Here is a 72,089-nt window from a genome sequence, read left to right as displayed (position 1 = left end):
CTTCAAAACTTTGTGAATGATAGAAGGTGTAACTACTATGTAAGCCATGAAAGCATCCACCAATTCATCCACCTTCTTCAACGCATTCCACTCAGTAGTGAATAAAGTGGAAAGACTACCAACAGGTCGACGACTGAGTGCATCCGCCACCACATTCGCTTTCCTTGGATGGTACTATATAGAAAAGTGATAGTCTTTCACAAACTCCAACCACCTGTGCTGTCTCATATTCAGCTCCCGCTGAGTGAACAAATACTACAGACTCTTGTGATCACTGAATAATCTGAAGGACTCACCCAACAGATAATACCTCCAAATACGTAAGGCAATGACCACAACTGCCAACTCCAAATTATGTGTTGGATAATTAAGCTCGTGAGGCTTAAGCTTCCGAAATCCATACGAAATTGGTTGCTCCTCCTACATCAAAACACATCCAAGACCTTGTAAAGAAGCATCCATGTAAACCAGATACTCTATTCCACCCGGTGGGGTAGATAAAATAGGTGCAGAAGTCAACTTAGTCTTCAGCTCATCAAAAGCTTTCTGACAATGTTCATCCCACACGAACCGTACACCCTTCTTAGTCAGATGAGTGAGTGGTCCCATTATCTTTGAGAACCCTTGGATGAACCTCCTGTAATATCCTGCCAAATTGAGGAAACTCCAAATCTCGTTAGGTGAAGTAGGCTGTCCCCACTCAACCACCACTGAAACCTTGGCCGAATCCACCGCTATTCCCCTTTTTGACACCACGTGACCCAGAAACTTCGCCTTCCGCTGCCAAAATTCATACTTCTCGAACTTGGCATACAACTGGTGTTCACGAAGCGTCTGCAAAAATATCCGTAGATGTCTAGCATGATCGTCCTCAGACCTGGAATAGATCAAGATATCATCAATAAAACAATGGCAAACTGATCCAAATAGGCTTTGAAGACCCTGTTCATCAAATCCATGAAAACCGCTGGTGCATTAGTTAACCCAAACAGCATCACCCGAAACTCATAAGATCAATATCTAGCGAAGATTTGCTGCCTTTGGAACATCCTTCTCCTAAACCCGAAGTTGATGATATCTAGACCGCAGATCAATCTTAGAGAAATACGTAGCTCCATTCAACTGATCAAAAAAATTATCAATCCTGGGTAACGGATACTTGTTACGAATAGTAACCTTATTCAACAGCCTGTAATCTATACACAGACAAAGTGAACCATCCTTCTTCTTCACAAATAGAACCGGTGCTCCCCAGGGTGAAGTACTCCTACGAATAAAACCCTGGCTGAGTAATTACTGAATCTGATCTCTCAGCTCTCACATCTCCACTGGTGCCATCCTATATGGTGCCCTATCAATAGGCGTAGTGCCTGGAGCTAAGTCTATCACAAAGTCGATCTCGCGACTCGGTGGAAACCTTAGAATCTCCTAAAATACATCCGGGAAATCCTGTACAATTGGTATGTTATCCAATGATATAGTAGTCCCCCTTCCGTTTCCTCTTCCACATGGAACAAATAGGTGTATTGATCCCGCAAGAACGCGGCATAGCAATGACGTACCTATCCTAACCAGGAATGGTGAACACAATAGACCCATCCAAAACAAATAACTTAAGCATGACAGTGATAACCAATCCATCCCAAATATTACATTATGAGTGTGTATGTCCAGAACAAAAAGATTAGCTAGAAATTCGAGTCTACCAATATCTAGTGTCACAGGCCCATCACTCTCATGAGAAAGTGGCAGTATTGCCCAATCGGGTAAAAATATCCTGAGGTTTATTGCATATGTATGTCACCAACCAATCCATGAAAATCCCCAGTTTCCAAATACTCCGTAGAGCAAAACACATAAGGTAAAATGAAATACTCCGCAATCGTCCCACTTAGACTATCATTCTATTCCTGGGAATCCCTCCTTCTAAACCAAACTTACCATATTGATTTAAACCAGTTCGTTTGTAAACCTCTTGGTAATCATCCTGTCTCAACACGACGTACGTATAAGCAAATATCTGTTTGCCTATTAAAAAACCCATCACTCTACTGTGATCAATCATCTATCATCACAACATACACATTTCAATATAGTCCGATGAAACCACCTATGTATATACCATAAAAATACTATCGCAAAACCCAATAAAATAGCCAAAACCGTTAGTTCACTTTATTAAGAACTTTTCCAAACCAAAACTATCAAACAAATAACCATAAGGTATTCTTTAACATAATCCTAATGTACGCGATTAAATCCATACTATATTCTTACTAATACCTCCTCCACTACTAGTAATTATAAGTACTCTTAAAAGAGCAGTCACCCTTGAACTCCGGTGCCCTCCATCTCGGATGCTCCGGTATCTCCTCCATCCTGATCTCTTTCGGGGTCTTCCTCTCCGCTTGGCTCAGCTTCGAGCACCACCGAAGTTGTGTTAAGTCCACAGTATGGTGGCCAATCCCGTATGTAAGAAACCTTCCTTGACTTGTACTCCGAAGCAACACCTTTTGGAATAAATTCCTTGGTCTCCAATTCTGCCTTCTTGGTCAGCCTTCATAGGGGCATCGTCGGAGTAACCTTCTTCTTCCGTGGCTCCTTCTTTGCTTTCATCGCAGACCACAGCCTCTTCCTAGTGCCAAACATTCTGCAATTACAGAATAAACTTGACATCAGTACTTTCTAAACAAACCGTAAAGGAATACTATGAATCCTAAACTTAAGCTCTAATCACGAGAAAACGCTTCGCAGAAGTCTTATACGATAGAATCCTAGAGACACTTGAACCTGGAGTGCTCTGATGCCAACTGTGACACCCCTCGGATCAGAGACACGGGTTGATCTAGCGCAGGCCCAAACCCGAGGGAAATATCAAACAATTAATATTTAATGAATACAGAATACAAATTGAAATACTAAATAAATTAAAAAAAAAATGGTGGAAACGAATTGTAATTGAAAATCCTCAAAACATAACTATTAAAATCCAAAACTCAAAAACTTCCAACAACCCGAGAATCCCTCAAATGGACCCCTAAAATAAAACCCAACTAGAAAGAAAAATAACTGAAATCCAAATCCAAAGCTAAATAAGATGGTAGTCCTACATAGTAGGAGGAATGGAAGTTCGTATCTGCTCTGCACGACCAAGCTCTAACTCTGGAACTGCCGAGCACCTGAAAAATAAGAGAGTGGGTCAGGCCCACATGCAAGTCCTGATCTACTATGATCCAAACAGGAATCCGATATGCAGATACATCCTAGATAGACTCAACAATATCTAGAGCAGTCCATATATGTATAAGTACACACTATATGACGCTCACTAGTCCAATAGGTCTGTCTCAGCCTGAGTAAAGATACCATGCAAATCGCACATAATGTGGTCATGTGTACCTAGACCTACCAGGGAATAGCAACTACTGTCCAGCTATCCATCATAGGCGATATACGCACCCTAACCATGGTCCTGAGACTCAAGCTTATACCATAGTACTATAACATATATATATAAAGTCCGTTCCAAGTGTGTCATTCAAAGGTTTATTGACCTGACACCAAGTTATAAGTAGGACTTAACTTCTGTAGTCAATCCATCCTATTTCAATATAGGTAGGACTTAGTGTTTGAACTAATCCATCCCCAATATAGGTAGGTCTCAGTGTTTTGAACTGAGCCGTCCCTATTATGCCACCGTCCCATACCGGTGCATAGACATCCATATAAGTAGGACTTAACCTTTTATAGTTAATCCAACTCATTCCAAAATAGGTAGGATTTAGTGTTTTACTAATCCATCCCTAGTATGCCACTGTCCCATACCGGTGCATACAGTCCTCCAATCCACATAGTTGATAAAAAATAACATTAATTAATTTATCAACAATTCTCCTAAATATGCATCGGTATAGTTTAATACGTATACAATGTCATTAGGTATTCACTACAGAACCTAAAAATCATGCTCCAATTATTTAAATTGCTAAAATAAATCATAACGTTCCAATCCTCCACAACAGCTGATAAATCGATACAATTATACCAATTTAAGTATCAATTAAATCCAGCCTAAGTATAGTTTAAAAAAATTAATTCACCATACTTATAACACTGTAAAAATATATGATTATATATAATTAAAATACATATAAAAGACCTTGCCAAGTTCTGGTAAATAAAACTAACAAGGTAGTGTGCAAGCTACCAGTTTTCTCTTAGGTTTTTCTTGCTCTATTCCTCAATCCAATTATGTTTTATATTTTTCCATCATAATACCAATCTTATACAGTCCCATACATCACTTAAAACAATTGAAACAAAGTGTATACACTTAGTATAGCCCAAACAGCCCCTAAAAACCAATTTTGTAACGTATAAGAAGAGGGTACGCTCTTTAAAATTTAGAGCCTGCGCAAACCCACTTAGAGCCTGCTCTAAATCATTTAGAGCCTACTCTAAATCACTTAGAGCTGGCTTCAACTCTTTGGGAGCCAGCTCTAAGGGTTTGGGAGCCTGCTCTCCCTCCCTTAGCAGCCATTGTCCGTTTTCCCTTTGTCCTCTTCGACTACGGTGAGTTTCCAGCCCTCTATACTGTATTCTAAATCTTATTCTAGGTTCAATCTTAGTCTTAAATAAATTTTTAGACCACTAATACCCAATTAAAACATGTATGGAACACAAATTTTAAAACAACGCTTTCAGAAATTTAGTTAGTAGTTTAAAGCAACTCAAAACAGATTTATTCCATGAATTCTAAATACTATTTTGAAAACCTATTCTAGGATTTAATCTTGGACCCAGATCAATTACCAAGCATCCATTCGCATTACTAACCTCCATTAAACAAAACGTAATGTGAACAACAAGAGAAATCCACAACAGATTGTCACAGATTCATGCAAACCAGTTAATTCCACATGATCAAATAAAATTCATATACGCATAAAAGACTTGTTATCATGCTTCTTTAAATCCATTTTAGTCTTTATTTAATCCCTGGAGTCCAACTAGGCATGCACAGAACACGAATTAACGGGAAAGAGAAGAACAGAGACTTGCCTTTGAGTTTCAGTTTGAAACTCTAAACTGTCGTCTCTGAATTTTCCGATGAGATTCCCAACTTTTGTTCTACTTTCGTTACCCTTGGTTTCACCCACGAACAACCTCTCCTTCCTCCTTCTTGGTCCAACCTTGGTCTAAACCAAAAACCTAGCCCTCCTTTCTTTATCTTCCTCGGCTTCTCTCAATACCTCTCTGTATCTCTGTTCTACAGACTAACTCACGTTTTGTTTTTAAACCCTAATCCACCGTGACATACATATTTATAGGCTTAGTGATTAAACCCTAATCCATGTATAACTCGGCCCATAGTACAACCTAGGTTATATTCCAACGTCGGCTGAATTGAAAACCTAATATAACTCTATGCGCCACCTTACATACAGTCACGTTGAAAACCTAATTAATTGTAATTAAAACAATTCACTTTAAACAACTAAATTAAAACCATTAAATTTATAATTAAATAAAACCATTAAACCATTAAATTTAAGTAACTTAAGTCAATAAAACAACTAGAGAAAACCAACTAAACAATTAAATTCAATTACAGCAATTAAATCAATTAATTTAAAACACGTAATAAATCCATTAAATCAATTAAATTAAAATAAGTAATAAATCCATTAAATCAATTAAATCAAACCAAAGAAATAATCAAATACAATTTAAATAATAAATTAAATACCAGGACTATTCTTTTGAAATTAGGGGTATTACAATTCTTGAGCCCGAAAATAATCCCGACTTTCGAAAAATTGACTAAAATAATTAAATACACATTTCTAAAACCCTCGGCTCATAAAATGACCAACACATCCCTTGAGGCCCATGTGGCACGCAAAACAAGGTGAGAGAAATAAATAAAATAAAAATTAGAAAAAATCCTAGTGGTCTAATTAGCATAGTCTGTGTCACTGCAGCTCTCACCCCTGAGCTGCTTGTATTCTCTCCTCATCTAGCAATGCTGTAGCGCTGTTATCAGCTTCCTGAGAATAAGTAGTGTAGGCTGGACTACCCATGATGACTTACTTGATGGGTCAGATTTGTGACAGCCCTGGTTTTTAGGCCAGCGGGTCCTGTGATGAACCAAACGTAGATCCAATAACGAATCCAGAATGCAGAAGCAAGAAACAAGACAACGGCCTCCCAAGGCACAACACACCTCTAAGACACTTTGATGACCTTCCATGAGGTCGTGGAACTCAATGAGAACTAACATGGAAGTAAAAGATTGAAAATATAACAAATAAGCCCCCATAGGTAAAATAGTCATTTTACATGGAAATGATGCCCCTAGAATATATATTATTCCCGAGACACATCCATGACTTCCCGTGAAGTCACGGAACTCAAAAGAAAGTAGCGGAAGCGAATTACCAGAAAACTGAACAAAAATAGCCCCAAAGGCAAAATGGTTATTTCTAAAAATATATATACGGGTACTACCGAGCATACCACTGGAAAGGCAATGAAAAACTAATCGAGATGGACTTAAGAATCGCATGATTCAGAGTCTAGAAGAAGGAGAAACGGCAAAACAAAGAAAAACGGATATACAAAGCAGAAAGGGTAAATTGGTAATTATTCAAAATGATCTAGATGTAACAAAGCACACCATTGGATAGATGACGAAAAATTAGTCAAGTTTAAAAAAAAAGTTTACTCAATTTGGAGTCCGGACAAGGGAGAAAGGTCAAAAACAAAAAGAGGGTCATGACAGCTACAGTGTTGTCGACCCACTGCTGCTGCAACTGAGAGTAAAAACGGGCATCTAAACAGACTTGTTTTGGAAAAAATCAAAGAAGAAACCCCCCTAAAATAAAGTTTTCTACCCGGTAATGTGGACGGAAACAAAAAAAATTCATTTTAAAATGCCCAGAATGCCCCCAAGAAAATCAGGTCAAGAGGGTAAAAATATTTCCGAGCCGCTGCCCAAGGAAAGGAAATAGGGCTTCGGGAGGTTTTTAAATTGCCTAAATTGAAAATGCAATCTTAAAATACACCCACAAGACCCCCAGAAGTTTCGGATTGGTCGACACATTTTTTTAAAAAAAAGTCGATAAATAATAACAAGTACTAAAATATCAAGTTTTAAAGAAAATGGCATAAACCAGAAAAATGAACTTGGCGTGGAATTTCCGGGACCAAAACAACATTTTCTAGAAAAGACGAAGAAGAAACCCCCTCCCCCCCCCCCCTCCAAATCGAGTTTTCTACCCAACAACATGGACGAAAACAAAAAAAAAAAAACACATTGTGAAATACCCGAAATGCCTCTGGATCAAAAAAGGGTAAAAACTCAAGAAAAAGCCACTTTGAGTTTTTATTTCATCAAGAATGGTATTATGTGCCAAAGTGAACATGTAAGCATACGTAATATGATAAAGTAGACATACTACAATGGCCTACAGCCTCATGGCATGTTGTATGTAATATGACCCTTTAATGTATGAAATCTCCTAACTTCCATAAGCAACAATGAAGTTAAAAATTAGCATACATATCACATAAGTGTCTTTGGCCCTTGGCCTCATTGCATACAAGTCAAATACATTGTAAAGAGTGTACTTATGTACACATTACATAAATGGAATCAAATATACACATTTTGACAAATAAGGCTACAAGTGGCATTTCAAGCCAACCTTTACAAGAATTAAAACCTTCAAGTCTATAATCATCTAAGCAATGACGAACATCACGAACTAAGTCTTCGTATCTGAACAAAACCCCCCAGTAACTTCGAGGTGAGTAAACAAGTTTACTCATAGGGAATGAGCATGCATAGACCTGATTTCTTCACAGATTTTTACATTAACTTGAAACAATTCAAAAGGATCATGCCACCTAACGTCTATGTCAAAGTGAGACTCAGGGATCATCCTAAGCTACTCATGCAATTAAAATGATCAACCTCATACAAGTATACATGCTCCAGTATACTAAACAATGTCAAAACATATTATATGACATTCAAGCGTACATTTTCAAGTATACTAAACCATTTTAAAATAAGTTATGCAACGTCCACACATATCTACTCAAGTATACATTTAATATGGAAAACTCATAAATCAAGTACACAAACACAAGTACACTAAACTAAAAGCATTGCGCATGTGACAAATATACATAGCACAAGTATACTAAATGAAATTTAAACTTATGGAGTAAGTACACAAGTTCAAGTATACTAAATAGGATTCATGTGACGTCCCAAGTTTTGTAAACCTTGTGCGTCAGTGATGACCAAAAGATGACCTGATAACGGATTCGAAATACGGAGGTAAAAAGGTGAAACAATGGCCTCTAGAGATACAATACGTATCTCAAACACTAATGTGACCCTTAATGAGGTCACGGAACCCAAAGGAAAACAATTACAGAAGTAACGCTTCAAAAATGGGCAAAAATGGGCAAAAATGAACCTACGGGCAAAATGGTCATTTCTAAGATAAAAGTGGGTACTACCGAGCACACCACTGGAAAGACAATGAAAAATTAATGAATTTAGACTCAAGAATCACTTGATACGGAGTCCGGATGAGGAAGATACTGCTAATGGAAGAAACAGGGGTAAAAAGGTCAAAGTAGTCAACCCTAGGTCATCTAACCGGTTACCAAGCCTTCCTAACAGGTTAGGAGGCCAACAATGAGGACCACAACACTACCCACGCTCATCTAACCAGATACGAGACCCCTTCTAACTGGTTAGGAAGCAAAAACAGAAGATTCAGCAAGGAAAACTGGCAGTAGGGGTTTTTCGGCAAAAATTGGAATTTTAAGGGCCAAGATGACATTTTCTGGAAAAACACAAAAAAGAAACCCCCCCCCCCCCCCCCCCAAAATCGATTTTTCTACTTGGCAACGTGGGCGAAAATGAAAAAAACAAATTGTGAATACCCGAAATGCCCCTGGAACAGAAAAGGGTAAAAACTCAAAAAAAAAAATGCAACCTTAAGTTTTTGTTTCATCAAGAAGGGTATTGTTAACCAAAGTGAGCATGCAAGTGTATGTAGTATGATAAAATAGATATGCTAAAATGGCCTATGGCCTCATTACAATACATTTACAAGTTTTGGCATACTAAGCCTCAAATTCTCGCAAATAAGCTACAATTGTAACACTTGAGTTTTAAGGAAAACATACTTGTAACCTTTCAAGTTAATGGCCCTTGGCCTCGTGTCATACATGTAAAATGAACACTTCCAAATGTATTTAGATACACATTACATGAGGGAAGCCATCTTAGCTTCTAAATTACCATACATCTATGGTAAATCAAAATATAACATCCAAAAGAAAAGCATGTTAAACAAGTGCATGTCCTTATACAAAAATGCTTCAAATGGCTCATGAGCCTCTAAGGATGATGAACATCCAAAAGCATTGTCGCCTTACCTGTAAAATAACCCAAACCACTAGGGTGAGAAATCAAGTTACTCGTAGGAAGAAGCATATGCGTATACCCTAAAGTTTTAATATCATTGCAAGATCAATATAGACGAATACAATGGAGCATTCCACTTAACGTCTATGTTCAAGGTATTCTAAGGATCATCTTAAACTAGCTTAATTGATTCTTTTTAACAACACATATCAACATCAATGTACTTAACAACATCAATTCTCCAGTAGCAAAAATTACAAGTTACAATTAAGCATTGGTTGTTAACTTGGAATTGAATGCGAAAACAATTAGTGGAAGACTTGGACATCATGTCTCGGGGTAAACCAAGATTAATATGGTAATTCCGAGCACTAACCCACTGGGAAGACCACCCTAGTGTGCACTATCTCAATTGGGGAGAACTCATACCTCCTGCACTAGAGCTAAACTCTAGCCATTTCACTTGTAACAATGTCCCAAGAGAATCCAAAATATATCAAGTTCAAAACTTATATTCCATAATTTAAGGCATGTAAACCACCTTCTATGCACAAGTATTTTTGAAACCACACAAACCATGTCTTAGGGTTCCAAGTCTAGAATGGCATAACAAATGATAAGTTCTCATTATGATGAATTGCACAAAATAATATCACTAACTTATCAATTTAAAAGATGCCTCAACAATAAGCTTTATCTTCTAAATCTTAACATTTTAGCGATAAGCTTCTAAGATAATTACAAATGGTAATCAATAAGAGTATAGAATTATCATCACAATATTTGTAGCAATTCAAGTTAACAAGAACTGCATATAGCATCAATAATTCTACTAGAGTTCTATATCACTACCACATATGAAGATACTAGAACTTAACACACCACAAGGTCATGTAATCCTTCTACACAAGGTATATACATATCATACATGCTTATATCAATAAACCCTAAGTCAAAAGTGAGGGTTTCCTATAATATGCAAAACTATCATATTAAAAGCATGTACACAATATATACTAAACCCCAAAGGATTTTAAAACACTTAAAATATAAACATACTACCACCCCTACCTCAATAGAGAATTGAATCTCTATAATCCAAAGCAACCAAGCACAAAATGGATGAAAAGTCTAGTTTTAATAAAGAGGAGAGCAAAAGGAAACTTTTGTCTCCCAAGGTTTTATGTCTAAGGTGAGTGGAAGGAGGCCAAAATGAAGAAGAAAGCTATTAACTAAGTTTTTCTCCAGTGGTGGCTAGGCTAGGGCTTTTGAAGAACAAGTGTAAATGATAAAGAAGAATTGAAAATGGTGAGTGGAGGATCTAGTATTCCTCCACTCTCTATGTGCTCTTACACTACCTCTCACACACACAATGTAAGACTTATTTTGGCGCCAACACTTGTCACAAATCATTGGCTACTTCCTAGGCTTAATCTTAAGCCTACATTTATCAACCATCTCAGCCAACAAGTGCTCTAATCCTAGGCCAACAAATGGGTGAACCTCCACCCTCCATGTGTCGAGAATTTAAGCTTCCAAGTTACTCCACCCCAATGCCAATAAGTGGCACCATGAGAGTGTGACACTTGTCACACTTTTTGAAAATTATAAAAAGGTCCTTTTTGAAAATATATTCCAAATAAAATTACAAAATGGTCCCTAAGATGAAAAATAATTATTTTTCATAATTACACTAAAACCCAAAAAAAATCAAGAATATTTACAAGAAAGTATGCATCCATGCCCTTTATGAAAAAGTAAGCAACTAGAATGTATTTTCTACAAAAGTAAAAATACAAATGTCATGAAAATCAAATATCGTGGATGCATGCAAATTTAGAATCAAATCGGAGCATAAAAAGTGAGGTTATGCAAAGAAAAATGATAAACGGGAAAAAGACGAAATCGAGAAAAGGATGAAAAAAGAAATCTCAAAAAAAAAAAAAAAAAGGAAGGAAAAAGGCCGGGTCACTACAACCTACCCTCTTTAAAAGGATTTCATCCCCGAAATCAAGTTGTACCTGAAAGAGAGATCAAATTGGGATACCGAGAGCGAACCTCATGTTCAAGCTCCCAAGTAACCTCCTTAACGTCGTGGTGTCTCCACAAGACCTTAACCAATCGAATGGTCTTGGTCTGCAAGACCTGCTCCTGTGAATCAAGAATTTGGACTGGACCTTCCTCATAGGTCACATCCTTATCAACAACAATATCTGTCCATCGTAAAACATGCGATGGATCCGGCTCGTGTTTTCTCAACATAAAGACATAAAAGACATCGTGAACCCTATCCAGGTCTGGCGGCAACGCCAAACGATAAGTAACTTCCTCGACACGCTCCAAAATCAGAAATAATCTAATAAACCTAGGAGACAACTTGCCCATCTGTTGAAATCTCAGAAGTCCCTTCCGTAGAGATATCTTGAGAAAGACGTGGTCCCCTATCTCAAAAGACAAAGATCTACTCCTCTTGTTAGCATAACTCTTCTGCCTACTCTGAGCTGTAACCAACCGCTGTCGAATCAACTTAATCTTTTCTGTTGTCTCAAAGATAATATCGAGACCCAAGGCGACTGTATCACTGTAATGACCCGGATTTTCACGGATATTTTTTTTCCATTGTCTTTCTTTTCTGAGTTCAGTTTCTCTTCGCTTAGTGTCGTCTCGAGTGCTCTGGAGTGATTTCTGAGACTCTTTTCTGTGGATTGACAGCTTCTTTAGAGGACCAAGTCGTTTCCACATTTTTCATTTTTCAACACTATTCACTTTTCGTCCTTTTCCCTATTTTGTCTTTTCCCCATTTGACACTTTGTTGGCTTAACCACACTTCTTGTGTTCAGAGTTGGTTTTTAACTTCATGTATCTCCATTATGAGTGGTTTCCACAAAATACGTATCTTTACTTTTGTAAGAAAGTACTCTGGTTGCTCCTGGTGTCCATAGGGGCATGGATGCAAAGTTCTTTGAAATTATTTTCTTTTCTTGGGGTGTTTTTCGTAAATATCTTTTGAAGATATTTTATTTTAGGGGTTTTTAAGAAAATATTTTTGGAAGATATTTTCATTCAGGGCTATTAGTGCAGTTTTCACTTTTTGGAGGGGCCATTGTGCAATTAATGAAAGTTATTGCTAAATGCCTTGTTTTGATTCTGGATCCTCGTACGGGATTCATTTTCACTTTTTGTCAAGTCGTGTACTCTTAGAAATTCCTTATGGTCATTGTTTTCCAGTTTCAGGGTTTTTGGCCCTAGTTAGTGCCAAACTTGTTTGGGGCATAACTTTCTAGTCGGGACTCAATTTTTGACACTGTTTCTTCCATTGTTCATATTTTCTTATTTTAAATCTTTTTCATTCACAGAGTTTTGTCATTTGAGTGCGTCTGCTCAAATTTCACTTTTTCGGACCCGGCGGGGCCCCGTTCGGGGCACTTTTTGAGATTTCTATAAAAGGGGGGTGAGATATTTTATTTTTTCATCTTCCCACTCTCTTGCATGACCTGAAGCTTCTATGGCAGCCCAAGGGAGGTTGCCACCTTCTCTCTCCTCTTTTGAGCTTCGTTCCTTCGTCAGAACATAGAAGGGCCTTTGCGTTTAGTGTTCATGTTGACTACGCGCTTCTTTCACCCTTATTAGAACCCATTTCTGACCATTCTTTGAGTTTGGGTTTGAAGTCAAGTTGTGATTTTGATGGGACTTCCTTGGGGGTTATGTGCACAGTGTAGTCCCCGACAAAACCTAGAAGTTTCGTCGGATTCGGAGCGGTTTTCATTTGGTGGCTTTTGAGATTTTCATCTCAAATTGAGGCAGGGGATGTTCTATGCTTTTGTGTGTTGTATTGAGTGTTTAGCATGATTATTCAACTTAATTGCATACCTTGTATCAATTCTAGAAAATTAGTATTAATTATTTCTTTATATGAAATTTAATTCACAAGTATGTGTATAACTTAGAATGGAATTGTGGCATGCTAGAAAATCATGTTTTAATATGTTTGTTAACATATATTAAATTGGGATTAATTGAATAAGAATTGCACTTTTTATTTAATATTTATCTTTGGTGAAAGATTAAATCCCATGGCCATACTTTTCATGAAATGAACTTTGTAGTATGCTTTTAAATTAAGTCTTAGCATGTTTGTTAACATACTTTAATTTGAGAGTATTTGGACAAGTATGAAAATCTAGAGATTTTAAATTAAATGATTAATTAAAATCTATTTAATGGTTCCCTTGGCCCAATTAAGTTTTTTACTTGATAATCATGATGACTAGGACTTGTGTACTAGTATATATTAAATTGGGACCATTTGAAGTTGCTTTGAAATTTAGAAGTTTAATTATCATGATATAATTAAATTCTACCTTGTTGTGCCATTGGCTTAATTGAGATTTTAGTGAATGTATGTATATACTATGCTATATTGTATAATATGCATTGATTAGGGGCCATTTGATTGAGATTTGAAAGTTAGGGAATTTAATTAGTTTATTTGATTAAATTCCATTTCTATTGCTTTAATGACTAAATCCTGAAATTGGCATTGATAGTATGTTTGAAGCATGATTTTAGACTTGTAATAGTTTTATAAATTATGTTTTCAATATTAGATTATATTGTTATAGCGTGTAGTGAATCGCATACTGAAGATTCGACATGTGATGTTATTATAGCGCGTAACGAATCGCGCTCTGAAGATTTGACATTGTCATCCTATAGTTGTTGTGGATTTAGAGCATGTGTTGTGTGGTTACAGCCTACTTGTGCATGAAGGTAGTTTCGTGTACTGTTTAATACGAATATAAGTTGTTAGCTTATTTATTTTGGAGTTGCTTAGGACATTGTTAAGCTATGATGGCTAGGGTTTGGCTCTAGTACGAGGACAAGAGTCCTCTAAGTCAAAAGTTTGCGCGTTGGGTAGGCTGCCTGGGGGTTAGTAGCTCCAAATTGGCCCTATAAAGTTCGCACATTGGGTAGGCTGCCTGGGGGTTAGTAGCTCCAAATTTGCCTTGTCTCGGCAAAAATCCGAGCTGTGATGTCCAAGTCTTCCACTATTTGATTTCGCATTCAATTCCAAGTTGACAACCAATGTTTAATTGTGACTTGTGGTTTTGGTAATTGGCGATTTGATGTTGTTAAGTACATCCATACTAAATTGATATATTTAGTTGATTTCACACTTTTAGATTGCTAGTTGATAACCTAGAGAATCTATGTCTTGATGTGTGGTATTAGATATTCTAATTATGCTAAATTGTTATATTTAGTTGATGTTGCATTTTAGACTTCAAGTTGATAACCTTGAGAACCACTATGTTGTTGCTTTGTGTAAGCATGCTCATATGTTGTTGCTTTGTGTAAGCATGACCCTATGTTGTTAAAATTGCATGAATGAGGTGATTGATGCTAGAAAGGATCTTAGGTAGCTAGGATGCTCCCTGAGTCTCACCTTAACATAGATGTTAGGTGGAATGAACCACAATAATTAAATCATGCAACTTATAAAACTTTAGGTCGATGCATGCTAATTTCCTACGAGTAGCTTTATGTTACTCACCCCTACGATACTGGGGCATATTTCAGGTACAGGATACAAGATTGGAGATTGCAATTGCTTGAGTGATTTGCTGAGTTGAGCTTCTTTAGAAGCATTCTTGTTCATATGCAAGTGTTAGCATGTTCATGATTTGTCTATGAAATGTAATTTTTCTAACTTGGAGGTTTGACATGTCAAATGTTGTAAATGTATTGTAATAAGGCCATAGGCTATTGTAGCACATCTATTTTATCATATTACATACACTTGCATGCTCACTTTGGCAAACAATACCTTCCTTGATGAAACAAAAAATCTAAGTAGCATTTTTAGGGAGTTTTACCCTATTCTGTTCTAGGGGCATTTTGGTTATTTCACAATGCTTTTTTTTTATTTTTCCTTGAGATTCATGTAGAAAACTCAATTTTGATAGGGGTTTATTCTTTGTGTTTTTCCAGAAAACATCATCTTGGCCCTCAAAAATCAATATTTTCCCGAAAAATCCTTGCTGCCAGGTTTTACAAATTTTTAGTACAAATGTAATTGGTACTATTCATCGACTGTTTTTTTGAAAATCGTCACGACCGATCCGAAACTTCCGGAGGTCCTGTGGGTGTATTTTAAGATTGCATTTTCAATTTAGGCAATTTAAAAACCTCCCGAAGCCCTATTTCCAAAACTTGGGCAGTAGCTTGGATTAGTTTTTTTCCTCTTGACCTGATTTTCTTGGGGGCATTCTGGGCATTTTACAAAGTATTTTTTTTGTTTCCGTCCATGAATGGGGTAGGAAACTTGATTTTAGGGGGGTTTTTTCTTTGATTTTTTCCAAAAGAGTCCGTTTAGATGCCCGTTTTTACTCTCAATTGCAGCGGTGGTGGGTTGTCCTCGTCGGGCCGCCACGACATCAATTTTGTTTTTGACCTTTCTCCCTCGTCCGGACTCCAAATTGAGTAAACTTTTTTTTTAATCTTGACTAATTTGTCATTGTCTTTCCAGCGGTGTGCTCGATAGAACCTGAATCCACTTTTTACAAAATAACCATTTTGACCCTAGGTTCTTTTTGTCCGTTTTTGAAACGACACTTCTGCATTTGTTTCCCTTGGGTTCCGTGACCTCATTGAGGGTCACATTGGTGTCTTAGAGATGCATTGTATCTCTAGAGACCATTGTTTCACCTTTCGCTTTCGTATTTCGGATCCATCATCGGGTCATCTTTTGGTTATCACTGACGCACCGGGTTTACAAAACTTGGGCTGTCACAATCACTTACCTCGGTCCAACAAATTAGAGATCTACAAGTTCTTCCATACAATGCCTCAAAAGGTGCCACGCCAATACTGGTCTAGTAACTATTGTTGTAGGCAAACTCAACCAAGGGTAAGTAGTCTTCCCAACTACCCCCAAAATCCAAGATGCAAGCCCGTAACATATCCTCTAATATCTGAATGGTACGTTCTGACTGACCATCAGTCTGAGGATGGAATGCCATACTGAAGTGAAGCCCCATGTCAAGAGCCTCTTGAAAACTCTGCCAAAAGTGAGACATGAACTTAGGATCCCTGTCCGAAACAATAGATACTGAAACCCCGTGAAGCCTAACAATCTGCCCCACATACAGTCCACTAAGTCTCTCTGCATCATCTATCACTGCCATAGGCAAAAAGTGAGCCGTCTTAGTTAATCTGTCAATAATGACCCAAATGACATCATTCCCTGCCTTAGATCTCGGCAGTCTCGTCACGAAATCCATAGTGATGTGCTCCCACTTCCATTCTGCTACTGTTAGTGGTTACAATAAACCTGCCGATCTCTGATGCTCTACCTTCACTTATTGACACGTAAGGCATTTGGCTATGAACTAAGAAACATCCTGTTTCACGCCTTTCCACCAAAACTGTCTCCGCAAATTGAGATACATCTTCGTACCACCAGGATGAACTGCGAGTCGAGAATGGTGAAAATCCCAAAGATCAACGTCGTGACAAGACAAAGGAATGAACATCTTCCCTCTGTACCTGAGACCACTATCTGAATGCAAGGTCCAACCCTCTACATTCTCACCACCTAAAATTCGAACGCGGATGGACTTCATCTCCCCATCCTCCTACTGTGCCTCAATAACTCTGCTAATAAGAGCCAGTTGAGCCACAAGGCTAAACAAGATAGCCGGTGAAACATCGTCATACAACTGTAAACCAAGATCTGCAAGCTCTTCTAGCATTTTCCATCTATGGACTGAAATGCTAGCAAGAGTACTCCGTGACTTCTTACTCAATGCATCGGCCACCACATTGGCCTTCCCTGGATGATACTGCAACTTAAAGTCATAATCCTCCATGAACTCAACCCATCGCGCTGTCTCAAATTCAAATCCTTCTGAGAGAAGAGATTTTGGAGACTTTTGTGATCGGAGAAAACCTCAAACTTTTCCTCGCACGAATAATGTCTCCACCCTTTTAGGGCAAAGATCACCGCTGCCAACTCTAAATCATGTGTCAGATAGTTTAACTCGTGAGTCTTCAACTATCGAGACCCATAAGTAACTACCCATTCAGTCTGCATCATAATACAACCTAAACCTTCTCGCGAAACATCACGATAGACCACGTAACCCAAACCACGTTTAGGTATGATCAAAACTGGAGCTGATGTCAACCTAATCTTCAACTCCTAAAAAGCAAAATTACAAGCCTCATTCCAAATGAATTTGACTCCTTTACGAGTAAGTCAAGTCATAGGTGCCGCTAGGCGAGAGAAATCCGGAACAAATCTCCTGTAATAGCCGGCTAGGCCAAGAAAGCTCCGAACTTCAAACACTGTCTTTGGATGCTCCTAATCCATGATAGACTCAATCTTCGACAGATCCACTACAACACCGCTCCCTGACACAACATATCCAAGCAACTTTACCTCTGGTAGCCAAAATTCGCATTTCTCGAACTTAGCATACAATCGGTTATCCCTAAGGATCTGTAACACTATCCTCAAATGATACGCATGCTCCTCCACCGAAGCTGATTACACGAGAATGTCATCAACGAACACCACCACGAATCTGTCAAGATAGTCACTGAATACACAGTTCATCAAATCCATAAAATTTGTTAGAGCATTTGTCAAACCAAATGGCATCACCAGAAACTCATAATGGCCATACCGTGTACGAAAAGCAGTCTTGGATATATCCTCATCCTTAACCCTCAACTGATAGTAACCCGACCTCAAATCAATCTTTGAAAAGCATGTTGCTCCCTTCAACTGATCAAATATGTCATCAATTCTAGGCAAATGATACCTATTCTTGATCGTAGCATGATTTAATTTACGATAATCGATGCAAAGTCTCAAGGACCCATCCTTCTTCTTCGCAAAAAGAACCGATGCTCCCCATGGTGAAGCACTAAGATGAATAAAGCCCTTAGCTTTCAAATAATCCAACTAACCTTTCAGCTCATCGAGTTCTGCCGGTGCCATATGGTGCGGTGCCATAGAGATGGACGCTGTACCGGGAATGACATCAATGGCAAAAATAATTTCCCTTAAAGGAGGTAACTCTATCAGTTCCTTTGGAAAGACATCAACAAAATCATCAACAACTGCCAGAAGAACACAGCCCAAACTGCTATCCTCGTCAACTAGTAAACTAGCCAAGTAGGATCTGTGGTGACTCCAGTCACCAATGCTGAAAACCATCACTGAGTAGGAATCACTCCGATCTCCCACAAAATGGAAGCAATCTCCCTTAGGAGTGCAAACAGACACCCTCCCGTGGAAGCAATCGATCGTAGCCCGAAAGAATAACAACTAATCCATCCCAAGAATGACATCAAAGCCCGTTATGTTAAGAACAATGAAATCAAACTCTAAGGTCCGCCCAGTTATCTCAATAGCACAACCCCAACAAACACGATCCAAAGACACTGGACCCCTAACTAATGTGTCAATACAGAGAAGATTATCTCGAAGTGTGACTTCCAGACCCAATGAATGTGCAAATTATGTAAAAATAAAAAAATGTGATGCACCCGTGTCAACAAGAACCCGTGCCCAAGAACTGAAAACTGGAAAGATACCTCGAACTGAAGAGGTGCCTACGGAAGCATTCGTTTATAGAAGAGCGTAAGCTCATCCCTAAATCCCTGAGCCCTGCTGTGAACTGCCCTGATAGCTTGACTGATGTGTAGAAGTAGTAGGTGTAGAACCCCTGACTGGATAAGTGCCAACTAGCGCCACTGGTTGTGGTGCCTGAGGAACTCTAAAACCAGACTGAACCACTACAGACTGTGCCGGTACCATCTACAAATCTATGCCACTACATAACTTATTCAACAACCTTGGACAATCCTTCTTGAGATGACCTGGTCGCTTGCAATAGAAGCAAGCTTCTTGCCTTATTTTCATAGAAACTGACGTCTGACAGGCTTGTGGTTGAAGCTGTGGACAGCGAGGCTTGATGTGCCCCGGCTGCTGATAATGGTAACAAACCACACATTAGGCTGATCCCAAAGATACAGGAACTGTGGGTGCAAAACGAGTCTGATGCGGTGCCCCCGTGAGTGAGTATTGTTCCCTACCTTAGCCTTCTTCCATTGACTCCCGAAAGATAATGGATTGTCTCCGTGAGGCTGCTTGTGTGAACCCCTGATCCGTAACTGATCCTGTTCCACTGCTTTAGCTAGCATAGCCCTCTGCACCACCTCTCTGTAAGTCCTCAAATCAAGAATTGAGACCCGTGGCCTGATATCAAGGTGTAGCCAAACCTGAACTTCATTAACTTGGCCTCATCTGTTGCCACCATATCCTCGGCATAACGAGAGAGAGAGAAGTAAATCGCGTCTCATACTCAATGACACTCATAGTGCCCTGATAAAGACGTATGAACTGTATCCTCATCTCCCGCCTCATAGCCCTCAAAAAGAAGCGCTCGAAGAACAAATCTCTGAACTCATTCCAAGTCATCAACTCAACATTATGGACATTGGTTATAGACCTCCACCAGATATCTGCATCTCCTATGAACATAGAGGCTATCAAAGAAATCCTCAACCTGTCTATGGGTACCGCCATACTGTCCAACTTGCAAACCATAAGGTCTAACCAAGCTTCTGAGACTAGCGGATCTGAACTCCCCTAAATGGATCAATATTAACCCTATGTAATCGCATGAAGTACTCCAGTGCCTTATTGACTATCGGTGCTGGTGCCGATGCTGGAATCTGTATCCCTACCACCTACCTGCGTATCAACTCCTGTAGGGATTCAGTGATCCCCTGATTGATTCCCTGAGCCACAGGCTCCTCATAAGTTGGTGCCCATGGTGGATCAGCATCCACACCACGAACTGGAACCCTGGGCCTTCCCGGACCCCTCGTAGGCTCGGTGTCATCCACTTGCTCCCCAATGCCTTGACGTGAAGACTCTCCACTTGTGACAACCATGGTGCTAAACGTACGAAAGAAAAGAGGTCACCAATAACACAAGTTATTATGACCGAATGCAACTCATACTGTAAATGCATAAAAACACGAAGCAAGATAAGGTATGCAACATACAGTCATGCTAAAGCAATCAAAGAAAGCTGTTTAAATAGTTAAGCATTTAAGCAATTAAGCATACATGTCAAACAAAGATGCTCTTAACCACATAGGCATATAAGCATAAAAACATGTCATAATACCAAACGTGTTATCAAGAAACACTTAAACATGATATAATGCCGAAACATGTTATCAAAAGCATGTGAAAATATCAAAGTAGATCAATAAAAGCATGATATGCACCCAAAGCACATCGTCCTAAGGTATTCAAACCTAGGAGCTCTGATACCAATTGTGACGACCCAAGTTTTGTAAACCCAGTGCGTAAGTGACGACCAAAAGATGACCCGATAATGGATCCGAAATGCAGAAGCAAAAGGTGAAACAATGGTCTCTAGAGATACAATGCATCTCTAAGACACTAATGTGACCCTTAATGAGGTCACGGAACCCAAAGGAAAACAATTGCAGAAGTGACGCTTCAAAAATGGGCAAAAAGGAACCTAGGGCCAAAATGGTCATTTCCAAGGTAAAAGTGGGTACTACTGAGCACACCATTGGAAAGACAATGAAAAATTAATAAACTTAGACTCAAGAATTGCTTGATTCAGAGTCCGGATGAGGAAGATACGGCTAACGGAAGAAACATGGGTAAAAAGGTCAAAATAGTCAACCCGAGGTCATCTAACCGGTTACTAAGCCTTCCTAACTGGTTAGGAGGCCAAAAATGAAGACCACAACATTGCCCATGCTCATTTAAACGGTTACGAGACCCCTTCTAACTAGTTAGGAAGCAAAATCAGAAAGTTCAGCAATGAAAACTGGCAGTAGGGGTTTTTCGGCAAAAATTGGAATTTTGAGGGCAAGATGACATTTTCTAGAAAAACACATAAAATAAACCCTCCCAAAATTGAGTTTTCTACTCGGCATCGTGGTCGAAAATGAAAAAAACACATTGTGAAATACTCGAAATGCCCCTGGAACAGAATAGGGTAAAAACTCAAAAAAATGCAACCTTAAGTTTTTATTTCATCAAGAAGGGTATTGTTTGCTAAAGTGAGCATGCAAGTGTATGTAATATGATAAAATAGATATGCTACAATGGCCTATGGCCTCATTACAATACATTTACAAGTTTTGGCATACTAAGCCTCAAATTCTTGCAAATAAGCTACAATGGCAACACTTGAGTTTTAAGGAAAACATACTTATAACCTTTCAAGTTAATGGCCCTTGGCCTCATGTCATACATGTAAAATGAACACTTCCAAATGTATTTAGATACACATTACATGAGGGAAGCCATCTTAGCTTCTAAATTACCATACATCTATGGTAAATCAAAATATAAAATCCAAAAGAAAAGCATGTTAAACAAGTGCATGTCCTTATACAAAAATGCTTCAAATGGCTCATTAGCCTCTAAGGATGATGAACATCCAAAAACATTGTCTCCTTACCTGTAAAACAACCCAAACCACTAGGGTGAGAAATCAAGTTACTCGTAGGAAGAAGCATATGCGTATACCCTAAAGTTTCAATATCATTGCAAGATCAATATAAACGAATACAAGGGAGCATTCCACTTAACGTCTATGTTCAAGGTGTTCTAAGGATCATCTTAAACTAGCTTAATTGATTCTTTTTAACAACACATATCAACATCAATGTACTTAACAACATCAATTCTCTAATAGCAAAAATTACAAGTTACAATTAAGCATTGGTTGTCAACTTGGAATTGAATGCGAAAACAATTAGTGAAAGACTTGGACATCACGTCCCGGGGTAAACCAAGATCAATACGGTTATTCCGAGCACTAACCTGCTGGGAAGACCACCCTAGTGTGCACTATCTCAATTGGTTAGAACTCATACCTCCCGCACCAGAGCCAAACTCTAGCCATATCACTTGTAACAATGTCTCAAGAGAATCCAAAATATATCAAGTTCAAAACTTATATTCCATAATTTAAGGCATGTAAACCACCTTCCATGCACAAGTATTTTTGAAACCACACAAACCATGTCTTAGGGTTCTAAGTCTAGAATGGCATAACAAATGACAAGTTCTCATTATGATGAATTGCACAATATAATATCACTAACTTATAAATTTAAATCATGCCTCAACAATAAGCTTTATCTTCTAAATCTTAACATTTTAGCGATAAGCTTCTAAGATAATTACAAATGGTAATCAATAAGAGTATATAATTATCATCACATTATTGGTAGCAATTCAAGTTAACAAGACTTGCATATAACATCAATAATTCTACTAGAGTTCTATATCACTACCACATGTTAAGATATTATAACTTAACACACCACAAGGTCATGTAATCCTTCTACACAAGGTATATACATATCATACATACTTATATCAATAAACCCTAAGTCAAAAGTGAGGGTTTCCTGTAATATGCAAAACTATCATATTAAAAGCACGTACACAATATATATTAAACCCCAAAATATTTTTAAATACTTAAAATATAAACATACTACCACCCCTACCTCAATAGAGAATTGAATATCTATAATCCAAAGCAACCAAGCACAAAATGGATGAAAATTCTAGGGTTAATGAAGAGGAGAGCAAAAGGAAACTTTTGTCTCCCAAGGTTTTATGTCTAAGGTGAGTGGAAGGAGGCCAAAATGAAGAAGCTATTAACCAAGCTTTTCTCTAATGCTGGCTAGGTTAGGGCTTTTGAAGAACAAGTGTAAATGATAAAGAAGAAGTGAAAATGGTGAGTGGAGGATCTAGTATTCCTCCTCTCACTATGTACTTTTACACTACCTCTCACACACACACAATGCAAGACTTATTTTGGTGCCTATACTTGTCACAAATCAATGGCTCCTTCCTAGGCTTGATCTTAAGCCTACTCTTGTTAACCATCTAAGCCAACAAGTGCTCCAATCCTAGGCCAACAAATGGGTGAACCTCCACCCTCCATCTGTCGAGAATTTAAGCTTCCAAGTTACTCCACCCCAATGCCAACAAGTGGCACCATGCGAGTGTGACACTTGTCACACTTTTCAGAAATTACCAAAAGGTCCTTTTTGAAAATATCTTCCAAATTAAATTAAAAATGGTCCCTAAGACGAAAAATAATTATTTTTCATAATTACACTAAAACCCCAAAAAAATCAAGCATGTTTACAAGAAAGTATGCATCCATACCCTTTATGAAAAAGTAAGCAACTAGAATGTATTTTCAACAAAAGTAAAAATACAAATGTCATGGAAATCAAATATCATGGATGCATGCAAAACAGGAATCAAATCCGAGCACAAAAATGAGGTTATGGAAAGAAAAATGATAAACGGGAAAAGACGAAATAGGGGAAAGGACGAAAAAAGAAATCTCCGAAAAAAGAAAGGAAGGAAAAAGACCGGGTCATTACAATTCAAATACCCAAAGCAAGTATCAATTCTCAAGCTACAAGTAATCCATGATTAACAACTTAAAATTAAACGCGAAATCAAATAGTGCAAAGTCTAGGACATTTGGTCACTAGACCATGCAAGTATTTTCGGGTAATTACGACCCATAAGGTACCACCTAGTGCGCACTCAAGACTTAGAGAACACTTGTCCACGTACTAGAGTTAAACCCTAGCCATCACATAAATTATGTCATCACAAGCTTTCCAAAATCAATAAGTTCAAAACTTATATAAAATCAAATGCAAGTTACCACATTCCATGCACAAATAAGGTTGCATCCACACAAACCATGTCCTAGAATTCAAGTCTAAATAGCATATGACATGTCATGTCCTCAATATGTAATTTATATACAAAGCAAGAATATTTTACAACAATTGAGCCACATTACCATCCCAAACCACAAGTACTAAATAAGCTTCAATTTAGCAACAAGCTTTCAAGGTAAACAATTGTGATATTCTAATAAGATATATACCTACACAAGATATATTTAAACAAGCTATTCGAAACAATGATATCACATATCATGCTAAGGCCAATTACCATTTTAAGATACCTTAAGTACTAATTCTACATCTAATTAGTAATATGCTCATAAGGTAATTTATTGCACTACATTTCATGAGATCATCACCCTAACATGAAAAGTCTCTAGATTTCAAATAAATTCCAATTAGGCTCAAATTAATATATGTAATAGGACATAACATGGTCTTCACATATATTCTACCCAAAATCAATTTAAGTGACTACAACACTTAAAATAAAATTAATTAAGCTAATTAATTAATTTTCTCTAGATTTTTAAACAACTTCAAATATCCTCAAATTAACATATGTTAAAGAACTTATCAAGGCCTACTTTAATATCACATTACAAGTTGATTTCATGCTTGATACCACTATATGAATTAAACTTTAATAAAAGATAAATATTGAATAAAATTTGTAATTCTTATTCAAATGCTCCCAATTTAATATATGTTGATAAACATACTAAGGTCTGATTTACTAGCATGTCATAATTTAATTCCAAGATGCCTACCATCATAAGAATTAAATATTAAACATAGAAAATAATTAAATTAAATTCTAGATCTTGAACAAAGGCTTACTCATAAGTTGTATATGCTTATAAAACAATCAAGACAACATTAATATAAACTTAAGACACCCCCTACCTCAATTTGAGATGAAAATCTCAAAAGCCACCAAAATGAAACCACTTCAAATCCGACGATACTTTAGGGTTTTGTCGGGGACAACGCCGTAATCAATAAATCCCAAGGAAGATATGCCAAAATCCTAACTTGACCTCAAACCCGAACTCAAAATTTGGCTAAAAATGGGTTCTAATAAGGGGGAAAGATGCGCGTCGTCAAGACAAACACAAAATGCAAAGGCCCTATGACTTTATAACAAAATGAAGGAGGTTTAATTGAGAGAAGAAGGGTGACAGCCTCCCTTGGGCTTCCATGGTAGCTTCTGGTCATGCATGAAGAGAGGGGAAGATCACTTTTTAATTTTATAACTCCCTATTTATAGGAAAACCCTAAAATTGCCCCGAAAGGGCCCCGCCGGGTCCGAAAAAGTGGAATTTGAGTAGACGCGCTCAAATGACAAAACTCTGTGAACAAAAAAGAACCAAATGAGAAAATATGAATAACAGAAGAAACAACATCAAAAACCGAGTCCCAAGCAGAGAGATATGCCCCGAACAAGTTTGGCGGCAATTAGGGCCAGAAACCCTGAAACTGGGGGGAAAATGACCAGAAGGTAATTCTAAGAGTACATGACTCGATGAAAAGTGAAAATGAATCCTGTACGAGGATCCAGGCTCAAAATGAGGCATTTTTGGAATAACTTTCATTAATTGCATAATGGCCCCTCCAAAAAGTGAAAACTTCACTAATGACCCAGAATGAAAATATCTTCCAAAATAATTTTCTTAAAAACCCCTAAAATAAAATATCTCTAAAAGATATTTATGAGAAACATCCCAAGAAAAGAAAATATTTTCAAAGAACTATGCATCCATGCCCCTATGGACACCGGGAGCAACTAGAGTACTTTCTTACAAAAGTAAAGATACGTATTTCACGGAAACCACTTAGAATGAAGATACATAAAGTCAAAAACCAACTCTGAACAAAAAAGTAGGTTGTGCCAAAAAGTGACAAACGGGGAAAAGACAAAATAGGGAAAAGGACGACAAGTGAATAGTGCCCAACAGGACAAAAATAGCCCCAAGGGCAAAATGGTCATTTTTAAAAATATAGATTCGGGTACTACCAAGCACACCACTAGAAAGACAATGAAAAACTAATCAAGATGGACTCAAGAATCACATGATTCAGAGTCCGGAGGAAGGAGAAACGGCAAAACAAAGAAAAAAGAACATACAAAGCAAAAAGGGTAAACTGGTAATTATTCAAAATGATTCAGGTGTAACAGAACATACCCTTGGATAGATGACAAAAAGTTAGTCAAGTTTAAAAATTTTTTTACTCGATTTGGAGTCCGGACGAGGGAGAAAGGTCAAAAACAAAAAGAGGGTCATGACAGCTACAGTGCTGTCGACCCACTACTGCTACAACTGAGAGTAAAAATGGGCATCTAAACGGAATTTTTTGGAAAAACTCAAAGAAGAAACCCCCCCCCCCCAAAATAAAGTTTTCTACCCAGCAACGTAGACAAAAAAAAAAAAAAAAAAAAAAAAAAAAAAAAAAAAAAAAAAATCATTTTAAAATGCCCAGAATGCCCCCAAGAAAATCAGGTCAAGAAGGTAAAAATCCTTCTGAGCTGCTGCCCAAAGAAAGAAAATAGGGCTTTGGGAGGTTTTTAAATTACCTAAACTGAAAATGCAATCTTAAAATACACCCACAAGACCCCAAAAGTTTTGGATCCGTCGATACATTTTTCAAAAAAAGTCGATGAATAGTAACAAGTAACGGGACTATGACGACATTTTCTAGAAAAACACGAAGAAGACCCCACCCCCGCCCCCAAAATGGAGTTTTCTACCCGGCATCACGAACGAAAACAAAAAAAAACACATTGTGAAATACCCGAAATGCCTCTAGATCAAAAAAGGGTAAAAACTCAAGAAAATGCCACTTTGAGTTTTTATTTCATCAAGAATGGTATTGTGTGCCAAAGTGAACATGCAAGCATATGTAATATGATAAAGTAGACATACTACAATGGCTTACGGCCTCATGGCATGTTGTATGTAAAATATGACCCTTCAATACATGAAATCTCCTAACTTCCATAAGCAACAATGAAGTTAAAAATTAGCATACATATCACATAAGTGTCTTTGGCCCTTGGCCTCATTACATACAAGTCAAATACATTGCATAGAGTGTACTTATGTACGCATTACATAAATGGAATCAAATATACACATTTTGACAAATAAAGCTACAAGTGGCATTTCAAGCCTACCTTTACAAGAATTAAAACCTTCAAGTCTACAATCATCTAAGCAATGACGAACATCACGAACTAAGTCTTCGTACCTGAACAAAACCCCCAGTAACTTCGGGGTGAGTAAACAAGTTTACTCATAGGGAATGAGCATGCATAGACTCGATTTCTTCATAGATTTTTACATTAACTTGAAACAATTCAAAAGGATCATGCCACCTAACGTCTATGTCAAAGTAAGACTCAGGGATCATCCTAAGCTACTCATGCAATTAAAATGATCTACCTCATACATGTATACATACTCTAGTATACTAAACAATGTCAAAACATGTTATACGACATTCAAGCATACATTTTCAAGTATACTAAACCATATTAAAACAAGTTATGCAACGTCCAAGCATATCTACTCAAGTACTGGTGGTGCCTTGTCGCGATGTACCCAAAGCTTTCAAAGTAGACTAAGATGAGTGTGGCCAAGTTTTACATTTATAATTTGCCACCACTACCTTTCACTAAAAATATAGTTAGGGTGAGTAGGGATCGTCCTAAGGGATTGGTGGGTTGTATTAGGTTGTGGAATCGAGATTAGGTTTAGTAGGTCGAGTGATCAAAAGATTTGTTGGTGATTGAATTATGCTAAAATGCAATTTAAACTAAAGTAAACAATTAAATGCAATAGAGAGAAAATAAGAGAAAGAGATCTTGGGGTTTAGAGATCACCACTAAGCATAACTTTTCTACACCCTTAATGAATGATTAATGAGGAGGAAAACATGTATTGCAACAATAGTGTGTGTGTGTGGTTGTTTCAACAAGCATAGATGACTAATTAAGTATATATTGTCTAAGCAACATAGTAGATAACACAACATATTAAACTAAGCCATTAATCCTTTCTTTAAGCTCACAATCCAAACATATCACAAGGTTAGAGACATATGCTACTTGTTTTCATAAGTATGGAGTATTAAACAACAAGCATGGATTATCCACCCATTTAACATCTAAACTATAACTACACTAAAATTAAACTAATTAAACTAAGGGAGAGACACAATCCATTAAGAAATGAGTATGAACCATCAAATAAACCACAAGAGCATTCTATTAAGTACTATGTCTTGACAATCTCTAAATTTATAACATCAATATACATAGACATGCATCAATAACACAAAATCTAGAGACAAACACATGAACATCTATTCTAGCATACATAGACATATGGATAGAATAAAATGATCAATTAGAAGCATTAAACCACACAAATCATTGAATAAACAAGATATATATATATATATATATATATATATATATAAATGTCAAAACATGTATCACAATACAAATCCCCTTAAAAATACATAAATCAAGATGTAGAAAACATGCTTAGGGCTAACTCTAGCCCCAAGAGGATGTCTAGCCACTCATGAATGGTGTCCTCCAACGCTCAAGGGCTAACTCCATGGTAAAAATTGCTCCACTTCTTGGTTGATGGAAGAACTCCAAGCTTGTGTCTCTAGCCTCCTCTCTTCTTTTCTTCTACACTAAGAATATGATATGGAAATTGTGTCATAAGTCTTTCAAGTATGCTCTTAAGAATGGCCCATATTCCTTATATAGGTAGGTTAAAAAGTCACACTCAATGATCTGGGCTCGCACATCAATATTCCTCCAATGATTGCACCATGAGCCAACCTTTAATAAGCTGGATTTTATCTTTTTTCGGGCTTGAGGAAGTTTGATCGATCGAACATTCTCTAAGATCGATCGAACATGGCTGAGATCTATCAAACTTCGGCTGGATCGATCCTCCCATAGCGGCGCCTTTTTGGATAAGGACAGATCTGAGATATTTTGGGGAATTAGATAAAAGTGGTAGGTAGGGTGATACAACAGGATAAGATGGAATATTTTCAATCGATCTGAGAATTGTTGGATCGATCGAATTTTGTGGGATTTTTGGATAAGGACAAAAGAGCTTGGATCCATCTTGAAATGTCTACATCAATGAATTTTCGATCGATCGAACCTGTTGAATTCTATACTTTGCTTCAATCTACTTCCACTTTGCTCCTTTCTTCCATCCAGTTTGAGTTAGCTTCTTTTAAGCTCTTATTTGGCCGAATTAGCTTATTTTGGGGATAAGCACCTAAAAAGGGTAATAACATGAAATTAGTCTAAAACAGGAAAGAAAGATAGATAAAGGTCCTAGAATACCTAAGCTTAAGGGGTTTAAATGCGCACTTTTTAGCGCTCATCACACCCCCAAACTTAAATATTGCTAGTCCCTAGCAATGAACTACAAAGTAAGGAAATGAAATGAACAACTATACAACTTTGAACTAGAAAGCAATAAATAGATAACGCCACTTTCGTAGGGAACACGATTACATTTAGCATATGCAACAAGCCTTTTAAACCCCTAGGTTACCCCTAGTGGACAAGTGAAGTCTCATGAGGGTTTCCAGAAATGATACCCACAAACATTAAGCTCATTTTTTCAAAAGAGGCACCAATATTGCAAACAAGCATTGGGAGAAAACTACCTGAAGTATGCAATTTTTCAACCCTTTCCAAGCAATCTCCCAAAATTTCAACATTAAGCAAGCAAGAATGGCCCTCCACATATCAAGAAAATGATCATGCAAATCAAAACGAGTCTATAATCCTTTTTGAGTGGACCGGCATCAAATATGTTGCTATCTAAGCCAACTAAAGAAATAATCACATCCTTACCCTCAAACTAGCACACAAATCTAATACCAATCATTAAAACAAAGAGTAGACCTTTTATTAAAGCTTTATTAAACTAGGTGCGCTTATTCTTTTCACACGATTTTTTTTCTTCTTTTTTTTTTTTTTTTTTTTTTTTTTCTATCCCTAAGGATCAAAGATGATGGAAGCATAGTGCAATGTGTTGATCTATTAAGCTTTCTAGTAATCCATGAGTTCCAGCATTAGGTCAATGACCCCCAAACCGGACGGCTTTAGGACATTAGGTGTTTAAACACCCCTAAGGACTTACAAGCTCAAATCAACTAGGCTACAAATCAAAACAACCTCCATCTAATCATTTCCCACTTCTCACCTTTTGGGAAAAGTCCTCACTTTTTTTATTACTTTTGCAACTTTTTTTTTTTTTTTTTTTTTTTTTTTTTTTTAAGCAAGTTCAATTATTAACTTAGAGTTTGGGCCCTCTACCTTTCGGTGCGAGAAATTCAGTGCTTGATGAGGCTAGAATCCCGACTACTCAATGAAAAGGGTTTGTTATCCACCTTTATCAAGAATGAAAGCTTTCAATGCACTACTAGCCCAATTGGGATATAACCAATTCAATAATCAACAAAGCATGTACCCCACAAATGAATGCTAGTGTGTCCCTGTGCTAACGTAGAATCCTAAAGTGAATCTCAAAACAATCACAAAATCAGGATGATGTGGACCACAAATGCAAGCAAGATATCAATCTTTCGAAAATTTTACTCCTAAATGGCATCCACAAGGCATACAAGGAGTATTGGACTCTCAAGCCAAGCAAATTTTAAATTTTAAGCAATATAGTCCTTAAAAGATCAAAATCATAGCTAGTTATGGACCAATCATAAACAATGCCTCAAATACACAAGTCATGCTCAAAATTTTAAACTTAAAGCAAATACTATAATTAACACCATTACCCCCCCCCCCCCAAACTTAAATAGCACAATGTCCTCAATGTGCAAAGAGAACAAAGGAAAGAGTATACCAATGCAGCTAAGCAAAGAATGGTCGGGACACAAGTATCCAAAGTGGGTGGTATAACCCCCCCCCCCCCCCCCAAACTCGAGATTAACTGTGCTCCTAAAAAGATGGCACTGGATAAAAGTTCATTAGATAACAAAAGGGATAATAATAGTGCACAATGGACATGTAAATATAAATGTAATAAGAAATTGAAGTAAAAAGAGAGGAAAAAGGGTGGTCCTGAAAATTTTGTAGCACTTTCTTACTGAAATCACTGGAATGTACCTGATGGAGTCAAACAGATAGAAATATCAATATACAATATGACGTCCAAAAATAAAGGATGTATAAAATAAGAACAGTATATGGTACATCGCAGTAAAGGGCCAACAGACTGGCCTCAAAAATATAATATAACAGTATCAAAATAGCAGTCTAATATCACAGATATAAAATGAGAAAGAGATATAAAAATCATGAAAAGGAGGTAGAACGGGCAGGGCATGCTCCGCGGATATCTCTGGATATGCCCTACAGCGCAGCTAGAGCGTCTGAGTGGAGAAATGCCACATCTGTGCTGAGGGAGACGACGTCTGCTCTGAGAGAGACAACATCTGCCTGGAGAGAGACAACCTCACCCACCAATATCTGGAAATGCTTTCCTAGGCCAGGTGTTTGAGTTGGAGCCTCAAGTATGACTGGATCATGAAACTGCGGTATGTCCTGAGTCTGCTCCTGAGAATGAACTGGTGACCCTACCGGAGAGTGATGCGGAAGCTCCTCTACTGGCAGCTCTCGCTCTAAATCAATATCCATATACACATCAGCAGCCACTGGTGGGTCTGCTGGATTGGCTGCTGCTGTTGTAACTGCTACCTGCTCTATCTCCTCCATCTCAAACTCCTCAGCTGCCTCTGCAGCATCCTCCTGTAAACTCTTGATAAGAGCCTTGTAGCTCTTATCCCAATCCTTCTTCTTGAATGAGCAGGCCCCAGCCTTAATACGCTCCCGGTGCTGGAAGGGATAGCACTGGTCCCGCAATATCTGTGTAATGAGATGGCTAAATAGGAGAAACTTAGCCCGTTTGGGCTTGGCCTTGCTGATGTGATTAACATATAACTTCATCATAATGCTCTAGATGAACGCAGGAATGGAGAGCCAATTCCTTGTATAGAAGGTATACAGAGCTGTTAGATAGTCGCCGCGCCTCTGTATCTTGTGGCCGGCCATGAATACATTTCGGAATAAAACCGAATCGAAGAACCACAAGTCGTCTGGCAGATAAGTGCGCATGGCAAAAGTCTTGCCAGCTACATAGTGACCTGTGCCACTGCCATGTCGGCATAAGAAGGCCTCCATAGAGTAGGATATGTAGCCTTGAGATTAGGAAGGCAAACATATAGACATCGGTAAGATCTAGATAGAGTGTCCATAATGATACTGATAAGGTGGCCATCAATGGTAGTCTGCAGCTTCCTCAGGTTACTCGGGGCAAGTCAGAGGTTCTGGAAGAACATCCGAACCAACCTCAGGTACACTGGATATGTAACAGGGGCCAATATGGCTGAAATGCCCCTCCAGTCTATGTCATCATACGCTGCTCTAGTAAGAACAGACTGGGAGAAAAAGTCTATATCGAAGACCGACTCATGCGCCACCTGAAAGCATGAGTATCTTGGCAATGGTCGGTCTAAGTCCTGGGCTGGCTGAGCTGGTGGTGGTGATGGAGATGGTATGTGCTCAGCCTTAGCATCAGCCTGTGAAGAAGATGCCTCAGCCGAAGACTGTAGTCTAGAGTCAGCGGATGGGGACTAAGTTGTATCTGCCTCTGACTGGTTCTGTATCTGCTCTGGCTCTGGCTCAGGAATGGGGTTCTGGACGTGAGATGGACCTGCCTGGTCGTCTAATCTCCATTTAACTCTGTGATGATAGTCTTGACCCTAGCCATGGCCTGCAAAATAAAAAGAAACTCAAAAAGGAAGTCAGTGCCGGTATAAAGAATTAAAGCATAGTTTATAGAATCATATATGTCAAATTAGATAGACAAAACAGATAAGGAACATGAATCTATACAAGTGACAAGGAATAAGTGACATGATGTGAAACATGCTCGATAGTATAAGTATGGAATGCATCAAATGTGGAAAACACAGGCATTGGGCGTGTATGAGATAGCATGAAATTACAAAAGATGGTGTGTGAAGTGTATATGCAAATCTGTGAAGTTCGATCGATCACAAAAATGTGAGATCGATACAAGTTCAATCGATCTTAAATAAGTGAGATTGATCTATTACAGATCGATCTGAGAAAAAGTTCGATCGATCGAACTGTCAGGTGAAATTCGAAAAGTCATAGATCTGTGATGTGGATGGCACGGGGGCCTCACAAGTAAGCTCGTGCACCCCTATACACAACAAATCAACAATTTTGGTCACTTGATTAGGCCCGTGACCCCCAAAATCAAAAATCAAAATATAAAATATAAAACTGATATATATACATATATATACACATATATAGAGTGGGTCAAAGCTTCAAAAATGGCAAGATTCATCATCATAACATTATAGATCTAACACAAAAGCATGGATTCATCAACATGAAGCTTGAAATCAAAAGGGAAGAACTCAAATCTTACCCAAAACCGAGAGAGAAGTGGATTGAAGGAGAAAGAGATGAAATCTGAGATCTGAGATGAGGGAGAGAGATTCGGGCACGATGGAATCACTGGAGCACTCGCCGGAAGATGGGAATAGTGGGGTTGCAACGGCGAGGGGAAGCTAGGGTTTTTTGGATCGATCTTTGAATCAATCTGAAATAACCCTTGGCCTCTATTTTTAAAAACATTCCCTCTTCAGTTCGATCGATCGAACTGAAATCTTAGATCGATCGAACTAGTATCGATCTCTCCTTACTAAAAGACAAAATTATGTTTGAAGCTTTTGAATTTTTGAAAATTAAAAATCAAAAATTAAAAATCAAAAATATATATATATATATTTTTTGGATTTTTGAAAAATAAAACTAAATAAAATAAAAATAAACTAAGTAAAATAAAAGAAAACAAAAGAATTACTTTTTTGGAATTTTTGAAATATAAAATAAAAGAAAAGAAAAGAAAATATTTTGGGGATTTTTGAAAAATAATAGACAAAAAAAAAAATACAAGAAATAAAAGTATTTTTGAAAACTTTGAAAACCCCCTTTTTTTTTAAATTCAGAATAAAATATTTCTTGAGTTTTTAAATTTAAATTTCAAAACAAAAGTCAAACTTAAAGTCAAAACAATAAATCAAAGAATAGAGATCGATCTTTCCAAGATCGATCTCAGAAGGAGTCAGATATATCGAACATGAAAAAACCTGCAAACATGTTCAAACGATGGGATAGAGAGGCCTTTTGCAGAGGGTTCAATTTTTTTCTAAGTGTTGAGACTGCAGATCAATCCAAGATGAAGTTGGATCGATCGAAAAACTTGCGATCGATCAGACAGAGAGCTGAAATATGTAGGTTTTCTTCGAACGATTGGACAGAGAGGTGATTGGATACAGGTATGGAGTTCGATCGATCGAACCTCTAAATAGAACTTCCATTGAGATGAAATTAGCTAAGCCTACAGCTTTGAAAAGATCATAGGTATTGAGATTGTTGGCAATACATTCGGCATTTGAGAGAGTTTTCCCATAAGCAACTTTCTTTTGAAGAAATGTGGTTTCAAATACCTCCTTATATTCAGGAGATTAGAAGAGCCTAAGGTTACAAGGAGGATGTGGGATTGAAGCGCTGGCTTCATGATCATGAGAGGCCTTGGTTCTCTTCTCTCGGGTTTAGGAAGAACGGGGTGGGTTTCTCCTAGGACCCATTGAAGTTTAAAGTTTGGGTCTGGAATGGTAAATTTAAGAGGGTTATAGAGAATATATATGGAACCAATATAGATTGAAAGGATGAATCTAGATTAAATCAACTAAACCCTAATTTAAAGCAACAAGAATTGCTGTAGAGAGAGTTGAAAGACTTCAATGTATATATTTGACATGAATTGAGCATGAATTAAAGGTTTATTTTTCAAAACAGAAGAGAGAATTAATCTTTGAACCCTAAATCCAATTTTACCAAGAGGAATATGAGAGTTTCAATACATAGGATGAACATATAAACCATGAAACAGGATGATTTAGAAAATCTTACCTTGACTGATGCGGGAATGGAGGAGGCTAAAGAAACCCTAAATCGCCTTGAAGAGGGAAGGGAATGAGAAGTGAGAAGTGAAAAGTAAAAAAAATAAATAAGGGTGCGGTTCAAGAAATAACCCTTCAGTAAAATTGAACCATCCCAGGAGTCGGTTGACATAAAAATTCCAAGTGTCGACCGATTCTCTTTAATTCGGTCAACGTAAAATTTTAAGACGTTGACCGGTTAGTGCTAAGATGCCAAACAAAATTTGATTTCAAGGTTGGACCACTTCACTTGCACAAGCCATCCTAAATTCCTTCTAAGAGAACAGAACTGATCTTCTTGAATAGGTTTAGTGAATATATCCGCTAATTGTTTCTCAGTGCTAATGTATGTGAGCACGATATCACCTTTTGGCACATGATCCCTTAGAAAATGATATCTAATTTCAATATGCTTAGTTCTTGAATGTTGAATGGGATTTTTAGAGATGCATATTGCGCTTATGTTATCACACAAAATAGGAATATGATCATAGTGAAGTCCAAAATCTTCAAGTTGTTGCTTAATATAAAGAGTTTGAGCGCAACAATTTCCGGCTGCAATATATTCGGCTTCGGCCATAGATAGAGCCATGGAATTTTGTTTCTTGCAAGACCAAGACACTAGGGATTATCCAAGAAAGTGATATGTCCCACTAGTGCTTTTTCTATCAACTTTGCACCCGCCAAAATCCACATCCGAGTATCCAACGAGTTCAAATAAGGTATGCCTAGGATACCAAAGACCTAAACTCATGGTTTTGCTTAAGTAGCGAAAAATTCGTTTAATGGCACATAAGTGAGATTCCTTAGGACAAGATTGAAAATGAGCACACAAACATACACTAAACATGATGTCTGGTCTACTTGCGGTTAGATATAAAAGACTACCAATCATACCTCTGTATTTTTTAATATCTACACTAATGCCTTTTTCATCTTTATCAAGTTTCAAAGATAAGCTTATAGGAGTATTGGCATGTTTGACTTCCTCCAAGCCAAATTACTTTAGCAAATCTTTAACATACTTCGATTGACAAATGAAAATGCCATCAAGTGTTTGTTTAATTTGCAACCCTAAGAAGAAAGTGAGGTCACCCATCATGCTTATTTCAAACTCATTTTGCATGCAAGAAGTAAACTTTTCACATAGCGTTTTATTAGTTGATCCAAGGATATTATCATCAACGTAAATTTAAACAATCAATAAGTTGCTATCAATTGTTTTAGTAAATAGAGTATTGTCAATTTTTTCTATAGAAAAACTATTTTCAAGTAAAAATTCACTTAGTTTTTAATGTCAAGCTCTTGGAGCTTGTTTCAAACCATACAATGCTTTTGACAATTTATAAACATGACTTGGACAATCATAACATTCAAAGCCTGGTGGTTGTTCTTCGAACACTTCTTCATCAATGAAGCCATTCAAGAAGGCATTTTTTATATCCATTTGATATAATTTAAAGTTTTTATGGGATGCAAATGCAAGGAGCATTCTTTTAGCTTCAAGTCTAGCTACGGGAGCAAAGGTTTCCTCATAATCAATTCCTTCTTCTTGATTATAACGTTGAGCAACAAGTCTTACCTTGCTTCTCACAATTGTTCCCGATTCATCCTTTTTGTTTCAAAATACCCACTTTGTGTAAATGATGGTCTTATTTTTAGGTCTTGGAACCAATTGCCAAACTTCATTTCTTTCAAATTGGTTGATTTTTTCTTTCATTGCCAAGAGCCATGACTCATCATTTTCAGCTTCATGAATATTTTTTGGTTCAAGTTGTGAAACAAAGGCAACATAATTGCATATATTGCTTATTTGAGATCTAGTGCTTACTCCTTTGAATGGATCGCCAATAATTTGATTGATTGGATGATGAGGCACTTGTTTCCAAGTCTTAGGTTGTGTATCCTTATGAGAACGGCTTTCTTTTGGATCATCTTTAGAGAGATTTGCTAGAGATGGATCGTTTAAATCAAGATTTTCAAGATCCTTTTCAATCTCAATCACATCCTCATTGTCATCCAAAGAGCATCTAAGAGGGGGTAATGGTGATTCATTAAATATAACATGTATGGATTCAACAACCACAAGTGTTCTTTTATTGAACACTCTAAATGCTTTGCTACGAGTCGAATACCCTAGGAAGTTACCTTCATCTGATTTAGGTTCAAATTTCCCTAGGTTATCTTTATCATTTAATACAAAGCATTTATACCCAAAAACCTTAAAATAACCAATGTTTGGCTTCCTTTTGTTCCAAAGTTCATAAAAAGTTTTGTTGAGAATTTTTCTAATAATGACTCTATTTATAACATAGCATGAAGTACTGACGACTTCGGCCCATAGAGTCCTAGGAGATTTATGTTCATTTAGCATAGTCCTAGCCATTTCTTGGAGAGACCTATTCTTTCTCTCAACAACTCCATTTTGTTGAGGAGTTCTAGGAGCCGAAAGATTACAATTGTATCCATTTTCATCGCAAAATCTTTCAACATCTTGTTTTCAAATTCTCTCCCTCTATCACTTCTAATGGTTTTAATCTTACATTCTTTTTCGTTCTCGACTCTTTTACAAAATTTAGCGAAAATTGTATGAGCCTCATTTTTGTGTGCAAGGAAAAATACCCAAGTGAATCTAGAGTAATCATCAACAATGACAAATGCATAGAGTTTTCCACCAAGACTAGCGATTCTCTCCGGACCAAATAAGTCCATATGAATTAATTCAAGTGGTCTTGTAGTACTTATGTCCTTTTTCCTTTTAAATGATGATTTGATTTGCTTGCCTATTTGGGAGGCCTTTGACTAATTCATTTTTAGATAATTTTGAGATTAAATCTATGCTAGCATGATCTAACCTTCTATGCCATAGCCAATTATTTTCTTTTGAAGATATAAAGCACTTAACATCTTGATCATGTAATTCATACAAAAGCAAAGTATACACATTACCATTTCTAAGAGCATGAAATACTTCATTATTATCCTTTTTGATGATATATTTATCTGATTTAAACAACACATCATATCCTTTATCACATAGTTGACTAATACTAAACAAGTTATGTTTTAGGCCTTTAACAAGTAAAACATCATCAATAGATAAGGAAGAGGAGATACCAATAGTTCTGATGCCAATGACCTTGCCTTTTGAATTATCACCAAATGTAACACTTTCGCCTTTGTGAGACTTGATAGAGAGAAATTTTGATCGATCTCCCGTCATATGTCTTAAGCATCCACTATCAATGAACCATTTGTCTTTGGATGAATATGGAGACTTCAAGCAAACCTACAAAAGTAATTTAAGTAATCTTCTTTTGGTACCCACAATTTCTTGGGTCCATGAGAATTAGGTAAAGGCATATATGTCCCTTTAATAGCCCAAATTTCTTTTGTCATACATGGCCTAATAGGACAATGATTGATCTTATGTCCTAGCTTTTTACAATAATTGCATTTTGGACTAAAAGAGGAACTTTTAACAAAAATAGTTGTTCAAAGGTTTTCTCTTTTTCAATAAACAAGAATCTTTGTCGTGAGGATCATATCCAAGCCCATCCTTAGCATACGCATTTCTTTGTTTTCCAAGTATGAAGCTTAAATTCTCTCTACCTTTTGTGAATTTAGCTAAAATCTCAGTTTGATCCTCAATAATGACCTTCAATGATTCATTTTCAGAAATTAAGTCAATTGAGGCCGATTCTTTAGCTAATTCTTTTTCCTTTTTCAAAGCTTCATTTTCAAGTTGAGATTTTTCAAGGTTTTGAGAGATGAGAAACTTTTCTCTTTTAAGACTAGCACATTTTTGAACCATTTTGCCTAATTCATCATGTAATTCTTTAAAAGCATCTAGCAAGTAGTTATGTGCATCAACCAATTCATCATAAGTAGTTTCCAAATCAAATGAGTCATGATTAGAATTTACCTCATCTTCATCGGCCATGAGACAAAGATTGACCAATTCATTGAGTTCATCGTCACTTTCGGATCCATTTGAATCATCATCCTCTCATGTAGCCACATGGCTTTGCCTTTCTTTTTCCTTTCCTTTTCATTTTTGTAAGTATAGCAATCGGATTTGAAATGCCCCGGTTTTCCACAATGAAATCAAGTAGGTGCTTCTCTTTTTCCTTGCTCACTAGATGAACTATTTCTTTTGAAGTTATTACTCTTTTGGTACTTCTTCATTTGAAGGACCCTTCTCACGGTTTTGGTAATGAGAGCAAATTCTTCTTCTTCTTCATTATTAGGAGCCTTATCAATTGCGACTTCTTTGGTAGTAGCTTGAAGAGCTATATTCTTCTTTTGAGTTTCTTTGTCTCCATCTCTATCATTCATTTCTAGCTCATAAGCCATCAATGAACCAATGAGTTCATCTATGGGAAGTGTGTTGAGATCTTTGGCCTCTTGGATGGCAGTCTTCTTGGCTTCCCAATTTTTAAGCAAAGACCTAAGAATTTTTCTCACATTGTCGGATGATGTATATAACCTTCCAAGAGCCTTCAAAGGATTCACAATGTTAGTAAAATGAGAGTACATTTCACTAATAGTTTCTTTGTTGTTCATGGTAAAAAGTTCATATTTATGGACGACCATATTCATTTTGGATTCCTTAACATGACTAGTACCTACATAGGTAACTTCAAGTTTGTCCCAAATTTCTTTGGCCGTTTCGCAATCTGAAATTCTATTGAATTCGTCTTTGCTTAAGGCACAATAGAGATAGTGATAGCTTTGACATTACATTGTACAAGCCTACGGTCATTGAGGGTCCATTCAATATCGGTTGTTGGAACATTTTCACTATTTACTATTTTAGTTGGAACATAGTCTCCTTGTTCGGTGGCTTTCCAAACATCTATATCTATACCTCTTAGGAATGCTCTCATTTTGATTTTCCAATAGCTATAGTCACTTCCATCAAACCAAGGAGGTCCATTGTTAGATTGACCGTCTTGATAAAACATTGTATTGGCCATGATCGTTCTCGAAGATGATTAAATCTTTTTCTAGAGATTAGGCTCTGATACCAATTGTTAACCACTAATTGACTCTAGAGGGGGGTGAATAGAGTCAATGGCTAATTCTTATAATTTATAAAATTTATTTTATCTAACTATTATGCAATAATTAATAGAAATATTTAAACAATATAAGCACAAGTAAAAGAGATAGAGATAAGAAATTGCAAACAATGACTCGGCGATTTAGCGAGGTTCGGAAACTCCTACTCCTCGGCTCAAGATCCCTCTTGAAACTTCCCAAAATCACTAGAGCTTCTCCTTAATGGTGGAGAGTAAACCTTTAATTGAAGCAAGACCTTGCTTCTCTTCCTTGCTAGGAGAACACCCTTCTCTTAGGCTTTCCTTTTGGGTCACACCAACCCTTACAAGATTGTAGAGATATAAATGAAAGTTACAATATTGTTTCTCTCTCTCTCTCTCTAGAAGATGTTACATAAATCAATTTCACACTAAAGTAAGTGGATAAAATAAATGAAGCTCAAGTCTTTAAACTGATATGAGAGAAGGAATGAGGAGTAATAACTCAGATCAAAATATTTGGCTCTTGAAATGCTCTTGAATGTACATGGATGATGTTCTTGAATGCTCTCTCAAGTAGTGTCTTTTATCTTCAGACCAACCCTCTGTATTTGTAGAGATTTCGAGCTCAATATAGCTGTTGCAGGTGGTTGGGAGCATTAAATGAAATTTTAGCCGTTTAAATTTGAATCTACAGAGCTGCGACTAAACCGGTCGGCATGTGGCATAAACCGATTGACGTTTTGGCATGAACTGGTCGATATTAGCTGCAAATCGGTCGACGTATTCTTTTATAAACCGGTTGATGTATGCTTAATCCAATCGACGTGAAAGTGCCTTTTCTTGAAATTTGCTACTGCCTAGATACCGATCGACACATGCATCAAACCAGTCGACATATATAAGCTCCTCCTTGAATTTTGCTACTACCTAGATACCGGTTGACAATTGCATTAAACCAGTTGACGTGAATTGCTTGATCTTGTCGTTTTGAGCCCTTTGCTATTGTACATTTTCAACATCATACTTTAATATTTGAATATTGTTGAGTACACCTTGTATGCATGTTTTTAGTGAGATAGAGCTTCAATTAATTCCATCTTTTACTCTGACAAACTGTCCTATAGCTCATCATCCTATCTACCCTTCTTCTTGAAGCCTTTAGATGCTCATGAACACTTTGTAGAACATTTGCAGCCTCTTGATGCCATAAGTGTGACCATATGATGACATGAGGTTCTTTTCTTCCTTTCTATAAAGAGGCAATCATTTTCCTTGCATTTAAACTTTGTTGAAACATTAGTATATAAAACCTCTTTAAATGATTTGTTATCATCAAAACATATGGATTAGGGTCATTTGATCAACAAATGTTTTTAATGAAAGATATATATATATATATATATATATATATATATATATATATATATATTAAAATAGAGTTTCTAAAGCTTTCTCTTATATATACAATGTATCTATGTTCATATATATTTTCCTAAAATTATATAGAAGGTGAATATTGCTCAAGATCAGGTTTGCTAAGTTGCTAATACTTTTCATATTGATTTTTAGCATGTTTTTGAGCATTACGGTAAAGTTTTCAAAAAAGCATCCGGGCAATTTTTGTTAAGATCTAAGGTACCTTAGACATATTATTATGAGTATACATCAAGAAAACATTTTTCTAGAACCTTCTTACAGGTATTCTAATCTTTAAAGTATTTTTTGAATACTTAGAGTCGATCACATGTCAATAAAGTTAAAAAATAGAAAGTTGCGTGTTGCTCGATCGAACATACACACATCTCGATCGATTGACACTATTTAAACTTCAGACAATGGATCTCGATCGAACTCCATGAAGCCTCGATCGATCATTTACGAAAACATTTTAAATATAAAATTTAATTTCCTAATTGAGTTTACTTTATCTTTTTCTTATATTTTAATAGGTCAAAGTTAAAATGTTTTTTGCAAAAGACCCATACTTTAATTCTTCTTGTATTGTCTTTTCAGTTTTTTATTTTTATTATACTTGTTTATGAAGTATATGACTTGGAAATCAATTCTACTTGGGACCAAGATATTTGAGTGGGGAGTAAATATTGTTCTATACATATACAAGGTCTGAAAATACTTTCTCTCAAATCATACATCCCTTGAGTGTTTATACTACAGCAAAAGCATTCTTTGTTTATTTGTATATCCACGAGTCTTGTGTGAGAGAGTTCTACTTTTGTGTCTCCATAGGAAAGTCCGTGTGAGATATTTCTTATGTGAGTTGAGGGCAGCAGACTTGGTATATTAGATTATATATCCGTTGTTATTTTTTTTATTCATTATACACGCATATCATACACTCTACATTAGATATGGTGATTATGATGTTATACACGTGTTGATATATATTATTGCGATACGAGCCGAAAATTCAACGTCAACACATGGCCACGAAGTGCTATTACCAAACTAAACCAAAATCATGAAGTGGTGGGCTGATTGGTTATCGGAACGATTCCAAGGTAAAGAAGTAGTGCATGAAGGGATTATATAGCTGTTAGATGCATCAGCTAGAGTACAACTGAAAAGATCTTCTGGAGTGCGCTAACATGGCAATTGGATTGAAACTGACCATGGAGTAAATGGATTTGTGACGGCCCAAGGTTTTCAACCCAATGCGTTAGTGATGAACAAAAAAATGATCCGATAACGGATCCGAAATTTGGAAGCAAAAACTAGAATGAAAGGTCAATTAGTACCCTATAGCACCAATGACAACCAAAAGAACAAGATCTAGTTCAAACTAGACCTAGTACACCAAAAATGGCTTGAACGATGTAAACGAAGTCTTTATACAAACAACAAATAGAGCAAACATGCCTCAGCAACAGACCAACCAAAGCTCACAAGACAGCTCCATTTCAGTTGACTGAAATGGAGCTTCGGTATGCCAAAATGGGCCAGAAAGAAGAAGGAAAAGAACCTTCACTTCGGTCGACCGAAATAAGCCTCTATAGTGAAAAGGTTACTGGAAATGGAGTTTTTACTATTTAATTGAAGTTCGAGGAGGTTTGGTCGACTAAAACAACCCACCAGTCGACCGAAATAGATTGAAATACTGAGAATGAACCTACTATGCACAATTTCTGAAAAATGGACCTTAAGTCTCATTTGAATCCCCTATTTCATGATTAAACTTCGTTAAATGCTACCTTATGATGATGTGAGCATACACGCAAATGTAAAATGAGATTTTAATCATGTTACAATGGCCTATGGCCTTATTATAGTTCATTTACAACATTTGACATGTTAAACCTTTAAGTTAGAAAGATTACATTTCATAAGCAAAACCAAACATGCCAACACTTGCATGTAAACAAGAATACTTCTAAAGAGCTTCAACTCTGAATTTCACCCAAGGCAAGTGCAAAACTCCAATCTCGAATCATGTACCTGAAATATGCCCCGGTAACATAGGGGTGAGCAACATAAAGCTACTCATAGGAAATGAGCATGCATCGACCTACGTTTTACAATTTCATCACCTTAAGGTGAAACATGTGAAGGGGCTCATGCCACCTAACGTCTATGTCGAGATGAGACTCCGGGAGCATCTTAAGCTACCCTAGATCATTTCTAGCATAAAACACATCCTTTATGCAAATTCAACAACACAAGAGCATGCTACACATAGCAACAAGATATAACATGCTTACACAAAGCAACTAGATAGAAACACGCTTACACAAAGCAACTAGATATAGATTCTCAAAGTTATCAACTTGAAATCTAAATGCTAAATCAACTAAATATAGCAATCTAGTATAATTAGAATATCTAATACCACACATTAAGACATCGATTCTCTAAGTTATCAACTAGAAATCTAAAAGTGTAAAATCAACTAAATATAACAATTTAGTATAGATGTACTTAACAACATCAAATCGCCGATTGCCAAAACCACAAGTCACAATATAAACATGATTGCAAACTTGGAATTGAATGCGAAAACAAATAGTGGAAGACTTAGACATCAAAGCTCGGATTTTCACCGAGACAAGGCAAATTTGGAGCTACTGACCCCCAGGCAGCCTACCCAAGCGCGAACTTCTTATGGCTAATTTGGAGCTACTAACACCCAGGCAGCCTACCCAACGCACGAACTTCTTAGGGCTAATTTGGACCTACTAACCCCCAGGCAGCCTACCCAACGCGCGAACTTTTGACTTAGAGGACTCACGTCCCCGTACTAGAGCCAAACTCTAGCCATCTGACAAAACAATGTCCCAAGTGATTCCAAAATAAGCCAAATAAGTTCACAACTTATACATGATTTATATAATGCACGAAGTCACCTTCCAAGCATAAGTAGATTGTAACCACACAATACATGCTCTAAATCCACAACTACTATAGGATGACAATGTCGAATCTTCAGAGTGCGATTCGTTACACGCTATAACAATATAACCCAATATTGAAAACATAAACTCATAAATTTATTATAAGTCAAAAGTCATGCTTTAAACATACTATTAATGTCAAATACATGAGTTTATCAATAATACAATAGAAATGGAATTTAATCAATAAACTAATTAAATTCCCTACGTTTCAAATCTCAATTAAATGGCCTCCAATTAATGCATGAGAAACAATATAGCATGGTCATTACATACACCACATCAAAACTCGATTAAGCCATAAGAACAATAAAGTGGAATTTAATTAAATCATGATAATCAAATCCCTAACTTCTAAAACAATATCAAATGGTTCCAAATTAACATATGCTAGAACATAAGTCACAGTTATCACAAATATCAAGTTAAACACATAATTAGGCCAATGGCTTAATTAGATTTTAATTAATCATTTTAATTAAAATCTCTAGATTTTCATACTTGTCCAAATGCTCTCAAATTAAAGTATGTTAAACAACATGCCAAGACATAATTTAAAAGCATATCACAAGTTAATTTCATGCAAGGTACGACCATGGGATTTAATCTTTCACAAAAGATAAATATTAAATAAAATATGCAATTTTTATTCAATCAATAACAATTTAATATATGTTAACAAACATATTAAAACATGATTTTCTAGCATGCCACAATTCAAATCAAAGTTATATATCATCATGAATTTTAAATCTTATACAAAGAAATAAAAATTACTAACTTTCTAAATTTGATACAAAGCATACATATAAGTTGTATAATCATGAGAAACACTCAAAACAACACATATAAAATCCTAAAACATTTCCTACCTTAATTTGAGATGAAAATCTCAAAAGCCATCAAAATGGAACAGCTCCGAATCCGACGAAACTACTAGGTTTTGTCGAAGACAATGCCGTGAACATAACCCCCATGAAAGTCCCATCAAAATCACAACTTGACCTCAAAACCAAACGCAAAATTTGGCTAGAAATGGGTTCAAATAAAGGTGAAAGAAGCGCGTAGTCAACACGAACACAAAACGCAAAGGCCTTACTATGTTCTGACAAAGGAATGAAGCTCAAAAGAGGAGAGAGAAGGTGGCAGCCTCCCTTGGGCTGCCATGGAAGCTTTAGGTCATGCAAGAGAGTGGGGAAGATGAAAAAATAAAATATCTCACCCCCCTTTTATAAAAATCTCAAAAAGTGCCCCGAATGGGCCCCGACGGGTCCGAAAAAAGTGAAATTTGAGCAGACGTGCTCAAATGGCAAAACTCTATGAACAAAAAAGAATTCAAATGAGAAAATATGAATAACGAAAGAAACGGCATCAAAAACTGAGTCCCGAGCAGAAAGATATGCCTAAAATAAGTTTGGCACAAACTAGGGCCAAAAACCCTGAAACTGGAAAACATCGACTAGGAGGAAATTCCAAGAGTACACAACTCAACAAAATGTAAAAATGAATCCCGTACAAGGATCCAGGCTCAAAACAAGACATTTTGCAATAACTTTCATTAATTGCACAATGGCCCTTCCAAAAATTGAAAACTACACTTATGGCCCAGAATGAAAATATCTTCCAAAAAATATTTTCTTAAAAACCCCTGAAATAAAATATCTTCAAAAGATATTTACAAAAAACACCCCAAGAAAAGAAAAAGATTCAAAAGAACTTTACATCCATGCCCTTACGAACACCGGGAGCAACCAGAGTACTTTCTTGCAAAAGTAAAGATACGTATTTCATGGAAACCACTCAAGATGAAGATACGTGAAGTCAAAAACCAACTCCGAACACAAGAAGTGTGGTTATGCAAATAAAGTCACAAACGGGGAAAAGACAAAACAGGGAAAAATACGAAATAGGGAAAAGGACAAAAAGTGAATAGTGTCAAAAAACGAAAAATGTGGAAATGATCCGGTCCTCAAAAGAAGTTGTCAATCCACACGAACGAGTCTCGAAAATCATTCCAGAGTACTCGAGACGACACTAATCAACGAGAAACCAAACTCAGAAAGGAAAGACAATGAAAAAATATATATATATATCCGTGAAAATCCGGGTCATTATAACCTTCCCACCTTAAAAGGATTTCGTCCCCGAAATCTAGCCCCAACAAAACAAAAGGCGAAACCAGGATAACTACAGAGTACATCTCCAAGTACCCCATACAACACGCCACACCAGTGACCTCAAAGCTGAAAGGAAACCCCCAAACCAATGTCATTTGCACCCACGTGCTCATGACAAGACAACCCCTTAAAGGAAAAGTAACTACATGGCCACACGACAAGTCTGAACTCACACACACAACCCAAGGTCAGACTAAAGAACGGAAAACAGCAACCGTAAGAGTCCCTCCCGACAAACCATCATATGGAACCAAAAACGACCAACAAAAGAACTCCAAGATAACCACATATCAAATCAAGGTACAGAACAAAGACAACGTGGCAGTATGAATAGCAACCAGAACCCGCCCACGGCGTACTCAAATGTATGGTAACAATGACAGTACCTAATGCCAGCCCACACTTACTCGTCAGTAAGGTAGCATCGACAGCAACTAGCACTCGCCCACAACACACAACTTTGTACGATAGCATAACAGTTTTAGGCACTAGTTCATAACCTGCCCCCCACTAGGTCTACCCATGAAACCTCTCGATACCAATGACATTAATGTTACAAAACAATCGTGGCCAAAGGCAATATGGGAACCAGGCACCTGTGAGAGCTAGAATATGGTCCAAAGACGTTCCGGACCATCCCGGCCAATCCCAAACTCTGACAACAATGTCATAGGCACCATTATGCTTAAGGCTCCAAATCCTCAATACAGCCAAACCAATATCTATAATGTCTCAAAATGCCACTACCAACAACATCAATCGAGAATCCAAAGCCTGAGAAGCAAATCAAAACCCCCAGAGATCAAAACGAACCTCACCACAAGACATTTCATCAAAAGTCCTATATATCTCCCTGAAACAGATCAACTATAAGGCCAATCACTATGATCAAACATCAGGTCCACATCCCTATCACGGATAACTAAATCCTCAAAATACAAGTCCACCAAGTGGCACACACATCAAAATGCCAACAACCAAGGTCACAAAATGAATCTCTCAAAACCATGCTTGGCAACACCAAGCTAAATCAAAATTCCTCAATTTTAATCCACAACCAATCGTCGGAACTACGATTCTCCAAAACTATGCCTAGCCATAGCTAGGACGAGAAAACTCCATAGCAAGCCATATCCAACTACGACCCTCCAAAACTCTTCCTAAGAGTCACCCACATCAAGGTCTCCAAAACTAAAACAAGTCTCCAAAAGACATTCTCAAAAGAGCATCGAGCTCACCTCACGAATCAAACAAATCCTCAATGATATGGACACAAGTCCCCGTAAAATGATCTCATACCAATCAACTCATTCTGAGCACCACAACCGTCAATAACCACGGCAGAAACTCCCCAAGGGAAGACACGAAAGAAAGGGAGCCACCAGTCCTAAAAAGGACAACACCACGACTCCATCTCTAAAATGAAAGACAACAAGGTCAAAGACTTCACCCCCTACATGGAAGTAAGTCGACCACAACCCATCAAATCCTCACCAAGGACTCAAAAAAACAATGGTGATCCTCACGGACCAACCAACTCCCAAAACCGTGCACAACGCAACGAAGAGAAGAGACTCACTCTTTGTGAAGTCCCTTACTCGAACCAAGAAAGGAGGAGAATTCATCTACAAGGAGTCTCACAACGAAACCCTTACGAAAACCCCTACACACATTACGTGCGACTGAGGAGAACAAAGAGGAAAACCAAACCTGGAAGTCATGCATATGACAAAGAATGCAACTACCAGAAAGAAAATCTACTCACATAGATAACAATCAAGGGTACATGCAGCACGTCTCCACGTAAGCACAAGATCATGTCACTAGAGCGCAGTAACAACATGGCATCTCTAAGCATATAAGAAAGGCATGCTAATGCCACACGTCAAAAAGGCAAATGTGGATAGACCTTCACTTACTCATGCATCACAATATCATAAATTAAACTACTAATATGGTAGTAAATGAAACTGCAGAAGATAAAAATGATGCAACCATGAACCCTATGGACATCGTGTCCTAGAGTGTCTAGGAAAAAGGAAAGTCATTTCCTAGCCACAAACTGTCTCCAAAACCAATGCGACAACTACCCGTCTCAAAACAAACATGAGCCTTTACCGCAATGGTAAGACTCTATCAATCCAACTCCGAATCAAAAGGTGACACTACAAGTGACACTAACAATGCAATGCTCTCACTACCCCAAACATCAATCAATTGACTTGATCCCAAAAGCGTTATCACGCAAAGAGAACTAAAAAAAAATGGCAACTATAGCCATACCAACAACAACCAAATCAATCACCATGATTGATTTCTCTAAAATAACCATCATCATCATCGATCAAAAGGATAACGCCTATCAAAACGAAAACCAACCCTGATTCCATCTGAACTACATTTGTAGCTAGCCAGTACGGTAGCATGACAGTGCCATGCACCCGCCCACGAAAAACGCAATTCCAGAGGAATCATTACGAACAATCAAGGATCCTAAGAGGACAATATCCTCATAATGGCCCAAAACCAATAAATCCACTGCTATGGCAACGCCAAATGACTCACTTCACGAGAGCCTAAACAAAAGGTGACTCACCACCTACCTCAAACCCAATGCTAGGTCAACAACAACCTACACTACCATGAAAGGGTGCCTACAGACCATCAACCTCAACTCGTGCCTCAATGACCAATCCCATGTCATGCCAAATATGCAACACAGTTTTGCATATACAATTCTAATCTATCATACATCGTATGTCATGCTCTTTACATTAGAATTAAAATAAGCTAAACAAATAGCATACCACATACAGCACTTAAGCACATAAACATGTTATCAAACCAAAATATGTTATCATAAAATACATAACCACATAGATCATGGCAACAAAAGCATGATATGCACCCAAAACCTGTCGTCCTAAGGTATTCAAACCTAGGAGCTCTGATACCACTTTTGAAGGCCCAAGGTTTTCAACCCAGTGCGTTAGTGATGAACCGAAAAATGATCCGATAACGGATCCAAAATGCGGAAGCTAAAACTAGAATGAAAGGTCAATTAGTACCCTATAGCACCAATAACAACCAAAAGAACAAGATCTAGTTCAAACTAGACCTAGTACACCAAAAATGGCTTAAACGATGTAAACGAAGTCTTTATACAAACAATAAATAGAGCGAACATGCCTGAGCAACAGACCAACCAAAGCTCACAAGACAGCTCCATTTCGGTTGACTGAAATGGAGCTTCGGTATGCCAAAATGGGCCAAAAAGAAAAAGGAAAAGAACCTTCACTTCGGTCGATCAAAATGACCAACCGGTCGACCAAAATAAGCCTCTACAGTGAAAAAGCTACTGGAAATGGAGTTTTTACTATTCAATTGAAGTTCAAGGAGGTTCAATCGTCTGAAACAACCCACCAGTCAACCGAAATAGATTGAAATACTAAGAATAAACCTACTATGCACAATTTCTGAAAATGGACCTTAAGTCTCATTTGAATCCCCCATTTCATGATTAAACTTCATTCAATGCTACCTTATGATGATGTGAGCATACACGCAAATGTAAAATGACATTTTAATCATGTTACAATGGCCTATGGCCTTATTACAGTTCATTTACAACATTTGACATGTTAAACCTCTAAATTAGAAAGATTACATTTCATAAGCAAAACCAAACATGCCAACACTTGCATGTAAACAAAAATATTTCTAAAGAGACTTCAACTCTGAAATTCACCCAAGGCAAGTGCAAAACTCCAATCTCGAATTCTGTACCTGAAATATGCCCCAGTAACGTAGGGTGAGCAACATAAAGCTACTCATAGGAAATGAGCATGTATCGACCTACGTTTTACAATTTCATCACCTTAAGGTGAAACATGTTAAGGGGCTCATGCCACCTAACGTCTATGTCGAGATGAGACTCCGGGAGCATCCTAAGCTACCCTAGATCATTTCTAGCATAAAACACATCCTTTATGCAAATTCAGCAACACAAAAGCATGCTACACATAGCAACAAGATATAACATGCTTACACAAAGCAACTAGATAGAAACATGCTTACACAAAGCAACTAGATATAGATTCTCAAAGTTATCAACTTGAAATCTAAATGCTAAATCAACTAAATATAGCAATCTAGTATAATTAGAATATCTAATACCACACATCAAGACATAGATTCTCTAAGTTATCAACTGGAAATCTAAAGGTGTGAAATCAACTAAATATAACAATTTAGTATAGATGTACTTAACAACATCAAATCGTCGATTGCCAAAACCATAAGTCACAATATAAATATGATTGCAAACTTGGAATTGAATGCGAAAATAAATAGTGGAAGACTTGGACATCAAAGCACGGATTTCCACCGAGACAAGGCAAATTTGGAGCTACTGACCCCCAGGCAGCCTACCCAACGCGCGAACTTCTTATGGCTAATTTAGAGCTACTAACCCCCAGGCAACCTACCCAACGCACGAACTTCTTAGGGCTAATTTGGAGCAACTAACCCCAAGGCAGCCTACCCGATGCGCAAACTTTTGACTTAGAGGACTCACGTCCCCGTACTAGAGCCAAACTTTAGCCATCTGACAAAACAATGTCCCAAGTGATTCCAAAATAAGCCAAATAAGTTCACAACTTATACATAATTTATATAATGCACGAAGTCACCTTCTATGCACAAGTAGATTGTAACCACACAATACATGCTCTAAATCCACAACTACTATAGGATGACAATGTCGAATCTTCAGAGTACGATTCGTTACACGCTATAACAATATAACCCAATATTGAAAACATAAACTCATAAATTCATTATAAGTCAAAAGTCATGTTTTAAACATACTATCAATGTCAAATATATGAGTTAATCAATAATACAATAGAAACGGAATTTAATCAATAAACTAATTAAATTCCCTAGGATTCAAATCTCAATCAAATGGCCTCCAATTAATGCATGATAAACAATATAGCATGGTCATTACATACGCTACATCAAAACCATAAGAACAATAAAGTGAAATTTAATTAAATCATGATAATCAAATCCCTAACTTCTAAAACAACATCAAATGGTTCCAAATTAACATATGCTAGAACATAAGTCATAGTTATCACAAATATCAAGTTAAACACTTAATTAGGCTAATGAAACCCTTAATTAGATTTTAATTAATCATTTTAATTAAAATCTCTAGATTTTCATACTTGTCCAAATGCTTTCAAATTAAAGTATGTTAAACAACATGCCAAGACATAATTTAAAAGCATATCACAAGTCAATTTCATGCAAGGTACGACCATTGGATTTAATCTTTCACAAAAGATAAATATTAAATAAAATATGCAATTTTATTCAATCAATACCAATTTAATATATGTTAACAAACATATTAAAACATGATTTTTCTAGCATGCCACAATTCAAATCAAAGTTATATATCATCATGAATTTTAAATCTTATACAAAGAAATAAAAATTACTAACTTTCTAAATTTGATACAAGGCATACATATAAGTTGTATAATCATGAGAAACACTCAAAAAAAACACATATAAAATCCTAAAACATTTCCTACCTTAATTTGAGATGAAAATCTCAAAAGCCATCAAAATGGAATGGCTCCGAATCGGACGAAACTACTAGGTTTTGTCGGGGACAACACCGTGAACATTACCCCCATGAAAGCCCCATCAAAATCATAACTTGACCTCAAAACCTAACTCAAAATTTGGCTAGAAATGGGTTCTAATAAGGGTGAAAGAAGCGCGTAGTCAACATGAACACAAAACGCAAATGCCTTACTATGTTCTGACAAATGAATGAAGCTCAAAAGAGGAGAGAGAAGGTGGCAGCCTCCCTTGGGCTGCTGTGGAAGCTTCAGGTCGTGCAAGAGAGTGGGGAAGATGAAAAAATAAAATATCTCACCCCCCCTTTTATAGAAATCTCAACAGGCCCCGCCAGGTCCGAAAAAGTGAAATTTGAGCAGACGCGCTCAAATGGCAAAACTCTGTGAACAAAAAGATTCAAAATGAGAAAATATGAATAACGGAAGAAACGACGTCAAAAATCGAGTCCCGAGCAGAAAGTTATGCCCAAAACAAGTTTAGCGCAAACCGGGGCCAGAAACCCTGAAACTGAAAAACATCGACCAGGAGGAAATTCCAAGAGTATACAACTCGACGAAATGTAAAAATGAATCCCGTACGAGGATCCAGGCTCAAAACAAGACATTTTGCAATAACTTTCTTTAATTGCACAATGGCCCCTCCAAAAAGTGAAAACTGCACTTATGGCCCAGAATGAAAATATCTTCCAAAAAATATTTTCTTAAAAACTCCTGAAATAAAATATCTTTAAAAGATATTTACAAAAAGCACCCCAAGAAAAGAAAAAGATTCAAAAGAACTTTGCATCCATGCCCCTACAGACACCGAGAGCAACCAGAGTACTTTCTTGCAAAAGTAAAGATACGTATTTCATGGAAACCACTCAAGATGAAGATACGTGAAATCAAAAACCAACTCCAAACACAAGAAGTGTGGTTATGCAAACAAAGTCACAAACGGGGAAAAGACAAAACAGGGAAAAAGACGAAATAGGAAAAAGGACAAAAAAGTTAATAGTGTCGAAAAACGAAAAATGTGGAAATGACTCGATCCTCAAAGGAAATTGTCAATCCACACGAACGAGTCTTGGAAATCATTCCAGAGTACTCGAGACGACACTAATCAACGAGAAACCAAACTCAGAAAGAAAAGACAACGGAAAAAAAAAAAAAAAAAAAAAAAAAAAAAAAAAAAAAAAAAATTCTGGGTCATTACAGGATTGTACATGAAAAAGCATTGAAGATTTATTGTCTTGCTGAGTTTGAAGCTAGATTGGTGTTCATCTGGACTAGTTGTACTCTCTATCTTCAAATTTCTTGACCGAGCCAAGTCTTGAGGTTTTTTGTCCCAAGTAAGGGATTTTTCCTCGTATATCTGGTGTGCAAGTTTCTCTACTCTTTTTATTTACTATACATAATAATTGCTTATTATTGCTATGTGATTAATGTATGCTTAGTTTTAACGTGATGAATCAATTCATAAATGTGCTTAAGTGATGAAGCAATTAAACCGGATATAACTAATCACTATTAGGTTGGTAAAATCAATTAGGGGCTGATTGATTATTTGTTTGTTTAGTCAGATTTAATTTATTTATTTGTTTATGTAATTTAGTTTATCTAAACTTGATTTTTATTTTTTTGGGTCAAGCATATAAAATTGACTATTGAATACAAGATAAAATAAATTCACCAATTAGTATTTGAATTAATATATCATTGATATATTATCTTCCGCATTCAATTGGTTAAAGTATCGAGTGAATTTATATCGAAGTCAAAACAAGTCAAAAATTGGGAACCAACCCTTAATGTCAGATCTCAAGATCATGTTCACTATGTTCTTGATTGTGACCGGCTACAGTCTCAGTTGAGACTCTTTAGTTAGACTCACTCCTGTGCTAACTGATAGAACCCCGATCATCATAACAAAATCTATTCTACTAGTGTATTTAAGGGAGTGTAATTGGTATACTTATCTACTATCTAGACTTCTTGGTTATCAGGGTAGTTTGTCACTTTGGTTGTCTGAGCACTTCCTCTATTTGGCATCCTTCTCATCCTTAGGGCTAGGGACCGACCTCTTTTTATGTGTTCTCATGCCGTCATCTCCCTTACTTTTTCGTACGTTTTGCCATCTTCAGCATTCATATGCTTTTGTGCTCTAATAAGTAACTCCGTCAACAGGAGTTTCCTTTGACAAGTAGAATAAGACCTTGAGGTTTGCAATCCTCCAATGAAAGAAGCCACCTTGTCTTCTACCTCGTGGAATGCAACATCTCACTATTAAACCAACTTATATATTCTTGCAACGACTCTCCCTTATCTTGCTTTACGTTCCGCATGTAATTCGTCAACCTCTCTTGCCTCTTGACCCGCAATAAAGTGTCCTATAAACTAATTGCTTGCTGAGTTCTTCAAAACAATCAATTGAACCTGGCTTCAACTTGTCGAACAAGACCCGTGCTGACCCCTTCAATGTGGTGGAGAAGGCTTTACACAGGATCTCATCTGGTACAGCCTATAGGTGCATTAACGCCTTAAACGTCTCCAAATTATCAAGAGGTTGTTAGGGAAATGGAGTTTTTCAAAATCGTTTTGAGGACTTTTTATATATGGACCTTGATTCATGTGTAGAGACAAGTTTTATGCAAGAAGAAGATGATGTTCAATATAGATAAGAGTTAGAATGCTCACATCAGAGGCTTGAGTAAGCCTTAAATATCTCCTCTAAAGTGAATGTTCTCACTTAATGAAGATCACTTGAGGTAGATCCTTCTTCCTTAGGCCTCATTCTCACTTTTTTTTTTCTTTTTTTTTTTTTTTTTTGAATGGGGAATTTTATAAATCAAATAAAATATTACAAATCAAGGAGGAGGCATACCTCCTTTGACAGGAAAAGAAATGGAATAAGCCCATTTCCAATAGATGCCAAAGATATCCGAATAAAAGAAACACAACATTAAGACCTAACAGCAACTAGAAAATCAGACAAACTAATGTTGAGATTCAAATAATCCACACAATAGTCTTTACAACATATGAAGGTTGATTCCTAGTCCCATGATGTAGAGCAGAGTTTCTTGATGCCCATATTTTCCATAATGTAAAGGAAAAGATAGAACACATGATCTTGGATTTGAGTGACTGGCTGGTAGTATTGTGAATGAACCATTCCACCATATTATTTAGAGAGGGGAATGTAGGGAAGACTAGCTGCAGCAAATAAAAAAAGACTGCTCCAACTAGCTGATACAAATGCATAGGTGCAGAAAAGATGGTCATTAGAGTCTTCATCAGTGAAACAGTTATGGCATATGGATGAAAGAGCCATTCCTCTTTTCTCACATCAACCTTGGGTCTGCAATGTTTCCAACAAAGATATGTCCAGCTGAGATTTTGACTTCTGGGTCTGCAAATTTTCCAAGCTGCCTTCAGTGAGAAATTACCATGCTTCCATTTGATGATGTCCCAATTTTATGGTCCTATCTTTCAAATTTAGGTTGTCCCAAAATACTTGTTCCATTTAAAAAGTCAAATAAGATAAATGTATTTTTTCATAAATACCCTTTAAAATTTTAAAATTTCTAAATTGATAATATACATATATTTTTTCGAACTTCAAAGGATAACTTGAAAATTTTAAAATACCAAAAAGGGCCTATTGAGGACAATTAATATGGAACACGTATGGCAGCAATTCTATTTGGGAGCTTGATATAAATTTATTGGCTTATTTTCTGACAGTTTAAGCTTTGGGGGCAATCCGTGTATTAACGTATTAAGGCATAATAACTTCCCCAGGTTTTTAGCTCGCTCAATGTGAAGCTAAATAAAGTGAAAGCCGTTGGCCTATGTTGCATGAAATTGGGTAGGACAGGTGTGTGTCTAAATATACAAATCCAAGGTCAAATAGATATACAACTAACTATTCATATTTTTTAATATTATTATGCTTTTATTTCCTAAGGTAAAATTGTACCTTTATGCAAAAATGAAACCTAAAGCATTTTTTCGGGTACTTCCACTTATTTATGATAATGTATCACAGAAAAAAACAAGAGTTTCTTGTATAATCATACCATAAACTTGAATTATGAAATATTCTTGCCAGGTACGCGCCCAACTAGATATGCTAAACATAGTTAGTTGTTTTGTGTTTAACACAGGTATTTGATGCGTTTATAAGAGTCCATATAACATAAGTCAGAAATAGTTGATACGGATGTTAACCTCTTTTGAAGTTAACTTATTCAAATTTTTTCAAGTGGGTGGCACAATTGGTGCTATTTTTTTTCTATGAATATGCTCTGAGGTAGTAATTTTGCATATTTCAAAAAACTAGAGCACAACCTAAAGATTCTATTATTTGTCCATCATTTGCTTAGAAGTCATTCATCACGTGTTTACCTCAACTTGTTTGTGTTGGTTCACTTGTATTATATTCGGCTGTAGAACTAACCACTACGACATCTCTAATCACGAATATAACTCTATTCGACTCTCTTTCTAAGTTGAATCGAGTTTTTAACCATGACAAGGACATACTGGACTTTTTATTATTGATATCAGTGATGATGATAGCAATGACTGGCCTATTTTACAGAGAGAAGGTTCAGATTCTACGAAGGAAATGATCAATGAAGCAATATCAGAGAAGCTTGACATAAAAAGCCTCACTTCTACTTCAAGCACATTGCGCATAGCAGATTTGGGATGTTCAGTCGGGCCAAAGACCTTCATTGCTATGCAAAATGTACTGCAAGCCATGGAAAAGAAGTACCATTCCCAAGGCCTCCCACCTAAAATGCTCGAATTCCAAGTGTTCTTCAATGATCACGCTTCCAATGATTTCAATACCCTTTTCGCTTCTCTCCCATTTGATAGGCAATACTTTGCTGCAGGAGTGCCAGGTTCTTTCTATGGCCGGTTATTCCCGGACTCCTCTCTCCATTTTTTGTTTTCCTGTTATGCACTCCACTGGCTCTCTAAGGTTCCTGAAGAATTGCTGGACAAAAACTCTCCTGCATGGAACAAGGGTAAAATATATTCACTACACAAGGGCCTCTAATGAAGTTGCCAAGAGCTACGGAGCTCAATTTGCAAAAGACATGGAGATCTTTCTGAATGCTAGAGCTAAAGAGACTGTAATTGGAGGGATGATGGTACTTATCATGCCAGGTCTCCCAAATGATATCCATCGTTCTCAGCTCTTATCAGGTCTCACACTTGATTTTCTTGGATCCTGCCTCATGGACATGGTGAATGAGGTAAGTCAACGGTCAGCTATTCAAATTAGAGCCAGAAAAGCAATGAAACTTACTAGTTGAAAACTATCAGGCGATACAATCACATTTAAATTCAATTTTATGACCAGAAAAACTAGTTCGAACTATACTAGTTGCATTAATTTAGCATCAATTTACATTTCGCGTAAGATAATGATTTGAAGTCCAATAGTCAGACAACTCCGACTGATTTATGCTAGTGGGGCTAATGTCATTAATATCCCTGATGTCATGATGACATCAGCACATATTCACATAGAATTAGTCGGATTTGTCCGACCGTTAGACTCCCTATCATTACTATTCCACATAACATCCTTTATCTTGTCAACTTTGATGAGTGTTACATTTGGAACCTTGTGTCAGATCTTGTGTGTAACCCGGATAATGCAAACCTTTATTACAGGGATTAGTGTGTGATGATCAAGTGGATTCATTCAACTTGCCAATGTATTTTCCCACCCCCAAGGAGATGGCGCAGCTGGTTGAAAAAGATGGGCGTTTCAGTATTGAGAGAATGGAGTTGATGGAGCACAGTTCAAAGATTAATGCCCCAGTTGATGGGCAGACATTGATACTGCACCTACGAGCTAGCATGGAAGGGATTTTCGCCAAACACTCCGGACATGATATTGTTGATAAAATGTTTGATCGGGCTTTTAAAAAAACTGTAGAGTTATCTTGTGTGCTGGAGTCGACAAACACGATTAAAACCAAACTTTTTCTTGTTTTGATGCGTAAATGATGTGAGTTGAAGATGGTCTTCTTGGGAAACGTGCTAGTTTTAAAAACTTTTCGAGTGATTTAAATTCATAGATCTTGATTCATCACATAGAGACAAGTTTTATGCAAAAATAAAATATGATGTATCATTCAACTAAAAGATTGAATACTTACATCAAGGTTTGAGTAAATCTCAGATCTCTCCTCTAAAGTGAATGTTCTCACTTATTGTAGATCCCTTTTGCTAGACATCTTTTCCATGGATCTCCATCTTCTTGGTAATGGTCTTGCCTTTAGGAATCACTCATAAGCCTCCATGAATAACCTTGGAAAACTAGGCTTGTGGGAGCCTCCATTAGATGAGAACATAAACCCTAATTTTCTAGAGAGAGAAAAGTTATTCCTATTTTCTTCTCCTCCAAAATCACCCCTCAAATATCCATAGACCATGTATATTTATAGGCAATATAAAGGTAAAGAAAAGGAAACAACTAATCCTTCTCAATCTCTAATTCACATGTCTCAAATCTAATATGATTCCAATATCAAGTTGGGCTATGAGTGAGAATCCATTGGGCCTATTATTTTATTGGCTACAATGAATTAATGATTGGCCCGGTCCATGGACCCAATTAAATTAATTCATAAATTAATTTCTACTCCACTAAAAGAAATTAATTGAACTCCAATTAAATAATAAATAACCTCTAAGTCAATACTGCACTTTGACCCCTCTATGCATAATTAGTTATCGGATAAATAAAGCCATCAATCCGACTACTTAATTAATATATTTATTTTGGTACCTTTGATTATTTCTGGCTAGATCACAATAAAACATTTGTTTGCCAAAAAATAATAATTTAAATAAATAAATATATAATAAATCATTTTGTCTAAAAACACACGAAGGCCTTCGAATTTACTTTGTGATCAACCATAATCAATACAAAATAAATACAAGTAGCAATGATGCAAATATTGAAAATATAACCCTCTAACTATTAATTACATAACTACCCAAAGTGTCGGTCTAAGGATCCCGAAGAATCCGCCGAACAAATCAAAGTAATTATTAATTAATAAAAGAGTCTATACTTTTCTCATGCTTAAGAGTCAAATGCCATGACGGTGATAGGGAGTAATTGCATACGACGGCTCTCGCAATATATCTCAACCTAACGCGGATCCAGTTCAAGTCTTAATTAATTATGAGTCCATCCATAATTACCGACTATGAACAATTTATAATTACTATTTATATATCATGCATTGATTGTCATCACATACATATATATAAATATTTCTTGTAATTACATGGACACTATCAATTTCATAGTGAATCGAAACATAATACATTGAATTCACTAATTATATAAATCATAAATATTTCAGATATGTCAGGAACATATGTCACTACAATCCAGATAGGAATTTGCTATGCCAGGGCATATAAATCCCAACAGCTCCCACTTGCCCTCATAGCCAATTCAAATTGCACCTAACTCCAATGTTATCCAGATGATGATCAAAATTATTGATCAATGACACCTTTGATAATGGATCAACAAAGTTGTGTTCCAATGCAATGTTCTAACTACAAGTGCATTTTCTTGCCGAACAATATCATGTAGAACATGATACTTCCTCTCAGTGTATCTTGTTCCTCTATGGAACCTTGGGTCATTGGTTTGGACTACTTCTGCACTATTGTCACAACATAGCTTAATAGGCAGGCTAATATACTCCACAACCTCTAAATCAGTGAGATCAAACTAATAGGCTTCCTTTGCCGCCTTTAAGGCTGCAATATATTCCACCTACAGGTTTGAGTCAGCAGTTGAAATCTGCTTAACAATCTACCAACTGATCTCCCTTCCATTAAGTGAACTTACACTGAGTCATGAACCTCATAGTATCTACTTCTGATTGAAAATCAGAACTAGCATACCTGACTAGGACCATATCATCACATCCATAAATGAATATGATATCATTGGTTCTCCTTAGGTACTTAATGATATTTTTCACAACAGACCAGTTATCAAGTCCAGTATTGGACTGATCTCTACTGACTATCCCTACTATGTAGCGGATGTCCTGTTTGGTATAGACCATGGCATATATGAGACTCTCATATGCCGAAGCATATTTTTCCAGTCTCATTTGCTCAATCTCCTTTGATAGTCTTGAAAAACTACTTACTAGAGAGAGTCATCCATATCAATAAAGCAAGAACTCATTCTTTGAGTTATGCATACCAAACTTGGTCAAAACTTTATCAATGTAGGATTATTAAGATAAGCCTATTTTCCTTTTAACCTGATCTTACAAAAGCTTGATCCTAGGAATCTAGCTTACATCCTGAAAATCCTGAATTTAAAAGTAATTGAACAACTACCTCTTTATTGATGACAAAACTTCCACATCATTCTAAATGAGTAGGATGTCATCAATATATATAGAATTAGAAAAATAATGACATTCCCTTGTACACTCATGATTTATTCACTAAGAAATCTTTTGGTATCTTTTTGTAGATTAACTTGCCTTCCATAGGAATCACCCTACTAGAAAGTTCTACAAGATCCCAGAATTTATTAGAATACATAGATTCCAACTCTGATTTCATAGTAACTCACCAAAATGATCTGTATCCACATCGGTTCACGCTTCCGTGTAGCTTACTGGGTCCAACTCATGTTTAACAGGGATGTCTATAATGGTCTCACCTAAAAACATGATTCTGTCGAATTGGATGATAATCCTCCCACTACATCAATGTACCGATGCAGAAATCGATGATGCTAACGCATTAATAGGGAATTCATATATTATTCTCACTTTCTATAATAAGTGTGTTCACACTTGGTACATCTGGTACTCATACCATATTCTCTAACATTATGCTACTAGGTATATAATTCATAATATGATCCTCCTATAGATAAACAGTGAGTGTAAACAATCAACTTTTATCATTGAGATCATAAAATAATCCATTCTAGTGACTTTTAGAGTAGCTGTTAAATCTATCATGCGTACGATCTGTTTCCAACTTACTTGTCCATATCAAGCGCACATGTGCAAGACTACCCCATATGTGCATGTGATTCAAACTAAGATTTAGTCAAAAACACAGCTCAACGGTATCCTTGAGATAGACTAAGATGGAATGCAGTTCATAATGCGCATATACTAATAAGTCTCAGCATGTTGTATGTGCTTATCTGTCTTAGCATACGGTATATGTTTGTCGGCTTCAGTAAATTGTATGTGCTTGTCTGTTTTAGCATGTTGATTTATGCTTTCCTTGTCTGAATCACTTCAATTATGCAGATTTTGATATTGATTCTTCAACAGCTGAAGTGAATTCTTTGCTATATTCCACTTCTATTATAGATTTTCCTCCATGGAAATCTAGGTTAGAGCCGCTTCCACCACTTTCTAGTACTCCACCTATTCCTTCTTTAGAGTCTTCACCTAAACTTGAGCTTAAGCCACTACCAAAAAAGCTTAAATATGCTTTCTTGGTTTAAATGACACCCTCCCGGGGATCGTTGCTTCCAATCTTATAATTTCCCAAGAAAGTAGTCTCTTAAAAGTCCTTCAGCAAAATAAAGAGGCTATTGGGTGGAGTGTGGCTGATTTGAAAGGAATTAGTCCCATAATTTGCATGCATCAGATTCATTTGGAGGAGGATTTTCAAACATCTCGGGAACTCCAATGAAGATTGAATCCTAATATGAAGGAGGTAGTGTTAAAGAAAGTTGTAAAGTTACTAGATGCGGGAATAATCTACCCCATCTCAGATAGAAAGTGGGTGAGTCCTACTCAAGTAGTACCTAAGAAGATAGGTATTACAGTAGTTGAGAATTTCGAGGGTGAATTAGTTCCATAGCACACCACCATTGGATGGCGTATGTGTATTGATTACCAGAAACTCAACTCCGCTACTAGAAAATATCATTTTCCACTTCCATTCATTGATCTGATTCTAGAGCGATTGGTTGGCCAGAGCTATTATTGCTTTTTAAACGGTTATTACGGCTATAATCAGGTGTCCATAGATCCTAAGGATAAATAGAAAACTACTTTTACTTGTCCATTTGGTACATTTATATATAGACAGATGCCTTTCGGATTATATAATGCACCAGCAACATTCTAGAGGTGTATAATGTCTATCTTTTAAGACATGGTTGAAAAGTTTCTCGAGGTATTTATGGATGACTTCTCTATTTTCGGTCCACATTCGAAAACTGTCTTCAAAATCTTTCCCTAGTGTTTCAACGTTGTAGGGAAATGAATTTTATTCTTAGTTGGGAGAAGAGCCGTTTTATGGTTCAAGAGGGTATTGTTTTAAGACATATCATTTCAAAGAGAGGTATTGAAGTTGATAGAGCTAAAGTAGATTTGATCTCTAAATTGCCTCCTCCTACCTCCGTGAAGGGAGTGCGATCATTTCTTGGGCATGCCGGGTTCTATTGACACTTCATTAAAGATTTCAGCAAAATTTCTTATCCTTTGTGTAATCTACTTGCAAAGGATGCTCCTTTTGTCTTTGATGAATCGTGCTTTGAATCTTTCCAAAAGCTTCGCTCTTTTCTTTTGTCAGCTCCTATCATGAATCCTCCGAATTGGGCTCTTCCATTTGAAATTATCTGTGGCACATCTGATTATACTATGGGTGCTGTCTTGGGACAACGAGTGGATAAACTTCCTCATGATATCTATTATGTTAGTAAAACTCTTTCAGATACACAATTGAATTATACCATTACTGAAAAAAAGTTACTTGCAGTTGTCTTTACTTTGGATAAATTCAGTTCATAGCTATTGGACTCCAAAGTCGTAGTCTATTCTGATCATTCTGCTTTGAAACATCTTATTTCCAAAAAGGAAACCAAACCCCGTTTGATTCGATGGATCCTCTTGCTTTAAGAGTTTGATTACGAAATCCAGGATAAGAAAGGGCCAGAGAATGTTGTAGCTGACCATCTTTCTAGAATTCTAATTGAGGATACCTCAACTTCACTTCCAGTCTGTGATTCCTTCCTAGATGAATAACTATTTGAGGTTTCTTATAAGGATTTGCCTTGGTTTGTTGATATTGTGAATTACCTCGCAATAGGAAAAATTCCTTTGTCTTGGTCAAAGTAGGAAAAAGATTGATTCTTTTCCCAAATTAGGATGTACTATTAGGAAGATCCTTAGCTATTCAAATACTGTGTTGATCAAATCATTCGTAGATGTGTTCCTGAGAGTGAGTTTCATAGTATTCTGACCTTCTGTCACAGTTTGGTATGTGGAGGTCATTTCAGTGCAAAGAAAACTGCAACCAAAATTCTTCAATGCGGTTTCTTTTGGCCTTCACTCTTTCAGGATGCATATTTATTCTGTAGGTCATGCCTCAGATGTCAGCAGCTAGGATCAATTTCTAAAAGAAATATGATGCCCTTAACTCCAATCTTAGTTATTGAGGTTTTTGATGTTTGGGGTATTGATTTTATAGGTCCTTTTGTTCTGTCCAATAAAAATGTGTATATTCTTGTGGCTATTGACTATGTGTCTAAATGGGTTGAAGCAGTAGCTACTAAAACCTCCGATCACACAGTCGTGATTGAGTTCATTCAAACGAACATTTTTAGTCGGTTTGGTATGCTATGAGCTATTATTAGTGATGGGGGTGCTCACTTCTGTAATAGGTATTTCCGTACCTTAATGCAAAGATACTCTGTCACCCATAAAGTTGCTTCTGCCTATTATCCCTAAACAAGTGGCCAAATAGAAATATCCAATTGTGAAATTAAGAGAATTCTTGAGAAAACGGTTAAGCCAGATCATAAAGATTGGTCTTATAGACTGAACGATGCTTTGTGGGCTTACCATACTACCTATAAGACTCCGATTGGTATGTCACCTTACTGTCTTGTCTATGGTAAAGGGTGTTATCTTCGTGCAGAGTTAGAACACAGAGCTTTCTGGCCATAAAAAAGCTTAACTTTGATATGACATCTGCTGGTTCTAACAGAAAGCTTTAAATAACTGAGCTTGAAGAATTACGTAATGATGCTTATGAGAGTGCTAAGGTTTACAAAGCAAAGACTAAGGCATTTCATGACAAGCATATCTTACGTAAAACTTTTGAGCCTGGGAAGAAGGTTTGGTTGTTTAATACACAACTGAAACTTTTTCCTGGAAAGTTAAAGTCACGTTGGGATGGTCCATACATGGTTATTTCTATTCCACCTTATGGTGCAATAGAGATACAAGATTGCAAGACTGGATAATTGTCTAAGGTCAATGGACAGAGACTTAAACCCTACATAGAGGGTAGTGTGCAGAGAGGCACAGTTGAGGCAGTGTAACTTCATAATCCTATTTACTTGGACTAGAGAGGTCAGGTTTTCGTCGAGCTATCGACGTTAAACATAGCATTTTGTCGAGCTATCGACGTTAAACCTAGCATTTGTATGTTGTACCGTAATTTATTTTGATTTTTATTTTATTATTTTAAGTTTTTGATTTAGTTACATTCTTTTCTAGATTTTAGGTTTATTTTAGTCTTTATTTTGATTTTAAGTTAGTTTAGGTTTGAATAAAATGAAAAAGAAAATAAAAATTGAAAAATCCAAAAATTTGTCTCCATGCTCGAGCATCAACAACGAAAAGCTCGAGCATCAGTATCAAACGCTCGAGCTTTCCATCATCGTGAAGCTAGACATTGATGGAGGCAGGCTCGATCTTACACCTTTGATGCTCGAGCCTGAGGTTCTAAAAAGTTTTAAGTCAGGAAACTGAATACTCCTTTGCCTAGAACAAAAAGGAAAATATGTTCGGTCTTTATAAAAGCTCTCTAAATATTCTTTCTATTCATAATTGGAGCTAATCTACATCCTTGTTCCAGATCTACTGGAAATAGAGTTAATCTTCTTCTTCTTCAAATAGAATTTCCTGAGTTCATTAATTGTCTAGGTCTAATAAGGGATAGTATGAATTATTCTTTGAATATATGAGTCTATGAATTTTATTCATGCATTATCTACATAGACCAGCTGTTTAGATCCACGTTGCCTTGATTTATTGAACTAAGTTCTATGATCTACTTCAGTGTAGTTCATGTAGAGCTCGAGCATTAAAGATTGAGGCTCGAGCATTATCTCCTAAAGGCTCGAGCATCAGTACTTGAAGCTCGAGCACCAGGTTACAGATTACGGTAACTGGAGATTTTTGAGAAATTTGAAGGGTTATCTTGAAGATGGTTCATCCTACTACTGCTAAACGCACTAGAGGGATAAAAGATATGTTGCCAAGTGCATGGCAGATAGTTCAAATTTCTTATGAAACGACCTTTGATTATCAGACGTTCGTCAATGATCCGTGCACTAGGTGGGCTATGAAGTCTTTCAGCTACAGGCATTTTCTTCATCTCATGGTCCCTATTACTCAGGTTGCTTATCCTTGTCTTGTTCGTCTGTTTTACCTCAATCTGATTTATAGTGAGGATGACCCTTGGGAGCTTAGGACTAGAATTGAGGGGCATGATTTGTTTATTAATCCTAATGCTATTACCGCAGCTCTAGAATGTCATAATATACTTCCTGAGGTTGTAGATGAGAGATGTAGCTATCCTATTTTTACACCATTCCCTAGGGTACCAATTGTTGAGAATTTAATTCAAAAGCTATGTGATGGTCGATTTGCTAGGAGAAAGCATAGTAGTACTACCAAAGCCAAAATTCCTAAGAGGTTGTGGATTCTAGATTCTATCATCTCTGCTAATGTCCATCCTCTTGGACATAAGACTATTAGGAATGCTAATTTTCTCCAAGCGATTTATGCTATTCAGTTTGAGCACTGATATTTATTCCCTAGGATGATTTTTTGTCAGCTACTAGCATTTTGGTCTGAAATTAGACCGCATAAGGATATTCCTACATATGCGCTGCCTTTTCCATATATGATTATCAGGATACTAGAGCTGTAGGGGTTTGTGGTGAGTCCAAGAGAGGAATCATATGAAGAATCTGCACAATTTGGAATGAGGGAATGGAATAAAGTTTGGTCTCATAAGCCGGCACATCGGAGAGATGCGGTAGAGTTTAGTGATGAGGTATATGTAGCGGTTACTGAAAGAAGAGCTGATGATAAGGCTATAGAGGAGGAGATGGATCTTTTTTATAGCCAGCCTTAGGTAAGGAGGAGACTCACTTCTGCAGCACAGCCTGAGAGTTCTTCTCAGGCTGAGATTAGAGCTTTATAGGCCAGGGTGGCCGAACTGCAGGATGGTCAGACAGTGCTGCGTCAGATGTTGACTGCGCAGCAGAGCATACTGGAGGAGTTATTTCGCCGCACTCAGTCCAACCCATCCACTTCTTCCATTCCACCACCACCACCTATGGATTAGTTTTAGGACTTTTCTATAGTTTTGTTAACTATGGCAGTTCTTTTTGCTGTACTTATTTTCCTGTGATGTATATCTTCCCTAAGTCTTTCTTTTAAAAAGTATTGTATTGATTTCTGATGTATATACACATGCTTTTTGGTTTTATTATCCTTATGCTTATATTTCTCTATGCTTCCATATACTTAATACTCTGATGTGTGTTGGAGTTTATTGATTTTACCAGATACAACAGATTAAGTTTGGGGGTGCTTTTGAGAGGAACCTCTATGTCGAAGGAAACAATGATGGCCACTCATTTTTACCCTTCTGTGCATTACATTGTTATATCTTTGCTGGTCTGCTTGTATGGTAATATCTTTCTATCTCTCTTTTATTCTCACACATTAAGGACCATGTGTGTAATAAGTTTGGGGGTAAGGTTGGCTTTGAAAATTTTATTAATCTGCTTACACAAGGATATGGTTTGCTAATAAGCATGTATTTTAGTCTGTTGATAGTTATATATTCTGTTTGCAGTCTGAAGTTGGTTAGAAATGGTTTGTATGCTAAATTATTGTGAAAAGGAGTCCTTGAAATTTTTTGAAATTAGTTCGTAGCCTGTGGTTCACGCTGTTAGGATAATTATTGTTTAATGATGTTGATCTCTGGGATGCTACACTTTACACAATATTCACACTTACATGAAGTCTATGGGGTAGAAATTGAAAGTCTTGTTTTGTTTTGAGTTAGACTGAAATGTCAGGTAGATTTGATAGTTTTGATGACTAAGGCATAAAATAAAAAAAATAAAAGAAAAAGAAAAATTGGTATGTATGTAACAAAAAGAAAAAATTGTTCACCAATGTGAATGAAAAATAAAAAATATATATGAAAAAAAAGGAAAGAAAAGTAGAAAAGGATTAAGTTCAGGTTTGTACTTAGATTGCTTGAGTGATTAAGTCCTTAGGGGTGTGTTCTGACACCTAATGCCCTAAGATCGTCTGGTTTAGGAGTCATTGACTGAAAGTTTGTTACATAAGGGGTTTAGGTTGCCTAGATTACTTGAACAATTAAGTCGGTGTTTTAACACTTAATGCCCTAAGATCATCTGGTCTGGGAGTCATTGGCTGAAAGTTCACTACAAGGGTAATTTAGAAAGCTTAATAAACCTGGACATTGCACAAGTATCCTTTTTGAAAAAAAATGCATACCGAAAAGAAAAAAAATAACAATAAAAATGCCTTGGGAGTTGGAATTTGAAGAGTCTGCTTGTGAATTGAGGAATGACAAGGAATAAATGCAAGTATGGACAGTAAGCCATACGATGAATTGCAGGATCACTTTCAAAAAACATCTTTAGAAATTAAAAGTGTTGAATAAATGATTGAACTGATATGTGGGGACTATGGTTACTTAATTGAGATTGGAAGTTGAAAGTTTTTCTGATTACATAATTGGTATACTTGTTTTGTTTGACTGAATAATGAATTGCAGGGATGATATGGTTTGAAAATAGACTTGAATAAGCTTACTGTGCATTAAAGGCATTGATGTGAGAAATTTATCGGTATCTTCACTGGAAACCCTCACGAGACTATAACTCATCAACTAAGGGTAACCTAGGGGTTTAAAGGCTTGTTGCATAGGCTAAATGCAACCGTGATTCCCACGAAAGCGGCTTTTTAGTTTTGTATTGCTAAGGGACTAGCAATATGTAAGTTTGAGGGTGTGATGAGCACTGAATATATGAATATTTGAGCCCCTAAATACTTATATGTTAGGGCCTAAAGTAATACTTTTATCTATTATTAGACTAATTTATGCTTAATGTGTGTTTCAGGTACTTTCCTAGATAAATGATTAAAACCAGCATTTTATGCTGATATCGAAGCTTACCGAGTTGTTGTCGGTCATTTAGAGCAAGTCGAGAGCTAAAATGGTGAAGTTTGAAGCAATTGAAGCCTTAGAGCTCAAGCCCAAGTGTTGAGGTTCGAGCATTACAACAAAGAAAAGAAGAAAAGTCAACCAGGCCAAATTCTAGAGCATCAGTACCTTGATGCTCAAGCCTTACTACAAAGATGCTCGAGCCTTACCACAAGGGTGCTCGAGCCTTAATCAAAGGTGCTTGAGCTTTGACCCTGAAGCTAGAGCATGAGGCGTCCAAAATTAATGAGTTGATTTTGAATTGAAGGCTATGCTCCCAGGTCTCGTGCATCACTTCCATGATCGAGCACTATCAATAGAGGATCGAACATCATCCCTTGATACTCGAGCAATGAGCCCCAGATGCTGGAGCATGATACCTAGTGCTCGAACCTATGAAGCTTGGATCGAGCAATGTTAAAAGAAAAAAGACGCTTTAGAAAATAGTTGAAGAAAATTGGCTAAGTGTCAATGTGATGATCAAACACCATTCACTGAAGCTCGAGCATCCATCCAATAATGCTCGAGCATTTGTTCCTGAAGCTTGAGCATGAGCCCTAAAGCTCGAGCATCCATTCCTGAAGCTCGAGCGATGTATGACATATCAGACTAAAAGTTACGGGATTCCTTTTTTTATCACCGTATCTCATTCCAGTTCAGCCAGAAGACCTAAAAGCCCACTAAATACATATTTACTTTTAGGGTTCCGACAACCTTGAGAGTGCAGATCTTGAGAAGAGAGGTGCCGTCCATGACAATGGAGATGAACTCAACACAGATGATATCCAATATTGTCATGAGTAGCTAAGATATCCAATATTGTCATGAGTAGCTAAATCCTTTCTTAGGACACTGATGTAACCCAACGTTATATTATGGTTTGATTGTTTTGACTCTTGGTTTCTTTTAATATACAATGTTTTCTTGATTATATGACTCTGAGCACTTGAGACAACTCAAGTGGTTTTTCATGCTTTAGTAGAATATAAATTGTTATTACCTTGTCTTAGATATAATAATTTATGTTCTATTCTTAACCTACCTTGTTGTATGGTAGCCGGCGGAGTCCTGCCGGACACAAGGATAGAGGTCATATAATGGTGTTCCAATGTATTTTACAAACGAACGTTTACATAATCTATGCTTAGGAAAGGTGGTTCATTCGCACAGTAGTTAAAGTAGGTAGAGTAGGTAGGTGAATAGTCCACGCTAACCGCAGATAGGTTATAGTTAGCTAAATTTGTAAAACATCTTTCTTTAAACTCCAAACTAAATGAATGTTATTGAGTTTAGTTCATTTGAAAACAAAATTAGTTAAAATCCCAGAGTTAATTCAATTGACCATAGTATAATGATTGTGGTGAAGTCAAAGCCCTAAGATTTTCCCTCTCTGATCTTTCAATTTAGTTTAATTTGCTTTAATTTAATATTTTGTTTAATTCAAGTTTGTTAAATTGTGACAACCAACAAACTCTCCAACCAAGTTTTCTGTACACCATGAATCTAATTTAAAGGCTAATACAAATTCTATCTCTCTGTGGGTTCAACATCCTCTTTGCATAGAGCTATATCGTACACGATATCGTACGATTACGAGAGACACATCAATTTGCTCCCAAATAATCTTGGGCCTGATACATATTTGATTAGCTAAGCTTGATTAATGGGTTGGAAGACTAGTGCTACTAGTGCTAGCGATTCTGGGCTAAAGAGAGACTCAATTTGGGCTCGACCTGGATTGGGCTTCTGCAATATGGGCTCGACCCGTATTGAGCTCTTACAATTTATCATAAGATCGTAAGTATAAATTTGTGTTGTGATGACGTGGATGATTTTTCCTGGAGGGGGATTTTTCCCTCCAAAGTGCATTATATTCATTTGGCACATAATGATCACGCAAAGTAAGAGGAGTATTCACAACTGGTGGTGTTACACGAACACCTTGATTGCCTTGAATAATGGGAAGTTATGGTGCAAAGATTGGCCAAGGCATTCCCAATAGAACTTGGCCTTGTTGTTGTGGAATGAAAGGTTTTGGCATGCCTAATGGTACTTGAATGTGGTCATGATAGTGTACATTAGGGTAGAGGATACCTTGTTGGTCTATGTGACCTAGGTCCTCCACATGGTCCTCATTGGTGTCTTCCATTGATGAAATGGAATGACTAGAATTACCCCTTCCCCTAGGGTTATGAACAACCGATTCAAGATGAAAATCAAATGGGACAAGAGTAGGATTTAACAACTTACAACTATGCATGCATTATCAAATCAAATCAACACAAAGCATATAACAAGCACTTCTCCTCCGTAACAAATCAACAAACAACAAAAATTCTCCACATGTATTAATCCCATACTCCCATGCTTTCAACAAGATGCAAGAAAAATAAAAACTTGCTTCCATACGGGCCGACGATCTATCTAAGAAAATAAAAACTTGCCTCCACGCGGGCCAACGATTTAAGTAAAGAAAAAGTTTAGGAAAGCTCACAAAGGGTCCTTAAGCAACTTCAATTTTAAATTTTTTTTTTTTTTTTCAATTTTTACTTTCTTTGCCTTGCTTTGCTTTGCAATTTTTTTTTTTATTTTTGAGCTTTTTATGCTCTTGTTTAGCTTTGCTTGGCTTTTTGCTTCTTTTGCTTTTTAATTTCCCTTTGCTTCATCCTCTTGGCTCAATTCACTTAGCCAATCAAAAACAAACACAATATGTAACCAAAATAAAATAAAATAAAGATAAGATCAAAATAGTACTAATTCCTAATTAATTTCCAAAATACGACGGTGCCAATCCCCGACAACGGCGCCAAAACTATGATGCGACCCGACTGTGTGCACAAAATAATGCACAACACTTTGAGTTTGGAAATTAGTGTCAAGTGGGCAAAATATTTTAAATTTATAAATCATTTAACACCTATACTATGTAGTATGAGTGAGAAGGGATCATCTCAAGAGATTATACGTGTTGGAATTTAACTTCGACTCAAATGTTCTAATTGATTGCAAAGAGAGAGATTGGTTGATTAAACTAAGATGCAAACAAATTAAAATGCAATTAAAATAAACTAAGTTGAGATAGGGATTTAAGAGATGAGAAGTGAGGTTTTGGGGTGTATTGGAATTGCCACCAAGCT

The 72,089-nt window shown here is 36.8% G+C and overlaps 1 pseudogene; it reads left to right on the top strand.

The window, feature by feature from the left end:
- Positions 1-32,949: 32,949 nt before the first annotated feature.
- On the top strand, positions 32,950-58,662 carry LOC132296568 (loganic acid O-methyltransferase-like; annotated as a pseudogene).
- The last annotated feature ends 13,427 nt before the right edge of the window (positions 58,663-72,089 follow it).

This window comes from Cornus florida, unplaced genomic scaffold (assembly GCF_030987335.1).
Source record: "Cornus florida cultivar Cherokee Brave unplaced genomic scaffold, ASM3098733v1 CherokeeBrave_3.0.0_Hap2_Chr02, whole genome shotgun sequence".
NCBI lineage: Eukaryota > Viridiplantae > Streptophyta > Magnoliopsida > Cornales > Cornaceae > Cornus > Cornus florida.
This window is presented reverse-complemented; position numbering and strand designations above follow the sequence as displayed.